This window comes from Cetorhinus maximus, chromosome 15, assembly GCF_964194155.1.
Source record: "Cetorhinus maximus chromosome 15, sCetMax3.hap1.1, whole genome shotgun sequence".
Classification (NCBI taxonomy): domain Eukaryota; kingdom Metazoa; phylum Chordata; class Chondrichthyes; order Lamniformes; family Cetorhinidae; genus Cetorhinus; species Cetorhinus maximus.
In genome coordinates, this window is record NC_135893.1 from 17,857,899 (window position 1) to 17,929,987 (window position 72,089).

Consider the following 72,089-nt stretch of genomic DNA (forward strand, 5'->3'; position numbering starts at 1 on the left):
CCATGTCCTGACTCGGTTTGGATATTTCCCATGTCCGGTTTTGGTTTGGATATTTCCCATGTCCAGACACAGGTTGGATATTTCCCATGTCCAGACTCGGGTCGGATATTTCCCATGTCCAGACTCGGGTTGGATATTTCCCATGTCCAGACACAGGTTGGATATTTCCCATGTCCAGACTCGGGTTGGATATTACCCATGTCCGGACCGTGTTGGATATTTCCCATGTCCGGTCTCGGGTTGGATATTTCACACGTCCTGACTCGGTTTGGATATTTCCCATGTCCAGACACAGGTTGGATATTTCCCATGTCCAGACACAGGTTGGATATTTCCCATGTCCGGACTGGGGTTGGATATTTCCCATGTCCAGACTGGGGTTGGATATTTCCCATGTCCTGACTCGGTTTGGATATTTCCCATGTCCGGTATTGGTTTGGATATTTCTCATGTCCAGACACAGGTTGGATATTTCCCATGTCCAGACTCGGGTTGGATATTTCCCATGTCCAGACTTGGGTTGGATATTTCCCATGTCCAGACACAGGTTGGATGTTTCCCATGTCCAGACTCGTGTTGGATATTTCCCATGTCCAGACTCGTGTTGGATATTTCCAATGTTGTAGAATCGAAATCTCCTCCAATTGGGAATTTTATGGAACAAAATTTCAAACCCATGGACTTGTTTTGAGCTCATCCTTGGGACTATAAATTTCAAAAAGATAAGCTGCAGTCAGCAGTACAGGGCTGTGCAGCACGGGGTTAATTCGGACTTTCAGTGAAAACGCGGTGACTCATCCAAATGGTTTGGACATTGACTAACACGATCAAGAGTTCAGATTATCCAATACAACAGCACAAAGGACATATCATCAACACAATACACTCAAGGAATTATTCAACCACCCCAGGCAATGCTACTGGAATAGGGTCATTCAAACCCTCATTAACTTTGGAGCCAGGTGCTGTTGCTGTGCTGTTACTGTGCTACCTCAAACAGCAGGAGAATTGTTCACAACAAAATAAAAACAGAATTACCTGGAAAAACTCAGCAAGTCTGGCAGCATCGGCGGAGAAGAAATCAGTCAACGTTTCGAGTCCTCATGGCCCTTCAGCAGAACTGAAGCATAGTTTCAACAAGGGAGAAATATAAATTGGTTTAAGGTGGGTGGGGGGGAAGAGACACATTGAGGGTGTGGTGTGAGCAGATAATCAAAAGATGTCAGAGACAAAAGGGTCAAAGAGGTGTTGAAGGTGGTGGTCTTTGTCTGAGAAAAGTGCTAATTAAGAATGCAAGACAGGATATTCAAAGTACAGCTCTAGTGGGGGTGGGGTGGAAAGACTAAAGGTTTTAGTTTTAGATTTAAAAATAATGGAAATAGGTGGGGAAAGAAGAATCTATATAAATTATTGAAAAAAAAGGCGGGTGGGGGGGGGGAAGAAACGGGGTGGGGATGGGGGGAGGGGGAGTTTAAGATCTAAAGTTGTTGAATTCAATATTCAGCCCAGAAGGCTGTAAAGTGCCTAGTCGGAAGATGAGGTGCTGTTCCTCCAGTTTGCGTTGGGCTTCACTGGAACAATGCAGCAAGCCAAGGACAGACATGTGGGCAAGAGAACAGGGTGGAGTGTTAAAATGGCAAGCGACAGGGAGGTTTGGGTCTTTCTTGCGGACAGACCGCAGGTGTTCCGCAAAACGGTCGCCCAGTTTGCGTTTGGTCTCTCCAATGTAGAGGAGACCGCATTGGGAGCAACGAATGCAGTAGACTAAGTTAGGGGAAATGCAAGTGAAATGCTGCTTCACTTGAAAGGAGTGTTTGGGCCCTTGGACGGTGAGGAGAGAGGAAGTGAAGGGGCAGGTGTTGCATCTTCTGCGTGGGCATGGGGAGGTGCCATAAGTGGGGGTTGAGGAGTAGGGGGTGATGGAGGAGTGGACCAGGGTGTCCCGGAGGGAACGATCCCTACGGAATGCTGTCAAGGGGGGTGAAGGGAAGATGTGTTTGGTGGTGGCATCATGCTGGAGTTGGCGGAAATGGCGGAGGATGATCCTTTGAATGCGGAGGCTGGTGGGGTGATAAGTGAGGACAAGGGGGACCCTATCATGTTTCTGGGAAGGAGGAGAAGGCGTGAGGGAGGATGCGCGGGATATGGGCCGGACACGGTTGAGGGCCCTGTCAACGACCGTGGATGGAAAACCTCGGTTAAGGAAGAAGGAGGACATGTCCGAGGAGCTGTTTTTGAAGGTAGCGTCATCAGAACAGATGCGACGGAGGTGAAGGAACTGAGAGAATGGGATGGAGTCTTTACAGGAAGCGGGGTGTGAGGAGCTGTAGTCGAGGTAGCTGTGGGAGTCGGTAGGCTTGTAATGGATATTGGTGGACAATCTATCATCAGAAATTGAGACAGAGAGGTCAAGGAAGGGAAGAGAAGTGTCAGAGATGGACCATGTGAAGATGATGGAGGGGTGGAGATTGGAAGCAAAATTAATAAATTTTTCCAGGTCCCGACGAGAGCATGAAGCAGCACCGAAGTAATCATCGATGTGCCGGAGAAAGAGTTGTGGGAGGGGGCCGGAGTAGGACTGGAACAAGGAATGTTCCACATACCCCATAAAGAGACAGGCATAGCTGGGGCCCATGCGGGTACCCATAGCCACACCTTTTATTTGGAGGAAGTGAGAGGAGTTAAAGGAGAAATTGTTCAGTGTGAGAACAAGTTCAGCCAGACGGAGGAGAGTAGTGGTGGATGGGGATTGTTGGGGCCTCTGTTCAAGGAAGAAGCTAAGGGCCCTCAGACCATCCTGGTGGGGGATGGAGGTGTAGAGGGATTGGACATCCATGGTGAAGAGGAAGCGGTTGGGGCCAGGGAACTGGAAATTGTTGATGTGACGTAAGGTGTCAGAGGAATCACGGATGTAGGTGGGAAGGGACTGGACAAGGGGAGAGAGAAGGGAGTCAAGATAATGAGAAATGAGTTCCGTGGGGCAGGAACAGGCTGACACGATCGGTCTGCCAGGACAGTTCTGTTTGTGGATTTTGGGTAGGAGGTAGAAGCGGGCTGTCCGAGGTTGGGCGACTATCAAGTTGGAAGCTGTGGGAGGAAGATCTCCAGAGGAGATGAGGTCAGTGACAGTCCTGGAAACAATGGCTTGATGTTCTGTGGTGGGGTCATGGTCCAGGGAGAGGTAGGAGGAAACGTCTGCGAGTTGACGCTCAGCCTCCGCGAGGTAGAGGTCAATGCGCCAGACAACAACAGTACCACCCTTGTCAGCGGGTTTGATGACAATGTTGGGGTTGGACCTGAGAGAACGGAGTGCAGTGAGTTCAGAGAGAGACAGATTAGAATGGGTGAGAGGAGCAGAGAAATTGAGACGGCTAATGTCACGCCGACAGTCACACAATCAGAACTGATAACATTCGTCTGGATACATCTTCCATGGAAAACCCTGTATTGTTTCATTGGTAGCGATGACATTTTTCTGGACTTTGCGTGGATTCAATTAAATGGACTTTGGAACAACAGGAAATATGTTTTGACATGTCGGAGTTAAATTATTATGAAAGCAGAGCAGATCTGAGCTTCTGGGTGGCAGTTGGATGGAGGGTCGTGTTTGGTCACCTTGACTCTGGCGTACAGTCAACTCCGGACAGAACAGCCGTGTTGGGGATTGTCAGTGTTTTCAGCCATATCATGGTGATACTGGCCTGAAGGATTTAGGCTGCAGTCAGAAGGAAGGTTAAATATGGTCACGTTGACTCTGGCCTATAGTCAACACCGGACAGACCAGCCGGGTTTTGATTGTACGTTTCAGCCATTTCTTGATGATATTGGTCTGAGGGTTTTTTTACTTCAGGTTTCCAGACAGGATGTGGTGTTTAACCCGAGATTTTGTCATTTTTAACTGAGTCATGGTGACTTTGTGTCAGGTACTGAGAAAAGGTTGTTTTAAATTTTGGGTTTTGTACTGTGGGACTGTGGGTGATTCAATAAAGCGATTGTGAATTATCAGAAGAAACTTGTCTCACTGGTCATTCTGTTCAACAACCAGACTCGGGTGGGATCTTCCCCAGGTCCAGACTTGGGCCGGATATTTCCCATGTCCAGACTCGGGCCGAATGTTTCCAATGTCCAGCCTCGGGTTGGATATTTCCCATGTCCGGTCTCGGGTTGGATATTTCCCATGTCCAGACTCGGGTTGGATATTTCCCATGTCCGGTCTTGGTTTGGATATTTCCCATGTCCAGACACAGGTTGGATATTTCCCATGTCCAGACACAGGTTGGATATTTCCCATGCCCAGACTCGCGTTGGATATTTCCCATGTCCAGACTCGGGTTGGATATTTCCCATGTCCAGACTCGGGTTGGGTATTTTCCATGTCCGGATTCGGGTTGGATATTCCCCATGTCCAGACCCGGGTTGGATATTTCCCTTGTTCAGGCTCGGGTTGGATATTTCCCATGTCCAGACTCGGGTTGGATATTTCCCATGTCCGGTCTCGGGTTGGATATTTCCCATGTCCAGACTCGGGTTGGATATTTCCCATGTCCGGTCTTGGTTTGGATATTTCCCATGTCCAGACACAGGTTGGATATTTCCCATGTCCAGACACAGGTTGGATATTTCCCATGCCCAGACTCGCGTTGGATATTTCCCATGTCCAGACTCGGGTTGGATATTTCACACGTCCGGACTCGGGTTGGATATTTCCCATGTCCGGTCTCGGGTTGGATATTTCACACGTCCAGACTCGGTTTGGATATTTCCCATGTCCAGACACAGGTTGGATATTTCCCATGTCCAGACACAGGTTGGATATTTCCCATGTCTGGTCTCGGGTTGGATATTTCCCATGTCCAGATTCGGGTTGGATATTTCCCATGTCCAGACACAGGTTGGATATTTCCCATGTCCTGACTGGGTTTGGATATTTCCCATGTCCGGTCTTGGTTTGGATATTTCCCATGTCCAGACACAGGTTGGATATTTCCCATGTCCAGACTCGGGTTGGACATTTCCCATGTCCAGACTCGGGTTGGATATTTCCCATGTCCGGACTCGTGTTGGATATTTCCCATGTCCAGACACAAGTTGGATATTTCCCATGTCCAGACTGGGGTTGGATATTTCCCATGTCCAGACTGGGGTTGGATATTTCCCATGTCCAGACTCGGGTTGGATATTTCCCATGTCCAGACTGGGGTTGGATATTTCCCATGTCCAGACACAGGTTGGATATTTCCCATGTCCAGACTCGGGTTGGATATTTCTCATGTGCAAACTCGGGTTGGATATTTCCCATGTCCAGACTCGGGTTGGATATTTCCCATCTCCAGACTCGGGTTGGATATTTCCCATCTCCAGACTCGGGTTGGATATTTCCCATGTCCAGACACAGGTTGGATATTTCCCATGTCCAGACACAGGTTGGATATTTCCCATGTCCAGACTGGTGTTGGATATTTCCCATGTCCAGACTCGGGTTGGATATTTCACACGTCCGGACTCGGGTTGGATATTTCCCATGTTCGGTCTCGGGTTGGATATTTCACACGTCCAGACTCGGTTTGGATATTTCCCATGTCCAGACACAGGTTGGATATTTCCCATGTCCAGACACAGGTTGGATATTTCCCATGTCCTGACTCGGTTTGGATATTTCCCATGTCCGGTTTTGGTTTGGATATTTCCCATGTCCAGACACAGGTTGGATATTTCCCATGTCCAGACTCGGGTCGGATATTTCCCATGTCCAGACTCGGGTTGGATATTTCCCATGTCCAGACACAGGTTGGATATTTCCCATGTCCAGACTCGGGTTGGATATTACCCATGTCCGGACCGTGTTGGATATTTCCCATGTCCGGTCTCGGGTTGGATATTTCACACGTCCTGACTCGGTTTGGATATTTCCCATGTCCAGACACAGGTTGGATATTTCCCATGTCCAGACACAGGTTGGATATTTCCCATGTCCGGACTGGGGTTGGATATTTCCCATGTCCAGACTGGGGTTGGATATTTCCCATGTCCTGACTCGGTTTGGATATTTCCCATGTCCGGTATTAGTTTGGATATTTCTCATGTCCAGACACAGGTTGGATATTTCCCTTGTCCAGACTCGGGTTGGATATTTCCCATGTCCAGACTTGGGTTGGATATTTCCCATGTCCAGACTCGGGTTGGATGTTTCCCATGTCCAGACTCGTGTTGGATATTTCCCATGTCCGGTATTAGTTTGGATATTTCTCATGTCCAGACACAGGTTGGATATTTCCCTTGTCCAGACTCGGGTTGGATACTTCCCTTGTCCAGACTCGGGTTGGATATTTCCCATGTCCAGACTCGGGTTGGATGTTTCCCATGTCCAGACTCGTGTTGGATATTTCCCATGTCCGGTATTAGTTTGGATATTTCTCATGTCCAGACACAGGTTGGATATTTCCCATGTCCAGACACAGGTTGGATATTTCCCATGTCCAGACTCGTGTTGGATATTTCCCATGTCCAGACTCGTGTTGGATATTTCCCATGTCCAGACTCGTGTTGGATATTTCCAATGTTGTAGAATCGAAATCTCCTCCAATTGGGAATTTTATGGAACAAAATTTCAAACCCACGGACTTGTTTTGAGCTCATCCTTGGGACTATAAATTTCAAAAAGATAAGCTGCAGTCAGCAGTACAGGGCTGTGCAGCACGGGGTTAATTCGGACTTTCAGTGAAAACGCGGCGACTCATCCAAATGGTTTGGACATTGACTAACACGATCAAGAGTTCAGATTATCCAATACAACAGCACAAAGGACATATCATCAACACAATACACTCAAGGAATTATTCAACCACCCCAGGCAATGCTACTGGAATAGGGTCATTCAAACCCTCATTAACTTTGGAGCCAGGTGCTGTTGCTGTGCTGTTACTGTGCTACCTCAAACAGCAGGAGAATTGTTCACACAATCAGAACTGATAACATTCGTCTGGATACATCTTCCATGGAAAACCCTGTATTGTTTCATTGGTAGCGATGACATTTTTCTGGACTTTGCGTGGATTCAATTAAATGGACTTTGGAACAACAGGAAATATGTTTTGACATGTCGGAGTTAAATTATTATGAAAGCAGAGCAGATCTGAGCTTCTGGGTGGCAGTTGGATGGAGGGTCGTGTTTGGTCACCTTGACTCTGGCGTACAGTCAACTCCGGACAGAACAGCCGTGTTGGGGATTGTCAGTGTTTTCAGCCATATCATGGTGATACTGGCCTGAAGGATTTAGGCTGCAGTCAGAAGGAAGGTTAAATATGGTCACGTTGACTCTGGCCTATAGTCAACACCGGACAGACCAGCCGGGTTTTGATTGTACGTTTCAGCCATTTCTTGATGATATTGGTCTGAGGGTTTTTTTGCTTCAGGTTTCCAGACAGGATGTGGTGTTTAACCCGAGATTTTGTCATTTTTAACTGAGTCATGGTGACTTTGTGTCAGGTACTGAGAAAAGGTTGTTTTAAATTTTGGGTTTTGTACTGTGGGACTGTGGGTGATTCAATAAAGCGATTGTGAATTATCAGAAGAAACTTGTCTCACTGGTCATTCTGTTCAACAACCAGACTCGGGTGGGATCTTCCCCAGGTCCAGACTTGGGCCGGATATTTCCCATGTCCAGACTCGGGCCGAATGTTTCCAATGTCCAGCCTCGCATTGGATATTTCCCATGTCCAGACTGGGGTTGGATATTTCCCATGTCCAGACTCGGGTTGGATATTTCCCATGTCCAGACTGGGGTTGGATATTTCCCATGTCCAGACTGGGGTTGGATATTTCCCATGTCCAGACTGGGGTTGGATATTTCCCATGTCCAGACTCGGGTTGGATATTTCCCATGTCCAGACTGGGGTTGGATATTTCCCATGTCCAAACTGGGGTTGGATATTTCCCATGTCCAGACTCGGGTTGGATATTTCCCATGTCCAGACTGGGGTTGGATATTTCCCATGTCCAGACTCGGGTTGGATATTTCCCATGTCCAGACTTGGGTTGGATATTTCCCATGTCCAGACTGGGGTTGGATATTTCCCATGTCCAGACTCGGTTTGATTATTTACCATGTCCAGACTCGGGTTGGATATTTCCCATGTCCAGTCTCGGGTTGGATATTTCCTATTTCTGGACTTGGTTTGGATATTTCCCATGTGCAGACTCGGGTTGGGTATTTCCCATGTCCGGTCTTGGTTTGGATATTTCCCATGTCCAGACACAGGTTGGATATTTCCCATGTCCAGACTCGGGTTGGATATTTCACACGTCCAGACTCGGGTTGGATATTTCCCATGTCCAGACTGGGGTTGGATATTTCCCATGTCCAGACTCGGGTTGGATATTTCACACGTCCAGACTCGGGTTGGATATTTCCCATGTCCGGTCTCGGGTTGGATATTTCCCATGTCCGGTCTCGGGTCGGATATTTCCCATGTCCAGACTCGGGTTGGATATTTCCCATGTCCAGACTCGGTTTGATTATTTCCCATGTCCAGACTGCGGTTGGATATTTCCCATGTCCAGACTGCGGTTGGATATTTCCCATGTCCAGACTCGGGTTGGATATTTCCCATGTCCAATCTCGGGTTGGATATTTCCTATTTCTGGACTTGGTTTGGATATTTCCCATGTCCAGACTCGGGTTGGATATTTCCCATGTCCAGACTCGGGTTGGGTATTTTCCATGTCCGGTCTCGGGTTGGATATTTCCCATGTCCAGACTCGGGTTGGATATTTCCCAGGTCCAATCTCGGGTTGGATATTTCCTATTTCTGGACTTGGTTTGGATATTTCCCATGTCGAGACTCGGGTTGGATATTTCCCATGTCCAGACTCGGGTTGGGTATTTTCCATGTCCGGACTCGGGTTGGATATTCCCCATGCCCAGACTCGGGTTGGATATTTCCAATGTCCAGACCCGGGTTGGATATTTCCCTTGTCCAGGCTCGGGTTGGATATTTCCCAAGTCCAGACTCGGGTTGGATATTTCCCATGTCCGGTCTCGGGTTTGATATTTCCCATGTCCAGACTCGGGTTGGATATTTCCCATGTCCGGTCTTGGTTTGGATATTTCCCATGTCTAGAAACAGGTTGGATATTTCCCATGTCCAGACACAGGTTGGATATTTTCCATGTCCAGACTTGGGTTGGATATTTCCCATGTCCAGACTGGGGTTGGATATTTCCCATGTCCAGACTGGGGTTGGATATTTCCCATGTCCAGACTCGGGTTGGATATTTCCCATGTCCAGACTCGGGTTGGATATTTCCCATATCCGGTCTCGGGTTCGATATTTCCCATGTCCAGACCCGTGTTGGATATTTCCCATGTCCAAACTCGGTTTGGTTAATCCCCATATCCAGCCTGGGGTCATCTCAGGATCTGGGTAATGGTTTCGCTCCCTCTGCCATCCTTTGTAAAGGGAACGATTTGAATTAACGCTCCCCCCTAGACCCACCTCTGATCTCTAGGAGGGTCAGTTTGGGGCTCAACTCTGACCTTGCATTTCCACACTCACTTCCACACTCACTCACTCCCACACTCACTCCCACACTCACTCACTCCCACGCTCACTCACTCCCACGCTCACTCCCACACTCACTCACTCCCAAGCTCACTCACTCCCACACTCACTCCCACACTCACTCACTCCCACACACACTCACTCCCACACTCACTCACTCCCACACTCACTCACTCCCACACTCACTCCCTCCCACACTCACTCCCTCCCACACTCACTCCCGCCCACACTTACTCCCTCCCACATTCACTCCCTCCCACACTCACTCCCTCCCCCACTCACTCACTCCCACACTCACTCAATCCCACACTCACTCCCACACTCACTCCCTCCCACACTCACTCCCTCCCACACTCACTCCCTCCTACACTCACTCACTCGCACACTCACTCCCACACTCACTCACTCCCACACTCACTCCCACACTTACGCCCACACTCACTCACTCCCACACTCACTCCCTCCCACACTCACTCCCACACTCACTCACTCCCACACTCACTCCCTCCCACACTCCCTCCTTCCCACACTCACTCCCTCCCTCCCACACTCACTCCCACACTCACTCCCACACTCACTCCCTCCCACACTCCTTCCCACACTCACTCCCACACTCACTCCCTCCCACACTCATTCCCACACTCACTCCCTCCCACACTCACTCCCTCCCACACTCACTCCCACACTCACTCACTCACTCCCACACACTCACTCGCACACTCATTCACTCCCACACTCACTCACTCCCACACACATTCACTCCCACACTCACTCCGACACTCCCTCCCACACTCACTCCCTCCCACACTCACTCACTCCCACACTCACTCCCACACTCACTCACTCCCACACTCACTCACTCCCACACTCACTCACTCCCACACTCACTCCCACTCTCACCCCCACACTCATTCACTCCCACACTCACTCCCTCCCACAGTCATTCGCTCCCACACTCACTCCAGCACTCATTCACTCATACTCACTCACTCCCACACTCACTCACTCCCACACTCACTCACTCCCACACTCACTCCCACACTCACTCACTCCCACACTCACTCACTCCCACACTCACTCACTCCCACACTCAATCCCACACTCGCTTACTCCCACACTCACTTACTCCCACACTCACTCACTCCCGCACTCACTCACTCCTGCACTCACTCACTCCTGCACTCACTCCCTCATTCATTCACTCCCACACTCACTCACTGCCGCACTAACTACCATACTCGCTCACTCCCACACTCACTCACTCCCACTCTAACTCCCACACATTCACTCACTCACTCGCACACTCACTCACTCCCACTTTCATTCACTCGCACACTTACTCACTCCTGCACTCACTCCCACATTCATTCACTCCCACACTCACTCACTCCCACACTCACTCACTCCCACATTCACTCACTGCCGCACTCACACACGCATTCACTCCCACACTCACTTACTCCCACACTCACTTACTCCCACACTCACTCACTCCCACACTCACTCACTCTCACACAGTCACTCACTCCCACACTAACTCCCACACTCACTCACTCCTGCACTCACTCCCACACTCATTCACTCCCACACTCACTCCCACACTCACTCACTCCCACACTCACTCACTCCCACACTCACTCACTCCCACACTAACTCTCCCACACTCATTCACTTCCACACTCACTTACTCCCACACTCACTTACTCCCACACTCACTTACTCCCACACTCAGTAACACCCACACTAACTGCCACACTCACTCACTTCCACACTCACTCCCACATTCATTCACTCCCACACTCACTCACTCCCACACTAACTCCCACACACTCACTCACTCCCACACTCACTCACTCACTCCCACACTCACACCCCCACATTCATTAACATCCACATTCACTCACTGCTGCACTCACTCCCACACTCACTCACTCTCACACAGTCACTCACTCCCACACTAACTCCCACACTCACTCACTCCTGCACTCACTCCCACACTCATTCACTCCCACACTCACTCCCACACTCACTCACTCCCACACTCACTCACTCCCACACTCACTCACTCCCACACTAACTCTCCCACACTCATTCACTTCCACACTCACTTACTCCCACACTCACTTACTCCCACACTCACTTACTCCCACACTCAGTAACACCCACACTAACTGCCACACTCACTCACTTCCACACTCACTCCCACATTCATTCACTCCCACACTCACTCACTCCCACACTAACTCCCACACACTCACTCACTCCCACACTCACTCACTCACTCCCACACTCACACCCCCACATTCATTAACATCCACATTCACTCACTGCTGCACTCACTCCCACACTCATTCACTCCCACACACTCCCACACTCACTCACTCCCACACTCACTCACTCCCTCCCAGTCACTAACTCGCAAATCACTCACTCCCACACTAACTCCCACACTAACTCCCACACTCACTCCCACACTCACTCACTCCCAAGCTCACTCACTCCCACACTCACTCCCACACTCACTCACTCCCACACTCACTCACTCCCACACTCACTCCCGCACTCACTCCCGCACTCACTCCGACACTCACTCCCACACTCACTTCCACATTCGGTCACTCCCACACTCACTTACCCCCACACTCAGTAACAGCCACACTAACTGCCACACTCACTCACTCCCACACTCACTCCTACATTCATTCACTCCCACACTCACTCACTCCCACACGAACTCCCACACATTCACTCACTCCCACATTCACTCACTCACACACTCACTCACTCCCACACTCATTCACTCCCACACTCACTCACTCCCTCCCAGTCACTAACTCTCAACGCACTCACTCCCACACTAACTCCCACACTCACTCCCACACTCACTCACTCCCACACTAACTCCCACACTCACTCACTCCCACACTCACTAACTCCCACGCTCACTCACTCCCACACTCACTCCCTCACTCACTCCCTCACTCACTCCCTCACTCACTCCCACACTCACTCCCACACTCATTCCCACACTCACTCACTCCCACACTCACTAACTCCCACACTCACTCACTCCCACACTCACTAACTCCCACACTCACTCACTCACTAACTTCCAGACTCACTCACTCCCACACTCACTCCCGCACTCACTAACTCCCACACTCACTCACTCACTAACTCCCAGACTCACTCACTCCCGCACTCACTCCCTCACTCACTCCCACACTCACTCCTACACTCATTCCCACACTCACTCACTCGCACACTCACTCACTCACTAACTCCCAGACTCACTCACTCCCACACTCACTCACTCCCGCACTCACTCCCTCACTCACTCTCACACTCACTCCCACACTAACTCCTACACTCATTCCCACACTCACTCACTCCCACACTCACTAACTCCCAGACTCACTCACTCCCACACTCACTAACTCCCACATTTACTCACTCAATCCCATACTCACTCCCACACTCCCACACTCACTCCCTCACTCACTCCCACACTCACTCCCACACTCACTCCCACACTCACTCACTCCCACACTCACGCTCCCATGCTCACCAACTACCACACACTCACACTCCCACACTCACTCACTCCCACACTCACTCACTCCCACATTCACTAACTCCCACACACACTCACTCCCACATTCACTAACTCCCACACTCACTCACTCCCACACTCACTCACTCCCACATTCACTAACTCCCACACTCACTCACTCCCACATTCACTAACTCCCACACTCACTCACTCCCACACTCACTCACTCCCACACTCACTCACTCCCACATTCACTAACTCCCACACTCACTCACTCCCACACTCACTCCCACACTCACTCACTCCCACACTCACTCACTCCCACACTCACTCACTCCCACTCTCACCCCCACACTCATTCACTCCCACACTCACTCCCTCCCACAGTCATTCGCTCCCACACTCACTCCAGCACTCATTCACTCATACTCACTCACTCCCACACTCACTCACTCCCATACTCATTCACTCCCACACTCACTCACTCCCACACTCACTCCCTCCCACACTCACTCACTCCCACACTCACTCCCACACTCACTCACTCCCACACTCACTCACTCCCACACTCATTCACTCCCACACACTCCCACACTCACTCACTCCCACACTCACTCACTCCCTCCCAGTCACTAACTCGCAATTCACTCACTCCCACACTAACTCCCACACTAACTCCCACACTCACTCCCACACTCACTCACTCCCACACTCACTCCCACACTCACTCACTCCCACACTCACTCACTCCCACACTCACTCACTCCCACACTCACTCCCGCACTCACTCCCACACTCACTCCCACACTCACTCCCACACTCACTTCCACATTCGGTCACTCCCACACTCACTTACCCCCACACTCAGTAACAGCCACACTAACTGCCACACTCACTCACTCCCACACTCACTCCCACATTCATTCACTCCCACACTCACTCACTCCCACACGAACTCCCACACATTCACTCACTCCCACATTCACTCACTCACACACTCACTCACTCCCACACTCATTCACTCCCACACTCACTCACTCCCTCCCAGTCACTAACTCTCAACTCACTCACTCCCACACTAACTCCCACACTCACTCCCACACTCACTCACTCCCACACTAACTCCCACACTCACTCACTCCCACACTCACTAACTCCCACGCTCACTCACTCCCACACTCACTCCCTCACTCACTCCCTCACTCACTCCCACACTCACTCCCACACTAACTCCTACACTCATTCCCACACTCACTCACTCCCACACTCACTAACTCCCACACTCACTCACTCCCACACTCACTAACTCCCACACTCACTCACTCACTAACTCCCAGACTCACTCACTCCCTCACTCACTCCCTCACTCACTCCCACACTCACTCCCACACTAACTCCTACACTCATTCCCACACTCACTCACTCCCACACTCACTAACTCCCACACTCACTCACTCCCACACTCACTAACTCCCACACTCACTCACTAACTCCCAGACTCACTCACTCCCACACTCACTCCCTCACTCACTCCCACACTCACTCCCACACTAACTCCTACACTCATTCCCACACTCACTCACTCCCACACTCACTAACTCCCAGACTCACTCACTCCCACACTCACTAACTCCCACATTCACTCACTCACTCCCATACTCACTCCCACACTCACTCCTACACTCATTCCCACACTCACTCACTCGCACACTCACTCACTCACTAACTCCCAGACTCACTCACTCCCACACTCACTCACTCCCGCACTCACTCCCTCACTCACTCTCACACTCACTCCCATACTAACTCCTACACTCATTCCCACACTCACTCACTCCCACACTCACTAACTCCCAGACTCACTCACTCCCACACTCACTAACTCCCACATTCACTCACTCAATCCCATACTCACTCCCACACTCACTCCCACACTCACTCCCACACTCACTCACTCCCACACTCACGCTCCCATGCTCACCAACTACCACACACTCACACTCCCACACTCACTCACTCCCACACTCACTCACTCCCACATTCACTAACTCCCACACTCACTCACTCCCACATTCACTAACTCCCACACTCACTCACTCCCACACTCACTCACTCCCACATTCACTAACTCCCACACTCACTCACTCCCACACTCACTCACTCCCACATTCACTAACTCCCACACTCACTCACTCCCACACTCACTCACTCCCTCACTCACTCCCACACTCACTCCCTCACTCACTCACTCCCACACTAACTCCCACATTCATTAACTCCCACACTCACTCACTCCACACTCACTCCCACACTCACTCACTCCCACACTCACTCCCACACTCACTCCCACACTCACTAACTCCCACACTCACTCACTCCCACACTAACTCCCACATTCACTCACTCCCACATTCACTCACTCCCACACTCACTAACTCCCACACTCACTCACTCCCACACTAACTCCCACATTCACTCACTCCCATACTCACTCACTCCCACACTCACTCACTCCCACACTAACTCCCAAATTCACTCACTCCCACACTCACTCACTCCCACACTAACTCCCACATTCACTCACTCCCACACTCACTCACTCCCACACTCACTCACTCCCACATTAACTCCCACATTCACTCATTCCCACACTCAATCACTCCCACACTCACTCCCTCCCACACTAACTCCCACAGTCACTCACTCCCACACTCACTCCCACACTCACTCACTCCCACACTCACTCACTCCCACACTAACTCCCACATTCACTCACTCCCACACTCACTCACTCCCACACTCACTCACTCCCACACTAACTCCCACATTCACTCACTCCCACACTCACTAACTCCCACACTCACTCACTCCCACACTAACTCCCACACTCACTCACTCCCATACTCTGTCCATCCACTTCACCTCTTATTAATGAAAAGAATAGGGAGCTTTCTGTCCAAGATGCCCCAGTCAGGCTGACTCAGGATGGGCCTCAGGAGCCTGGAGACCTCAGGTGGAGTTGGGACTCAGACTCCCAAACATTATGGGAGTGTGTAAGTTATTTTATTTAATATTATAGATTAATGTGCAGGATTTTTTTGTGTTTGATTGAAATATTGAAGTTAAAATAAGAACCAATGAGAATCCTCACTGAGTAAGACTAACACAAGGATTGGATGAGATCACAGTCATGTGCCCTGGTAACAGGCTATTGGTTGGCTGTAAGAAAACACTGAGTCATCTGTAAGTGAGAAGGTTGCCCTTTAGTAAAATGACACAAGATAAAGTCGGCAGCAAACTGCACCAGTGTGAGACCCGGAATTGATCCATTCCTGAAGACGAGGAAAAGCAAGTCTGGGAAGGAAGGGAATACTGTCTGCACAGAGATTTCTGGAGGACTGGTGCATCTGGTAAGGTTCCCTGAGGGGGATGTGCCTCTGTGTGTGTATCTATGTCTCAGCCTAAGAGTCAGCTATGGCTCAGTGGGTAGCACTCTCCCCTCTGGGTCACAAGGCTGTGGGTTTGAATCCCCTCTCCAGAGACTTCAGAAAATAATCCAGGTCAGCACACCGAGGGAGTGCTGCACTGTCAGGGGGTCAGTACTGAGGGAGTGCTGCACTGTCAGGGGGTCAGCACACCGAGGGAGTGCTGCATTGTCAGGGGGTCAGTACTGAGGGAGTGCTGCACTGTCAGGGGGTCAGTACTGAGGGAGTGCTGCACTGTCAGGGGGCAGTACTGAGGGAGTGCTGCACTGTCAGGGGGCAGTACTGAGGGAGTGCTGCACTGTCGGGGGGGGCAGTGCCGAGGGAGTGCTGCACTGTCAGGGGGCAGTACTGAGGGAGTGCTGCACTGTCAGGGGGCAGTACTGAGGGAGTGCTGCTCTGTCAGGGGGTCAGCACACCGAGGGAGTGCTGCACTGTCAGGGGGTCAGTACTGAGGGAGTGCTGCTCTGTCAGGGGGTCAGCACACCGAGGGAGTGCTGCACTGTCAGGGGGCAGTACTGAGGGAGTGCTGCTCTGTCAGGGGGTCAGCACACCGAGGGAGTGCTGCACTGTCAGGGGGCAGTACTGAGGGAGTGCTGCACTGTCAGGGGGTCAGTACTGAGGGAGTGCTGCACTGTCAGGGGGCAGTACTGAGGGAGTGCTGCACTGTCAGGGGGTCAGTACTGAGGGAGTGCTGCACTGTCAGGGGGTCAGTACTGAGGGAGTGCTGCACTGTCAGGGGGTCAGTACTGAGGGAGTGCTGCACTGTCAGGGGGCGGTACTGAGGGAGTGCTGCACTGTCAGGGGGCAGTACTGAGGGAGTGCTGCTCTGTCAGGGGGCAGTACTGAGGGAGTGCTGCACTGTCAGGGGGCAGTACTGAGGGAGTGCTGCTCTGTCAGGGGGCAGTACTGAGGGAGTGCTGCACTGTCAGGGGGCAGTACTGAGGGAGTGCTGCACTGTCGGGCGGCAGTACTGAGGGAGTGCTGCACTGTCAGGGGGCAGTACTGAGGGAGTGCTGCACTGTCAGGGGGCAGTACTGAGGGAGTGCTGCACTGTCGGGCGGCAGTCCCAAAGGAGTGCTTTACTGTCAGGGATTGCTGTACTGTTGAGGGTCAGTACTGAGGGAGTGCTGCACTGTTGAGGGTCAGTATCGAGGGAGTGCTGCACTGTTGAGGGTCAGTACTGAGGGAGTGCTGCACTGTCAGGGGGTCAGTACTGAGGGAGTGCTGCACTGTCAGGGGGGCAGTACTGAGGGACTCCTGTACTGTTGGAGGTGCAATACTGAAGGAGTGCAGTATTGTCAGAGGGTCAGTAGTGAGGGAGCACTATACTGTTGGAGGATCAATACTGAGGGAGTGCTGCACTGTTGGAGGATCAATGTTGAGGGGGTGCTGCACTGTTGGAGGATCAATGTTGAGGGGGTGCTGCTTTTCATAGGAGCTGTTATTGATGGGATGTGAATCAGTTTGTTCTGTGCAGGGTCTACAGGCTTCAGTGGGTTCCTGCCTGATGGGGAGTTGGAGTTTTGCTCTGTTTCCTGTGGTGTGACTGGAGTCCCTGGGTGAAGAGGGTGCTTTTAGAATAGAACAGTGGACCCCTAGTGCCATCAGCAGCTGTCCCACCCCTTGAAATAAAAGGTCATGTTTTATCCTGATAGTTGATACAGAGTCTGACATCTATTTATCACACTGGGAGTCACAGGATCCATATCAGGAGCAGGAAACCTGGCTGAATTCCTCCACCCCTAATGGTTGGAGTCTCAGGTCAGTTCTAGACGTTTGGGAGAGTTTGGGCTGGTGGGGAAGATACTGAGGGCTGAGATGCTGTAAACAGGATTCTTGTAACAGTTAGGGCCCAATCTCTGATTGGACGTATTTCTTGGAGCTTCCTTGCTTGATCTGTGACCCCTCTCCCTCCAAAAGCCCCACACAGTCAAATAGACTTATCTCCATTCTCTACCTCTGATATGTTTAAAATTAAACAAATTAAAAGCTCCCAGGAAAATGAGGAAAACACACTTTGTTTTAATGCCCAATGTTTCTCCTGATTTGTTTAATCATCAATCTTTCGTTCCTAGAGAGAGACTCCAGCTGTATGTAATGTTGACCTCAAGAACCTAGGAACAGGAGGAGGCCATTTAGCCCCTTGAATCTGTTACCTAAGAACAGGAGGAGGCCATTCAGCCCCTTGAATCTGTTAGCTAGGAACAGGAGGAGGCCATTCAGCCCCTTGAATCTGTTAGCTAGGAACAGGAGGAGGCCATTCAGCCCCTTGAATCTGTTAGCTAGGAACAGGAGGAGGCCATTCAGCCCCTTGAATCTGTTAGCTAGGAACAGGAGGAGGCCATTCAGCCCCTCAAATCTGTTAGCTAGGAACAGGAGGAGGCCATTCAGCCCCTCAAATCTGTTAGCTAGGAACAGGAGGAGGCCATTCAGCCCCTTGAATTTGTTAGCTAGGAACAGGAGGAGGCCATTCAGCCCCTTGAATCTGTTAGCTAGGAACAGGAGGAGGCCATTCAGCCCCTTGAATCTGTTAGCTAGGAACAGGAGGAGGCCATTCAGCCCCTTGAATCTGTTAGCTAGGAACAGGAGGTGGCCATTCAGCCCCTTGAATCTGTTAGCTAGGAACAGGAGGTGGCCATTCAGCCCCTTGAATCTGTTAGCTAGGAACAGGAGGTGGCCATTCAGCCCCTCAAAGCCTTTTCTGCCATTCGATTAGATCATAGTTGCTCTGCTACTTTCATTTACTCAGCTAGGTCCTCTAATACCCTTCCTAACAGAAGTCCTCAGCCTCAACAGCTTGTTGGGGGAGTGAGTTCCAGATTTGCACTATCCTGTGTGTGAAGAAGTACTTCCTGACATCACCCCTGAACAGACTAACTCTAATTTTAAGATTAAGCCTCTCTGTTCTGTCCCTCCTCACCAGAGGAAACAGTTTCTCTCCATTTACCCTATTAATTTCTTTCAACATCTCCATCCTACATCAGTCTGCAGCCTCCTATACTCAAGGGAATACAAGCCTAGTCTATAAAACCTGTCCTCACAATTTAACCCTTTTAGTCCCAGTACAATTCTGGTCAGCCTGTGCTGCACAGGTCTGGTCACTGTTGGGGAAGTTTAAAAGAGTGAACTAGGCCAGGTAGGAGCTGGGATTACACAGGCCCCATGTGTATCAAGTGATGAACTTAAAGTTTGTCTGAGGTTCTGACGAACAAGAGCTCAGCCTGGGCTGGGTGACCTGACGTGAACTGAGGTTTCTGATGGTGCACAGGGCTTTGTGGAGGGATGTACTGTCGATTGGAGGAGGGAGGGAAGGAGTTAGCAGGACAAGTGGGGATGAACTTGAAGGAAGAAAGCCTTGCATTTACAATTTATAATTTATACACCATTTTTCACAATGGCAGGGTACCCCAGAGTGTTTGACAGCTGTTTGAGGTGTACCTCCTGCTGTATTGTAGGAAACACTGCGGACTCTGCAGTAACTAAAATCATCAGGTGATCGGTTAGAGGGTTTGGCTCTGTGAAAATTATTGTCCAGGGAAAACTCACCTGTTCTTCTTCAAACAACACCGTGAGTTTCTGTCCCACCACCGAGAGAGCAGGCAGGACCTCAGCTGACATCTCATCCGAGAGACGGCACCTGTGACAGTGCAGCACTCCCTGGGTGATTCTTTAAAATTCATTCGCGTGATGTGGGCATCGCTGGCTGGGCCAGCATTTTTATTGCCCATCCCTAGTTGCCCTTGAGAAGGTGGTGGTGAGCTGCCTTCTTGAACCGCTGCAGTCCCTGTGGTGTAGGTACACCCACAGTGCTGTTAGGAAGGGAGTTCCAGGATTTTGACCCAGTGACAGTGAAGGAACGGCCGATATATTTCCAAGCGAGGACGGTGAGTGGCTTGGAGGGGAACTTCCCCTCCAGGCTAGATTTATGCTCAGTTCCCTGGAGTGGGGCCTGAACCCACAGATTTCTGTCTCAGAGGTGTGACTGTCACCACCGAGACGCATTAGACGCCTGTTATTCCATTTACTGCCACCAGGAGTTGGGCAGAAATTCCAATGGAAGGCCAGACATTGTGCCCCATGGAATTCTGTTCCTTGGAGGGTGGAGGAATGAATGGACCATTTCAAACTGCCTGAGGGATGTTAGTGGGGGCTCTGGAGGGTGGTGGCTGGGAGATGAGCAGGGGCCCGATTATATTGAGCAACTGATCTCTGATGGCTTCTAAAATACAGCAGCATCAGCCTCAGAGACTCCGCAGGAATCAGGAGCAGGTGAGTTGACTAAAACCAGGAACGTGTTATTACATTCCACGGAATTCCTTTTCCATCTCGGAGCCTTCCATGGTGCATTCAGTGACATCACAGCCTGTCATCAGCTCCAGGAGCTGGGGGATCAGAATGCTCTGTATAGGTGTGGATACTGGTTCACAACAGGGCTGCTGTTAATGGAATATTAATACTGGGGTTCAGCTCCCCCTCCTTTCCTGAAGGTGCTGACTCTCACTGCGGTTCAGCTCCCCCTCCTTTCCTGAAGGTGCTGACTCTCACTGGGGTTCAGCTCCCCTCCTCTCCTGAAGGTGCTGACCCTCACTGGGGTTCAGCTCCCCCTCCTCTCCTGAAGGTGCTGACTCTCACTGGAGTTCGGCTCCCCCTCCTCTCCTCAAGGTGCTGACTCTCACTGGGGTTCAGCTCCCCCTCCTCTCCTGAAGGTGCTGACTCTCACTGGAGTTCAGCTCCCCCTCCTCTCCTCAAGGTGCTGACTCTCACTGGGGTTCAGCTCCCTGGGTGTGACTCACTCTCGGGCACTTGACTCCAATTGGCCGGACAGTAAGTTTCAGCTATTTTACTGCAGAAGACCTCATCATTAAGCCTGATCATGACCTCAGCTGAAAGATGTACAAGTTGCACTTTGGCTGATTGTATTCCCTGTCCCGATCTGGGGCAGCAAGGCGTGTTTGCCCTTTGCCTGTGACACTGTTTTACATGGGCTGATGGTCTAGCATTACCATGGCTTTCAAATTCTCATTCATGTGTTCAAATCTCTGTGCAACCTCACTTCCTCTTATCTTTTCGGCCCTACAGTCCTCTGAGATCTCTGTGCTCCTCCAATTCTGGCCCCTTGCTCATCCCCCTGATTTAATCACTCCAACATTTCTGGATAAGCCTTCAGCTGCCAAGGGCCTAAGCTCTGGGATGTGCTCCCTAAACCCCTTTGCCTCTCCATCTTTCACTGTTGTCATGACTAGCAACAGGATGTCATATTCTGAAATTCAAACTATTTTAAAAACTGGACTCAAAAAGGCTGGAAAAGATCTCCGTCCAAGGTCACCTGACTTCTTTTGTGGATTAGAACCAGTCCCCTGTCTCGAGAGGGAACAAAAGAACATTCCAGACTGTTGTGAGTGGATGCCCTTCCCTGAAACCAATTAAAAGGGTATTATCTGATTTGAATGGGTCATTCGAAACAAAGACACTGACTGTCCCAAAGCCCAGGGTGAATGTCTATACAAAACCACACGCTGTGAAATCAACGTCAGCCCAACACCTTATTTGGAAAATAACTCAAACTTGTGGAGAGTGACATGGTGAAGAAGCCATGTTCGTGCCGACTTTTAAAAATTAGCTAAGAGCTGTTTGCAATTAGTCACCAGATACCAGTTAATCAGAAAGCCAGACCACGAACTCGCTGCAAGTCAGCAAGAAGCCAAGGTAATTAAAGCAATGCCTTGAATGTGGGAGATCCCAACAGAGAGAAGGGCTCCCTCCAACATGCTCCAGTTTCAATGTTCACCTGAGAACCAACATCTGAGATATTCAACTACAAGAAACCTCACAACCTGCTGCAAGCCCTTTGCTTTACAAGACCCTCACTTCAACATTAAATCATCAAATCCATAAGACCATAAGACCATAAGACATAGGAGCAGAAATTAGGCCATTCGGCCCATCGAGTCTGCTCCGCCATTCAATCATGGCTGATAAGTTTCTCAACCCCATTCTCCCGCCTTCTCCCCGTAACCTTTGATCCCCTTACCAATCAAGAACCTATCTATCTCCGTCTTAAATACACTCAATGACCTGGCCTCCACAGCCTTCTGTGGCAATGAATTCCATAGATTCACCAATCTCTGGCTAAAGAAGTTTCTCCTCATCTGTGTTCTAAAAGGTCTTCCCTTTACTCTGAGGCTGTGCCCTCGGGTCCTAGTCTCTCCTACTAATGGAAACATCTTCCCCACGTCCAGTCCATCCAGGCCTTTCGGTATTCTGTAAGTTTCAATCAAATCCCCCCTCATCCTTCTAAACTCCATCGAGTATAGACCCAGAGTCCTCAAATGTTCCTCATATATTAAGTCTTTCATACCTGGGATCGTTCTCGTGAACCTCCTCTGGACCCTCTCCAGGGCCAGAACATCCTTCCTGAGGTACGGGGCCCAAAATTACTCACAATATTCTAAATGTGGTCTGACCAGAGCCTTATAAAGCCTCAGCAGCACATCCCTGCTTTTATATTCTAGTCCTCTCAAAATAAATGCCAACATTGCATTTGCCTTCCTAACTACCGACTCAACCTGCAAGTTAACCTTAAGAGAATCCTGGACTAGGACTCCCGAGTCCCTTTGCACTCCAGATTTCTGAATTCTCTCCCCATTTAGAAAATAGTCTATGCCTCTTCTTCCTACCAAAATGCATGACCTCACATTTCCCCACGTTGTATTCCATTTGCCATTTCTTTGCCCATTCTCCTAACCTGTCCAAATCCTTCTGCAGCCTCCCCGCCTCCTCAATACTACCTGTCCCTCCACCTATCTTTGTATCATCTGCAAACTTAGCCAGGATGCCCTCAGTTCCTTCATCTAGATCATTAATGTATAAAGTGAAAAGTTGTGGTCCCAACACTGACCCCTGCGGAACTCCACTAGTCACCGGCCGCCATCCTGAGAAGGACCCCCTTATCCCCACTCTCTGCCTCCTGCCAGACAGCCAATCTTCTATCCATGCTAGTACCTTGCCTCTAACACCATGGGCTCTTATCTTACTGAGCAGCCTCCTGTGCGGCACCTTGTCAAAGGCCTTCTGGAAGTCCAAGTAGATAACATCCATTGGCTCTCCTTTGTCTAACCTACTCGTTACCTCCTCAAAGAATTCTAACAGATTTGTCAGGCATGACCTCCCCTTGATGAAACCATGCTGACTTTGCCCGATTTTACCATGCACTTCCAAGTATTCTGAAATCTCATCCTTAATAATGGACTCTAAAATCTTACCAACGACCGAGGTCAGACTAATCGGCCTGTAATTTCCCGTCTTTTGCCTCACTCACTTCTTAAACAGGGATTCAATCCATTCAAGAAACCACTGGCCTGCCACATGGGAGATGAGAAATCATAAATCAGAACTGAATTAACTGTAAACTGTAAAAGTGCACTGTCTTTATTTGTATCCTATCTTTGCGTGTGTGTGTGTGTGTGTGTGTGTGCATGAAACTGAGTGTGTGATGTTGCATTAACTTGGGGTATTTGTGTCAGAATAAATAACCTTCTTTATTTTTAAACTCACTAAAGCTTGCTGCTGAATTATTTAATGGGAATACACATCCAAGGGTAAGCAAAGGCTTGCCTTTTTCCATACAAAACATACTGATTACAGGCAGTAAGTGAGCAGATACACTCAGGATGGAATTTTCCGTGCCCACTGGCGGTGGGTGTGACAGGTGGCGGGAGCGGACAATATGGCGGGGTCAGTTTCACAATGGCGGGAAGGCCAGCAGTGATTGTCCGCTCAGCCTGCTGACTGCAGACCGCGTTTCCCACCATCAGTCATCGGGAGCCTCATTGTAATACACCAGCATATCATTACCAGGCCATCCCGCCAGGCTCTTGCACCCCCTGCTGGATCGTCCGTCCATGTCGGTGGGAAAGCGCGTTGACGTGTTTCACAACAACACACAGGCAACGTGCACTTGGCGGCCTGCAGAGTGAACTGGAGGTTAGTCCGCAGCAACGTTCCACAGAGCTCACCAGGGTCGCCTGTTGCTTTGCAGGCGTCAGAGGCACTGGGGGGGGTGGTGGGGCGGTTAAGTGCAGCCCTGCCTCAGAGGTGACTTTTGAGGGTGAGAGGGAGTGGGGGGCAGGTGCAGCCTTGCTTCTGAGGTGACTGGTGGGCGGGGGGTGAGGGACAGGGGCAGCCCTACTGTTGAATCCAGTGCACAAGCATTCGGGGTGGGGGTGGGGGGTAGGGTGGGTGAGGGAAGTGGCCACACATTCGGGAAACCTGCAGAAAGTGACCATCCCTCTGCAACTGAGACAGTTCAGGCACAGCCACAGTGATAGGACTGGGGTCGGGCTCCTAGACTGCCCGCCCACCACAAGCAATGTGGAGGCACCAAAGTGCCACCAAATTCCCCAGAGCTCAATCCCCCAGAGCTCAATCCCCCTGCACGCACCCCCCCACCCCCCACCCCCCACCACACACACACAACCCCCCAGCACAGACGGCAAATTCATCAGCACTTTACTGGACTGTGGAGCAGTTGGACTGCACGTGTTGTACAATCTCCTCGCCAATGCTGGCCATGTAGCAGTCACTGCTGGAGACGCCCACTGCCCCTTGCAATCTCCGCATCCCGGTTTGGACCAGTGTCCCCCGTGGTTCAAGCTAACAGGGCATCCATGCAGCGCACTCATCTCTGGCCATCCAAAGGGTGACCAGCACTCTCAGGGAAGCATTAAGGGGCTGTCACACAGGGCCAGGAAAGGTGTTAAGTACACCCATGCTAACCACGTCTCTTTCATGCTGCAGGAGGACCACATCAGGAATGTGGAGCCTGGTGACCTAGCTGTATGCCTGATGGCCTACAGAGAATGGAGAAGATGGAGGAGAGAGTGACTGAGGCTCCTGGCTGTACAAAGGCAGGAGCAGCAACCTCAGGAACAAGGGACTGCTGGAGCTCCTGCACACGCTGCCAGGAGCAACAGTGAGCCGTGGCTAGTCAGCACCTAGCGACACCCAGGGTCTATAGACACCGCCTGTCATTCCTGCAGATGATCAAGAACCAGTGTCACCCGACTATGCATGTCCAGGGACCTGGTCACTCACACCTGCCACCTACTGCAGGACTTGGCGCCAAGGGGACATGGAGGGCATCCACTGCCAGTACTGTGAAAGTGACCATGGCGCTCAATTTCTATGCTAGTGGCTCCTTTCATGGCTCCACAGGTGACCTCTGTGAGATATCACAACCCTCCACCCACAAATGCATCCATGAGGTCAGGGATGCCATCTTTTCGAGGACACACAACTTTGTGCATTTTGCCCAGGACCATGACAGCCAGGATGCAAGGGCCATTAGATTCTCCCGGATCTTGGGATCCCTGCAGGTGCAGGGTGCGATTGACTATACCCATGTGGCACTCAGGTCTCCGTTGCTACACACTGTGGTTTACATCAATCGCAAGAGATTCTACTCACTGAACGTGCAGCTGGTAAGTGACCATCAGAAACACATCCTGCAGGTGTGCGCAAGGTTTCCAGGATGACACCTACATGACACCTACATCCTCAGTTGGTCACAGATCCCTGGAGTCTTCCAGGGTCCACAGAAGCTGCAGGGATGGCTCCTCAGGGACAAGGGCTACCCACAGAGGCCGTGGCCGATGACACCCATGCAGCGGCCTCAGACTGCAGCAGAGCAACAGTATAATGAGGCTCGTTCTGCAGCTCGCACATTGGTGGAGTAGACCAGTGGGATGCGGAAGATGAAGTCCCGGTGCCTGGACCGGTCTGGTGGTGCCCTGCAATACAGTCCACAGAGGGTGTCATGCATCGTCGTCATCTGCTGCGCCCTTTACAACCTGGTGCTGCAATGGGGAGACGGGCTGGCTGAGGAGGAGGTGGAGGAGCTGCATGTCCCTTCTGATGAGGAGGATGCCGATGAGGGTGAGGAGGTCCTCGACGATGGCGATGAGGCCCTCACACTGGCCAGACGAGGCAGGCGCACTTGATAGGCCCTCATAGCTGCTAGATTTGTGGAGGATGATGTCAACATGCAGTGAGGTGACCCCATAGATCCTCACATCGCATTTGTGAACGTTTTGACTGCAGTCTGGCTTATGGCAGTGTGGATACCCTCTGTGAGAATGCTCTTGTCATGGAGATGCAGGTGGAAGCCCTAATAGTCGCTCGATTGCAGGACGATGTTGATGACATGCAGTGAGGACACTCCATAAATCTTCACACAGCCTTTGAGAATGTCTGACTCCTGTCTGACCAAGGGCAGCTCGCTTGTGCTCCATGATCTGGGTCATATCAAAGAGACGCAGCCAGAAGTTCTGATGCTTTGTCTGTCTTCAGCACCTGAGCCCTTCAGGAGCTGGAGCACAGCATCACTGGTCACAGATGCTGAAGAGGCCAGCCCCTCCTTAAAGGTGCTGAGAGCACATCGAGAGAATGAGGGAGCTCTGTGGCGCCTGCCCACTACATTCTGGCAGTGATGACAAATGCTGCCAAGGTGCAGGCATCAATAATGTTTTCAGGGAGTGTGAGGCTGGACCATCACTGTGGTCTGAAGGCTGCACAAAGCACAGGGAAGAGGCCCTGGACTGAGGCACCTGCCTTTTATCTTGTGCAGAAAGGTTTCACATCCGAGTGACAAGAACACTGCTCATTATAACAAGGAGCCACAGAAGGGAGACATTCTTAGGAGTTTATTGACAATAGTGAACAGTATGTACAAGTGACCAACACCCGTGCCCAGGCTGTGCAACTACTTTTCCTTAACAGACCTAACCCTGCCGCTATGTCTTGGTGCTCCCTGGACATCTACAGCAGAGGTGGAGGCAGCCTGCTGACTGTGACGCCCTGTCTATGATGACTTTGGCGGGCATCCTCTGGAGGGCCCCAGCCTGCTTTCGGGGTCCTGCTGTGTGGCAGTGGCACCCTCCTTGGCCTGTGAAGCTGGAGCTGCAAAGGTCACAGGAAGAGAGGTTTCGGATGGGCTGGACACACCCGGAGTCACCTGGGTGGATGACCTTGGGGTGTGCACATGCTGATTCTCCTCTCTATGGGTGTCAGAGGGCCCCTGGCTGACTCCATGAGGGGAAGGGGTAGCTGGAGTAAGATCAAGCTGCCCTGCACCCCTCTCGCGTACACACTGTTGGAGGCCAATTATGGCGTCAGTGATGGAGTTCAGCCCGTGCAGCAGTGCAGGAGCGACATCCTGGACCAAGGTCTCCATTCTGGCCACCATATACCAGTATTGACCTCGGTACGTTGGCATGCCAGCGCTATCACCTCAGCCTGAAGGTGGACGCACTCCTCCAACGTGCCTTGCAATCCGAGGAGTGCAAGCGGACATCCCTTCCTGATGTTCCCGAGCTTTCCTTTTCAGCTCCAGCAACTGTGACATGACCAAGTCCAGAGGCTCATCATCTGACTCGGACTCAGCGACATACCGCCCTCCAGCAGTCCTCTGAGTGTTGGACACCTGGGAAGTCCCTGTCGCTGCCTAATGTGGATCAGACAATGTGATGCACTCACCAGATTGTGATCCCGAGGCTACTCTAAAGCTAGGTCTCACTGAGGTGAGTGTCTCTACACTGGTGGAGGGTGTGGGTGAGCACTGTGACGGGACTTCAAGGAAGTTGCCTCCAGATTCCTCTCCAGAGATTTCTCCGGGGCTTGATTGGAGGCCCTAGGTCATGGACTCTGTTGGCTGTTTGGCAGGTGTGCCTGTGTAAGCAAGGAGAGATAATTAGTGCAGGACAGTGGCCTGTGAAACAGGACACATCACTCACAGCATGATTGTCTGATGGATGTTGCACTGCTGGATCCTCACTTGGTAGAACAGCATCAACCTCACTGTCAGCACAGGAACAGTCCAGATCCTCGCCGGCCAGCTGGATGGCTCTGTTTTCAAAGTCCATGAGGACCTTGATTTCGGGCATTCCTCCACCGGTCTGCGACCTCTCACTCTTGTTGTGTGCCAGCTTGTCCTGCATGAATAGAGATGGAGAGGGTATAAGCAGGGTGCCTGCCAGGCCAGATGATAAGTGTGCCTGGCCTATGTGGGTGGTGAGTGGTCCCATGGACGGGATGAGGACAATGAAGGTGTGTGTGAGAGAGTGAATGGTGATGTCCCTTGAACTAGCAGTGAGTGAGGGCCCTGTGGATGTGTGATGGGTTTGTGAGTGTGTGAGCTGAGAGTGATGAGAAGAGTGACTTACCCTGGTGGAGATCATTCATCCTCTTGTGGCACCGGGTGGTTGTCCTCTTTTCCAGGGCGTTGGGACTGACCACCACTGCCACCCCCTCCCAAGCTGGATTGGTCACATTGCTGCCCATCCTGCGGCCAGAGTGGGGGTACAGGACATCCCGGTGGGCATCCACAGCATCCAGCAGTTGCTTGAGGGACCCGTCATTAACTCAGGGAGGGGCTGCAATCTTCCTGCCTTTGAGAGCCATGTTTCCCGGGCAGTGGTGGTGAGCTGGAAGAGATGAGCGCTGTGCCTGTGGCTGGATTTTAAACATGGTGCCCGGTGTGATGCAGTGAGAGGGTGATGGCGGGCAGGTAAATGAGGAGCCTGCCCACCATGGAGATGGCGTGTTTCCCGCCAGCGCATAAATAACGAGGGGGGAAACAGGTCGTCGCTGTCGGTGGGCAGCTCGCGGTTTTACCCGCCCTCTACTGCACCTGGTGCAAATTTGGGGAAATTCCACCCCCAGCCTGTGAGAAGCAGTTTCATAAAAAACTCTCCTGAAAATGTACCTCTTTGACCAAGCTTTTGGTCCCCTGTTCAAGGATTTCCTTGTGTGGTTTGGTGTCACGTTTTGATTGACTGTGCCCCTGTGAAGCACCCTGGGATGTTTTATGATGTTGAAGGCACCATCCTTCCCCATTCCCACACCGCTCCCTCTGGTGCCCCCCCCCACCCCCCCCAAGGATCTCTCTTTAACCTCCTCCTATTCCCCACATGCATGTTGGTGACTTTATCCTAAAGCACAGCATTTGTTTCCACATGATGCTGATGACACCCAGCGCTCCCTCACCGATCATTGATCCCTCCAGCAGGCTCTCTAATTCACCCCCATAACATCGCCTGACATAAGAACTAGGAGCAGGAGTAGGCAATTCAACCCCTCGAGCCTGCCCACCATTCATTACGATCATGGCTGATCTCATTTCGGCCTCAACTCCAATTTCCCGCCCTCTCCCCATAACCTTTCCACCCGTTACTAATTAAAAATCTGTCTCTCTCCCCCTTAAATTTATTCAGCGTCCCGGCATCCACTGCACTCTGAGGTCGTGAATTCCACAGATTCATGACCCTTTGAGAAAAGTAATTCCTCCTCATCTCTGATTTAAATCTACCACCCCTTAGCCTAAAGCTATGACCTCTCGTTCTAGAATGCCCCACAAGGGAAAACATCCATTCCACATCTACTTTGTCCATCCCCTTTAGCATCTTATATATGTGACTCCACCCCTGCCTCAGCTTATCCACCCCTGAGACTCTCCTCTGCGGTTTTACACTTGGCTATTGCAATGCATTCCTGGCTGCTCTCTCACACTCTCATCTCCCGGAGCTGAAGTTTATCCAAAGCACCGCTGACCCTATCCTAATTCACACCGTGTCCTGTTCCGTACTCAATGACCTACATTGGCTCCTGGTCAAGCAATGCCTCAGTTTTGAAATTCAAATCCTTCCGTCGCCTCACTCCTCCCTATCTCTGTAATCTCCTCCCTCCCCATCAGCCCCTCCGAAATCTCTGCGCCCCACTAACTCCGGCCTCTTGAGCATCCCTGGTTTTAAATCACTCCACCATTGCCTTCAGCTGCCCAGGCCCCAAGCTTTGCAATTCCCTCCCTAAACCTCTCCGTGCCTCTACCCCTCTATCCTCCTTTCAGATGTTCCTTAGAACCCACTTCTTTAGCCAAGTTTTTGGCCACCTTTCGAATACCTCCCTATATACCTCAATGTCACATTTTGTTCGATAACATTCCTGTGAAGCACCTTGGGACGTTTTATGGTGTTGAAGGTGCTATAAAAATATAAACTGTTGTTGTTGTAGGGTGCCTCCTGCTTTGCTTTTTTGGTTTGGCTGTCGGGGACCCTGTGGAACAAACTTGAACAGTGGTTTTTGTGGGGTTGGGAGCCCCTGAGCCGATCCATGCTCTGACTCAGTGGCTGCTGGAGCTGTAACATGACACAGACACAAGGGGGCAGCATTTACTTCCTTTTCAGCCACAGGACAGAAACCCATTCATCCCAATGGAGTCAGGAGCTGACCCACCCCCCGCCACCCTGCCCTGAGCTCAGAGCCCCCACACCCTCCCACATCCCTGCCCCTGACCCCAGCACCCTGGTGCTGACCCCTCTGGTGTTGTGAAGCATGAACACAGACCGTGAAGCATGGGGCGGGCACAGCATCACATTAAAAACAACATGCAGAGTGATATGTGCTGGAACACACACACACACACACACACATAGCCTCACAGGTTTGAGCGAGACAGGGAAACACAGGAGGTGAGGAGGTGTGGGGTGCTTATGGGCAATACTGGGCGAGTGAGGGGATTACTGGGCGGGTGTGGGAGCACTGGGCGGGTGTGGGCTGTGGGACAGGGGCTGGTTAATGTGTCACGTCTGGAGCTCTATTCTCAGGTCCTGCAGGTTGAGTGAGCGACGTGATTATGGGATGGCTACTAAAGTGAGACTGCCTGATTAAAGTGGAACATCTGCATTTTAAATGCTCTGTTGACTTCTTGCCATGCAGACTGATTTGCATGCAGCCACTTAGACAGGGTACAAGCTGAACACTTGCTTATGGATTATGAACAACACTATGTACTTTCTCAAAAGATGTTGGTCTTTTTTAATTACCGTACTTAACAATCTATCAGCCGCTCTCAGCAACACCTTCTCAACCCTGCCTTGCATCTCTCCTCTATGGTTGCAGCTGCTCCAGACTTTTCTCTCTCTCTCCTTCTCATTCTACAATTTCCTCTCCTCTCTCTGACAATCAGCCTGGACCATCAGTCTGGATGGAGGGAAACTATCTCCAGAAATACATGGTTCATGAGATTGGTGTTCAATACCTGACATGACACATCGCATCGTAAAGAATATTGTCAGGCACCGGGGGGCAGTGCAAAACTTATAAATAATAAAATACATTTAGAAGCACAGAGCTATACATATTTATAGCAGAGAAGGAGACCATTCAGTCCATCACAGGATAGTTTTTAAGCAGGCATGGATGCAAGGTAAATGCAATGGGTGGTCATGAGGACAGAACAAAAAGGAAGAGCTGTGATTGGGTGGAAGAACAAAGAGGAAGGGCTGTGATTGGGTGGAAGAACAAAGGGGAACGGCTGTGATTGGGTGGAAGAACAAAGGAAGGGCTGTGATTGGGTGGAAGAACAAAGAGGAAGGGCTGTGATTGGGTGGAAGAACAAAGAGGAAGGGCTGTGATTGGGTGGAAGGTAAAGGTGATTATAAGGTTTTGAAATGTAAGATCGTGGGGCTGAAATGTTAAATGTGTTTCTCTCTCCACAGAAGCTGCTCAACCTCTTCAGATAATGACTGTGTCCTTTTTGAAAGCCCTGATGGTATCTGCCACCACCACAATCTCAGGCAATGCATTCCGAATCCTAACCTCTTCTTGGGTGAAAATGTTTTTCCTCATGCTGCCTTTGATTTTATTGCCATTCACCTGAAATCAGTGCCTTCTGGATCTCAACCCTTCTGCCAATGGGGTCAGTTTCTCCCTAACTGCTTTGTCCAGATCTTTCATGATTTTGAACACTTCCATCAAATCTCCCCAACTTTCTCTTCTCTCAGGAGAACAGTTCCAACTTCTCTAATCTATCCTCGTAAATGAAATCCCTCATCCCTGGATCCAGATCTGCTGAGTATTCCCAGTGTTTTCTGTTGTTATTTTAGATTTTCAGTATTTTGCATTTATTACAGTGTGAGGGAGTTTTATTCTGTATCTAACCCCGTGCTGTACCTGTCCTGGGAGTGTTTGATGGGGACAGTGTAGAGGGAGATTTACTCTGTATCTAACTCCGTGCTGTACCTGTCCTGGGAGTGTTTGATGGGGACAGTGTAGAGGGAGCTTTACTCTGTATCTAACCCTGTGCTGTACCTGTCCTGGGAGTGTTTGATAGAGACAGTGTAGAGGGAGATTTACTCTGTATCTAACTCCGTGCTGTACCTGTCCTGGGAGTGTTTGATGGGGACAGTGTAGAGGGAGCTTTATTCTGTATCTAACCCTGTGCTGTACCTGTCCTGGGAGTGTTTGATAGAGACAGTGTAGAGGGAGATTTACTCTATCTAACCCTGTGCTGTACCTGTCCTGGGAGTGTTTGTTGGGAACAGTGTAGAGAGGGAGCTTTACTCTGTATCTAACCCCGTGCTGTACCTGTCCTGGGAGTGTTTGATGGGGACAGTGTAGAGGGAGATTTACTCTGTATCTAACCCCGTGCTGTACCTGTCCTGGGAGTGTTTGATGGGGACAGTGTAGAGGGAGCTTTACTCTGTATCTAACCCTGTGCTGTACCTGTCCTGGGAGTGTTTGATAGGGAAAGTGTAGAGGGAGCTTTACTCTGTATCTAACCCCATGCTGCATCTGCCCTTGGAGTGTTTGATGGGGACAGTGTAAGAGGGAGTTTTACTCTGTACCTAACCCTGTGCTGTACCTGCCCTGGGAATGTTTGATGGGACGGTGTAGAGGGAGCTTTACTCTGTATCTAACCCCGTGCTGTACCTGTCCTGGGAGTGTTTGTTGGGGACAGTGTAGAGGGAGCTTTACTCTGTATCTAACCCCGTGCTGTACCTGTCCTGGGAGTGTTTGATGGGGACAGTGTAGAGGAAGCTTTACTCTGTATCTAACCCCATGCTGTACCTGTCCTGGGAGTGTTTGATGGGGACAGTGTAGAGGGAGCTTTACTCTGTATCTAACCCCGTGCTGTACCTGTCCTGGGAGTGTTTGATGGGGACAGTGTAGAGGGAGCTTTACTCTGTATCTAACCCCATGCTGTACCTGTCCTGGGAGTGTTTGATGGGGACAGTGTAGAGGGAGATTTACTCTGTATCTAACCCCGTCCTGTACCTGTCCTGGGAGTGTTTGATGCTGATGTCACACACATTTGTGATTGCACAAAGTAGAATTTTCTTTATTTTCTCCCAGGATCACCATCCGGACCACTTTGAGCTGAAATAAACATTCAGTTGGTTGCAGTGGAGGAACTGAAGGCAGCTCCCAGCCGAGGGTGACTGTTATCCTGGTATCCTGGTATCCTGTTATCCTGTATTCCGGCTGTGTCACCTGCAGAGGGCAATGTCTACAACAGCAGCATGATTCAGGTGTGGGAACTAGAGAAAGAGACAGAGGGACAGATAAACGGAGAGACAGAGAGAGAGATAGAGAGACAGATACTGAGAGAGAGAGGGGCAGACAGAGAGACAGATAAACAGAGAGACAGAGAGAGAGATAGAGAGATAGATACTGAGAGAGAGAGAGGCAGACAGAGAGACAGATACTGAGAGAGAGAGATAGAGAGACAGATACTGAGAGAGAGGGGCAGACAGAGAGACAGATAAACAGAGAGAGAGAGATAGAGAGACAGATACTGAGAGAGAGAGAGGGGCAGACAGAGAGACAGATAAACGGAGAGACAGAGAGAGAGATACTGAGAGAGAGGGGCAGACAGAGGGACAGATAAACAGAGAGAGAGAGATAGAGAGACAGATACTGAGAGAGAGAGGGGCAGACAGAGAGACAGATAAACAGAGAGAGAGAGATAGAGAGACAGATACTGAGAGAGAGAGGGGCAGACAGAGAGACAGATACTGAGAGAGAGAGGGGCAGACAGAGAGACAGATAAACGGAGAGATAGAGAGACAGATACTGAGAGAGAGAGAGGCAGACAGAGGGACAGATAAACGGAGAGAGAGAGGGGCAGACAGAGAGACAGATACTGAGAGAGAGAGGGGCAGACAGAGAGACAGATAAACGGAGAGACAGAGAGATAGAGAGACAGATACTGAGAGAGAGAGGGGCAGGCAGAGGGACAGATAAACGGAGAGAGAGGGATAGAGAGACAGATACTGAGAGAGAGAGAGGGGCAGACAGAGAGACAGATACTGAGAGAGAGAGGGGCAGGCAGAGAGACAGATAAACGGAGAGACAGAGAGAGAGATAGAGAGACAGATACTGAGAGAGAGAGAGAGAGGCAGACAGAGGGACAGATAAACAGAGAGAAATAGAGAGACAGATACTGAGAGAGAGAGAGAGAGGCAGACAGTGGAACAGATAAATAGAGGACAGAGAGATAGATCGATACTAAGAGAGAGGGGCAGAGAGAGACGGATAAACAGAGAGAAAGAGTTAGATAGAGAAACAGATACTGAGAGAGAGGAGTAGACAGAGAGCTGGATAAACAGATACAGAGAGATAGATAGATACTGAGAGAGAGAGGGGCAGACATAGGGGCAGATAAACGGAGAGACAGATACTGAGAGAGAGAGAGGGGCAGACAGACGGACAGATAAATGGAGAGAGAGAGATAGAGGGACAGATACTGAGAGTGAGAGAGGGGGCAGACAGAGGGGCAGATAAACAGAGACACAGAGAGAGATAAAAAGACAGATACTGAAAGAGAGGGGCAGTGAGAGGGACAGATAAATAGAGACGGAGAGAGAGATAGAGAGACAGATACTGAGAGAGAGAGAGAGAGAGAGAGGGAGACAGAGAGACAGATAAACAGAGAGGCAGAGACAGACAGAGGAACAGATACACAGAATGAGACATTAAAGAAATAGAAAGAGAGACAGATGTATAGAGAGAGAGAGTCAGAGGCAGCGAGAGAGAGAGAGACAGACACACACACAGAGATAGACAGAGACAGGGATGGAGATATCTAGACTGAGACAGAAAGAAGATGAGGTAAAGAACAGGTAGGTTTGGATCTATGTGTGAATTGTATCTGACTCTGTGTTTGTATCAGTGAGTGTATTGGGGGAGTTGTGAATACTGCAATGGGCAAACATTTCTTCACCAGGCTTCATGAACTCACTACCCCACCCCCACCACTGGGTCCTGAGCCCCACACTGCCCCACCCCCACCACTGAGTCCTGAGCCCCACACTGCCCCACCCCCACCACTGGGTCCTGAGCCCCACACTGCCCCACCCCCACCACTGAGTCCTGAGCCCCACACTGCCCCACCCCCACCACTGGGTCCTGAGCCCCACACTGCCCCACCCCCACCACTGGGTCCTGAGTCCCACACTGCCCCACCCTCACCACTGGGTCCTGAGTCCCACACTGCCCCACCCCCACCACTGAGTCCTGAGCCCCACACTGCCCCACCCCCACCACTGGGTCCTGAGCCCCACACTGCCCCACCCTCACCACTGGGTCCTGAGCCCCACACTGCCCCACCCTCACCACTGGGTCCTGAGTCCCACACTGCCCCACCCCCACCACTGAGTCCTGAGCCCCACACTGCCCCACCCCCACCACTGGGTCCTGAGCCCCACACTGCCCCACCCTCACCACTGGGTCCTGAGCCCCACACTGCCCCACCCTCACCACTGGGTCCTGAGCCCCACACTGCCCCACCCTCACCACTGGACCCTGTGTCCCACACTGCCCCACCCTCACCACTGGACCCTGTGTCCCACACTGCCTCACCCTCACCACTGGACCCTGTGTCCCACACTGCCTCACCCTCACCACTGGATCCTATGTCCCACACTGCCCCACCCTCACCACTGGACCCTGTGTCCCACACTGCCCCACCCTCACCACTGGACCCTGTGTCCCACACTGCCCCACCCTCACCACTGGACCCTGTGTCCCACACTGCCTCACCCTCACCACTGGACCCTGTGTCCCACACTGCCCCACCCTCACCACTGGACCCTGTGTCCCACACTGCCCCACCCCCACCACTGGACCCTGTGTCCCACACTGCCCCACCCCCACCCCTGGACCCTGAGCCCCACACTGCCCCACCCTCACCACTGGACCCTGTGTCCCACACTGCCCCACCCCCACCACTGGACCCTGTGTCCCACACTGCCCCACCCCCACCCCTGGACCCTGAGCCCCACACTGCCCCACCCTCACCACTGGACCCTGTGTCCCACACTGCCCCACCCCCACCACTGGACCCTGTGTCCCATACCCTCCCCCTTCCCCTGGGTTCCAACTCACCCACATCTGCAGCTGGGTCCCAAGCCCCGAATTTCCTCACCCCCATCTTTGGGCTTCAAACTGCACACCCTCCCCTCCCCCAGACCCTCCATGCCCCAGGCGCCAGGAATCCCCAGCTCCCACTGATCGGTGAGCGGCACCTTCCAATCCTGTCCTGTCTTGTTAGGCAATCTCAGCATGAGGGAACAGCTGTATTTGACCTCAGGACCCTGGAGGGAGGCTGCAGTGGGCCAGTGCAATGCGTGAGGTTGTTGGTGGGGCAGGTGGGCAGAATCAACCTGAGCTTGGCTGTGATGCCCTCATTGTTGAATAGTCAGAAGACAGGCACTCTCTCAGTGAGGGGTCACGGGCTGGAGCACGGGGAAGCAGAGCTTGTGAAACTTGTACCCCAATAATCCTCAGCATTACCAGGAGAGACTAGTATGGGGATGAGCTTCAGCCCGTGATTGTTTCCTGTTTGAGATCAGTTGGCATGATCCAGAATAAGGGTCAGTCCCAGGGCAGGTACAGCACGGGGTTAGATACAGAGTAAAACTCCCTCTACACTGTCCCCATCAAACACTCCCAGGACAGGTACAGCACGGGGTTAGATACAGAGTAAATCTCCCTCTACACTGTCCCCATCAAACACTCCCAGGACAGGTACAGCACGGGGTTAGATACAGAGTAAAGCTCCCTCTACACTGTCCCCATCAAACACTCCCATGACCCAGTGATGCAGGGGGGGCAGTGTTGGGTTCAGGACCCAGGATTTTCCTGCTCCATGTGACTTGTAAGGACACCGGGGCAGAGTAACTACTCACTGAGCCCGCGGGGTGACAGCTCCCCGGAGGGATGAACAGTTTCCTCACTCTCCTATCACCCTCTCTAATGTGACCCTTCAGGTAGAGGCAGACGGTTTCTGCAGACAGTTTCTCGCTGTGATCACAGGGCGATCTCACAGCCGCCAACCTCCTTTCGTAGAACCGTTTACCCACAGGATCCCTGCTGGCTGGTCAGGCTGTGGAACACTCCCTCCCTGGTGTCCATTCGCACTGTCGCTGGGACCCGGTTCTGTTTCCAGTCTGTGTCGGACAAGCCACATCGACAGGTGCATCCTGTCCAATCCCGGCACCCAGAGCGGTTCTAATACCCAGCCCTCATCCAATCCCCTCACTCACACTCCCTTCCTCAGCCTCTGGCAATGCAGGGTTTGGGCTGCCTCTTCTCTTGTTGGTACTGGTTGGAATTTTCTCAGCACAGACGTGGTCCTGTCACTGGGGTCGTGAGTCCAGGCGAGCGGGCAGCAGGGTCCGGGGGGGTGGCATTTGACCAGTGCCAGCCCATTACAAGCCCGCTGTTCGATTGAGGATGGTCGGTCCGCCTCCCAGAGCTGCTGACCCGGTCAGAGGGCAGGCAGACCAGCAGTGCCATGGGTAGAAGAGGCTGCCCTGCAGGAGGAAGGAGATGGACGCCACCATGTTGAGCCACGGAGTGACCACAAGGGAAGCCCCAGCATGGAACCCGCTAAGGTTTACCTGACAGTGTCCCCATGTGGTGGCAGCACCCCTCCCAGCGCCAGTAAAACCCTAACTAAAAACAGAACCCGTGGGGAAACCTCGGCAGGGCTGGCAGCATCTGTGGAGGGAGAAACAGAGTTAACGTTTCGAGTCGGTATGAGCCCTCTTCAGGACTGGGAAGGTTAACTCTGGATCTCTCCCCACAGACGCTGCCAGGACCTGCTGAGATTTCCCAGCGCTTTCTGTTCTGATTTCAGATTTCGAGCATCTGCGGTATTTTCTTTTGTGCCGGTAAAATACTGACAGGGCCGGGAAATGACCCTTAATTGGGCGCTTAACTAGACCAATCATCCCCCTGGTGGGCAGCCTCATCGCTGAGGTGCCTAACACTGGCAATATCCCTCCTGTCCTCAGTCCCTCCTCCACTCGTTTGCCATCCCTCGGCCCTGCCAGCTCATCCCCAGCGAGCTCACTAACTATTATCCTTGTCCCACTTATTGGAAACCAATTTCCAGAGGGTTCTTTGACTGGGTGTTCGAGCCCCTGAATTCCATATCCAAGGGGCTTAACGCCATTTTTAGGTGACTATCTGGAGCACCCAGAAATCACAGAGTTACTACCGGCCCGATCGCTCCCAATGATAGATCAGTCATCATTGTGTCTGAAAAATGATACCATGCAAACTTCTACCCTTGGCTCTCTGCACATTTTGTCTCTGTTTGTTGCCTTTCTGTTTTGCTGTTTCTCTGTCAGACTGTGTTGGTCTTTCTCTCCCTCTGTATCTGTCTCTTCTCTCTGTGTCTCTTCTCTCTGCCTCTCTTTTCTCTCAGTCTGTCTCTTCTCCCTCTGTATCGGTCTCTTCTCTCTGTCTGTCTCTTCTCCCTGTCTCTTTCTCTCTGTCTGTCTGTCTCTTCTCCCTCTGTATCGGTCTCTTCTCTCTGTCTGTCTCTTCTCCCTGTCTCTTTCTCTCTGTCTGTCTGTCTCTTCTCCCTTTATATCTGTCTCTTCTCTCTGCCTGACTCTTCTCCCTGCCTCTCTTTTCTCTCTGTCTGTCTGTCTCTCTCTCTGTCTGCCTGTCTCTTCTCCCTTTATATCTGTCTCTTCTCTCTGCTTCTCTTTTCTCTCTGTCTGTCTGTCTTTCTCCCTCTCTTCTCCCTCTGTATCTGTCTCTTCTCTCTGTCTGACTCTTTGTCTCTCTCTCTCTCTTTGTGTGTGTCTCTCTCTCTCTCGTTGTTTATGTCTATCTGTCTGTCTCTCTGTTTCTCTCTAGCTATTTTCCCATCTGTTTATCTCTCTCCCTCTGTTATTTTCTCTCTCTTTATCCACACCTTAAAAACTCATTAAATCTTTTATTTTCGGAGAGATTTGATCCTTAGATCAGGACCAGGAGATTCTATTAGTCTGCAATCTGAAATCTATTTCAGTAGTGGGACCGTCAGCCTCAGTTCTTGAATGTACATAGTCAGACTCAATGATTCTCTACCATTTACACTCACAGCAGGAGAGCAGCCACATCTAAATCTGCTCATTTATTTTCTGTTGCACATCTGCAAATACGAGCAGCCATCGTCAGCTGGTGATGCTTCCAGAACCTGTGCTGTGGCCAATCAGTTGATGCTAGGTAATGCCTGAATGGATACAACAACAACTTGCATTTATACAGCACCTGTCACAGTAAAATGTCCCAGCGGGCAGTCAAAATTACAACATAGGAGATAATCGGACAGATGATCAAAATCTTGGTCAATGATGTGGGTTTAAGGAAGGTTTTAAAGGAAGGGAGAGAGGTAGTGAGGATTAGAGAGGGAAATTCAGAGTTTAGGGCCCAGGTAGCTGAAGGCATGGCCTTCAATGGTGGGGTGAAGGAGATTGGGGATGAGCAAGAGGGCAGAATCAGAGGAGAGCAGAGATCTCGGAGGGTTGTAGGGCTGGAGGAGGTTACAGATATAGGGAGGGATGAAGTCCTGGAGGGATTTACAAATCAAGGATAAGAATTTTGAATTCAAGGGGTTGTCAGACCTGGAACCAATTTAGATTAGTGATTGTAGGGACAGTGGTTTAATAAGACAATGTGTCCGATGTAAGCGTCTATTATACATCCCTACAATGCGCTTGAGAAGGTGGTGGTGAGCCGCCTTCTTGAACCGCTGCCGTTTATGTGGGAGGGTACACCCACAGTGCTGTTAGGAGGGAGTTCCAGGATTTTGACCCAGCGACAGTGAAGGAACAGTGATATATTTCCAAGTCAGGATGGTGAGTGACTTGGAGGGGAACTTCCAGGTGATGGTGTTCCCATGTGTCTGCTGCCCTTGTCCTTCTGGATACCAGTGGTCATGGGTTTGGAAGGTGCTGTCTAAGGAGCCTTGGTGAGTTCCTGCAGTGTATCTTGTAGTTGGTACAAGTGAATGTCTAAGGTGGTGGATGGGGTACAGGTTAAATGGGCTGCTTTGTTCTGGACGGTGTCAAGTTTCTTCAGTGTTGTTGGAGCTGCACTCATCCAGGCAGGTGGAGAGTATTCCATCACACTCCTGACTTGTGCCTTGTAGATGGTGGACAGGCTTTGGGGAGTCAGGAGGTGAGCTACTCACCACAGGATTCCAATGCTCTGCTTACTCTTGTACCCACAGTATGTGTGTGCCTGCTTCAATTAAATTTCTGGCCAGTGGTGACCTCCAGGATGTTGATGGTGGGGATTCAGCGATGGTAATGTCATAGAATGTCAAGGGAAGGTTGTTGGACTCTCTGCTGTTGGCGATGGTGATTGCCTGGCATTTATGTGGCATGATTGTTACTTGCCTGAGTCTAAATGTTGTCCAGGCTTTCCTGCATGCAGGCACAGACTGCTTCAGTACCTGAGGACTCGCGAATGGTGCTGAACATTGCGTAATCATCAGCAAACATCCCCACTTCTGACCTTATGATGGAAGGAAGGTCATTGATGAAGCAGCTGTAGATGGTTGGGCTGAGGACACTACCCTGAGGAACTCCTGCAGTGATGTCCTTGAGCTGAGATGATTGGCCTCCAACAACCACAACCACCTTCCTTTGAGGTAGGTATGACTCCAACTAATGCAGAGATTTCCCTGATTCCCATTGACTTCAACTTTACCAGAGCTCCTTGATGTCACACTTGGTCAAATGCTGCCTTGACATCAAGAGAAGTCATTCTCACCTCAGGGATTCAGCTCTTTTGCCCGTTTTAACATCTTATCTAAAAGGAGGCACATCTGACAGTGCAGCATTCCCTCAGTACTGCACTGGGAGTGTTAGCAAGGATTCTATGCTCAAACCTCCGGAGTGGGACTTGAACCCACAACCTTCTGATTTAAAGGTGGGAGTGTTATCCAGAGAGCCACGGTTGACATTGGTACAAAGGGAGGAAGGGGTCAGTGATGGAGGCAGTGAGGGAGGGGCAGATTCCTGTGAACGACAAATGTGAGTTCCAAAGTTAGTGAAGCCCCTAACAAAAACACAAAATGCTGGAAAAACTCAGCAGGTCTGGCAGCATCTGTGGAGAGAGAAACAGAGCTAACATTTCAGAGCTAAGGGAAGTAAAAATGTGGTGAAATTTATACTGTTTAAGGGGTGTGGAGCAGGTGAAGCTGGATAGAAGGCCAGTGATAGATAGGTGGAGGCAAAGGAGAGATTGACAAAGGTGTCATAAACAAAAGGCCAAAGGGGTGTTAATGGTAGTGGTACTGGCTAAAGGAGATGCTGATGGTGGCATTAAGATTAGAAAGCAGAATGTGGTAATAGCAGGACAAGGGTAAGCACTCTGGAAAGAACAACATGAACAAGTGACAGATGCTCCTTTTGGGGGTGGGGTCAGGGGAGGGAACGATGATGGGAAAAAAGATCCAAATAGATTAAAAGATGGGGATAAAACAATGAATAAAAATGAAAATAAATTAAAAATAATAATAATAAAAGTAAGTAGACCCTGTCAACCACCGTGGGTTAAGGAAGAAGGAGGACATGTCAGAGGAACTGTTTTTGAAAGTGGCATCATCAGAACAGATGCGATGGAGGCGAAGGAACTGAGAGAATGGGATGGAGTCCTTACAGGAAGCGGGGTGTGAGGAGCTGTAGTCGAGGTAGCTGTGGGAGTCGGTAGGCTTTTAATGGATATTGGTGGACAGTCTATCACCAGAAATTGAGACAGAGAGGTCAAGGGAGGGAAGGGAAGTGTCAGAGATGGACCACGTGAAAATTATGGAGGGGTGGAAATTGGAAGCAAAATTAATAAATTTTTCCAGGTCCAGACGAGAGCATGAAGTGTGCCTGAAGCAGTCATTGATGTACCGGAGAAAGAGTTGTGGGAGGAGGGCCTGAGTAGGACTGGAACAAGGAATGTTCCACATACCCCATAAAGAGACAGGCATTACTGGGGCCCATGCGGGTACCCATAGCCACACCTTTTATTTGGAGGACGTGAGATGAGTTTAAGGGGAAATTGTTCAGTGAGAGAACAAGTTCAGCCAGACGGAGGAGAATAGTGGTGGATGGGGATTGTTCGGGCCTCTGTTCGAGGAAGAAGCGGAGAGCCCTCAGACCATCTCATTGGGGGATGGAGGTGTAGAGGGATTGGACGTCCATGGTGAAGAGGAGGCGGTTGGGGCCAGGGAACTGGAAATTGTTGATATGATGTAGGGCATCAGAGGAATCACGGACGTAGGTGGGAACAGACTGGTCAAGGGGAGAGAGAACGGAGTCAAGATAGGAAGAAATGAGTTCCGTGGGGCAGGAACAGGCTGACACGATCGGTCAACAGGACAGTCCTGTTTGTGGATTTTGGGGAGGAGGTAGAAACAGGCTGTCCGAGGTTGAAAGCTGTGGAGGGAAGATCTCCAGAGGAGATGAGGTCAGTGACAGTCCTGGAAACAATGGCTTGATGTTCGATGGTGGGGTCATGGTCCAGGGGGAGGTAGGAGGAAGTGTCTGCGAGTTGACGCTCAGCCTCTGCGAGGTCAGTGCGCCAGACAACAACAGCACCACCCTTGTCAGCGGGTTTGATGACAATGTCAGGGTTGGACCTGAGAGAACAGAGAGTGGCAAGTTCAGAAGGAGACAGGTTAGAGTGGGTGAGCGGGGCAGAGAAGAGTCATATGGACTCGAAATGTTAACTCTGTCTTCCTCTCCACAGATGCTGTCAGACCTGCTGAGTTTTTCCAGCATTTTTTGTTTTGGTTTCAGATTTCCAGCATCCGCAGTATTTAACCTTTATCTCAGTGAAGGCCGTTCTCGGTTGATCAGCCTGTCTGTTAATCCAGTTTGTGAAGCAGGAGCGATGAAGGGAGGAAGGGCTTGTGAGGTTCCTGCAGGTGCTCCCTGATAGGCAGTACCTCCTGCGTTTCACACACTGCTGAGAATTGAAGATGAATTACTGGGAAATGTGTGTGCAGAATGTAGCTAATCCTATTGAATGAAGAGTTTAATTTGCTTTGCAATGGAAGCTGCAACATGACAGAGCTGGTCCTGGGTGGTTCAGTGTCGATGGAGTATGGCGATCAGTGTCTGACAGCTTTAATCAGTGCTGATTAGTTGAAAGCCGCCTATTAATTTACACTAATCATAACACGGATAGGAAACGCTTTTACCAGCTGTGAAATGCCAGGCATCGGAAATTAAACCAAACTGAGCTTCAGGCCAACAGGCCCCTCTGTTTGAAACTTTCTGTCTTTGTCTACCTGATTGTGTCTAAAAGGCATCCATTTCCCTTCAGCTGTCTCTCTCTCTCTCTCTCTTTCCTTGCATACTCTATGTCTCTCACCTTCACTCTATCTGTTGCACTCTCTCTGTCCAACATTCTCTCTCTCTGAAACAATCACTCTGTCTGCTTGTTTCTCTCTCTCTTGCTGTTTTTTCTCTCTGTCCATTCCTCTCTCTGTCACTCTATCTGTCCCTGTCACTCTGTCTCTCTCTGTCCATGTCCTTTTCTCTATTCCATCTCTCTCCATTCCTGTCTCTCTTCATCTTTGTCTCCATTCCTCTCTCTGCCTCTGTCTCTCTGTGTGTCCTTATCTCTCTATCTCTGCGTCTCTTTCTCTCTTTTCTGTGTGCGCGTGTGTCTGTGTTTGCGCATGTGTGTGCGCGCGTCTGTGTGTGTGTATGTGTGAATGTGTGAATGTGTGTGTGTGTGTGTGTATGTGTGTGCGCGTGTGTATGTGTGTGCGTGTGTGCGCGTGTGTGTGCGCGTGTGTGTGCGCGTGTGTGTGTGCGTGTGTCCGTGTGTGTGTGTGTGTCTGTGTGTGCGCGTGTGTATGTGTGTGTGCGCATGTGTGTCTGTGTGTGTGCATGTGTGTCTGTGTGTGCGCGTGTGTATGTGTGTGTGCGCGTGTGTATGTGTGTGCGCGTGTGTGTCAGTGTGTGCGCGTGCGTGTGTGTGTCTGTGTGTGTGTGCGTGTGTGTCTCTCTCTCTCTGTCTGTTACTGTCTCCTGCTCTCTCTGCATCTCTGTTTAATCCTTGCGTTGCCTGTTGCAGTTTGTGTTGAATAGTGAGTGGTAATAGGTCCCCCACTCGACCTGTGCAAGGTGCAGGGTTAGCAGCTAGGTGCTAAGGTCTGGATGATGATTGGAGGATTGTGGGTTCTATGGCTGGATTAGTTATTCACGGTCACCGAGGGGAACAAATGTTCCAATTACATTTGGCACCTGGAGGGAGAGAGAGAGGGAGAGAGGGAGAGAGGGAGAGAGGAGAGAGGGAGAGAGGGAGAGAGGGAGAGAGGGAGAGAGGGAGAGAGGGAGAGAGGGAGAGAGAGGGAGAGGGAGAGGGAGAAGGAGGGAGAGGGAGACAGGTGGGCACAGACAGAGTGGCAGAGACAGTTATAAAGAGAAACCCAGAGAAACACACACCCTGTGAGAGAGAGAGGCTGAATTTGCTTTGTTTCCAGTGTTTTTGTGATGCACAATTCAGGGCAGGAAATTTTCAAGCGAGGATATTAGGCTGGAAGTTGTTTTGATGTTTGTTTAGCTTTAAAACTCTGAATTTTCTTGATCTTTTTGAGTCAGCCTGCAATTTCCCCATCGCGTCTCCTGTGGCCTGTGCGGGTGCACGTCAACGGCTGTGAGTTTCCTGGGTTTGCTCCGATACTGCAGTCAGTGTTAGACAGACACGTGTGAAGGGGCAGAGTGAGGGAACAGAGTGGGGGAGGGGGTTTGGAGGAACAGCGGGAGGGGTGAATGGAGGGGAGGGAGAGGGGATGGAGGGGAGGCAAAGAGTGGGAGGGAGAATGGAGAGGAAGGGGTGGAGAGATAGGGGAAGAGAGAGGAAGAGGATGAGGGAAAGCGAGGGGGGAAGGAGGAGGGGGGGATAGTGGGGAGAGGAGCAGGGGCAGGGAAGGAGGAGGGGGGGGGATGAGAAGAAACGTGGGGCGCGGAGGGGCAAAGGAGGAGAGGGGGATGGGGAGGAGAAAAGGAGAGGGCTCGCTGGAGGAGTGATCACAGCAGGGAGCTGGCGCTGTGTCCGTGACGCAGGGACAGGTTAGTCAGTCTGACTGGGGAGGCAGTAGGAGCAGCTTGATGAGCAGGGTAGAACATTGTGTCTGTCGTTGTATGAATTAATCAGTCAGAGCGGCAAAGCTTGTCCTTAAACAGGCGTCAGATTCATTTGTACAGTTTGATTGGAGCTTTGATTAAATTAGAAGTCGACACAAATAAAATAAACAGATGGAGGTAAATGGTGAGGGGGATAAAAAGAGCCTGACAGCCAGCCTGGTGAAGCAGCAAGTGTACACAATCACTCACACTGTAGCATCAATCCATTCTCTCCAGCATTCCAGCCTTCTGCCCTCAAACCATCGCATCTCACCAAGGCTCAGGGCACAGGCCCATCCACTGTGACACTAAGACAGACAGCCAAACTGTGCTGACCAACTAACCTCCTGCATCATTCAAAACATTACCTATAGCATCAGTTAGACCCTCTACGCAGGAGCATTAAACAATCCCAGGGCAGGTGCAGCACAGGTTCAATAGAGAGTAAATACAGAGTAAAGCTCCCTCCAGTGAGAGTCAGCACCTTCAGGAGAGGAGGGGAGCTGAACCCCAGTGAGAGTCAGCACCTTCAGGAGAGGAGGGGAACTGAACCCCAGTGGGAGTCAGCACCTTCAGGAGAGGAGGGGGAGCTGAACCCCAGTGAGAGTCAGCACCTTCAGGAGAGGAGGGGAGCTGAACCCCAGTGAGAGTCAGCACCTTCAGGAGAGGAGGGGAGTGGAACCCCAGTGGGAGTCAGCACCTTCAGGAGAGGAGGTGGAGCTGAACCCCAGTGAGAGTCAGCACCTTCAGGAGAGGGAGGGGAACTGAACCCCAGTGGGAGTCAGCACCTTCAGGAGAGGAGGGGGAGCTGAACCCCAGTGAGAGTCAGCACCTTCAGGAGAGGAGGGGAGCTGAACCCCAGTGGGAGTCAGCACCTTCAGGAGAGGAGGTGGAGCTGAACCCCAGTGAGAGTCAGCACCTTCAGGAGAGGGAGGGGAGCTGAACCCCAGTGAGAGTCAGCACCTTCAGGAGAGGGAGGGGAGCTGAACCCCAGTGAGAGTCAGCACCTTCAGGAGAGGAGGGGAGCTGAACCCCAGTGAGAGTCTGTCAATTGACCTGAACACTCACATTGCTTTATGAATGCCACTGGTTGGTTGAGGGGCAGTCGATGGTTTTCAACTTGTAGAGTTAATCCATTTTGCCTCAAAGAGTGAATAGTTTAACAGGAAAGTGATTCCACTCACATTCTCCAATTCCTGTTAGGCTGCTGAAGCTCAATTTTCAGCTAATATTAAGGTCGTGACAGCAGGCTATGAGGGCCTGGTAGGACATAATAGCGAAAGAATTGTAAATATTGGGTTTAGTGAATGCCGAATGAGGAGCTGATGGGAAGGTTCCATTGGCTGCTTCTGGCCTCACTAGCCTGTGCTGAGCAATCGGTTTTTATATTCCACTGTGTCACATTAGATTTTCGGAGGTGCAGTGTGTCAGGTACACACCATTAGTAACACTTTAAACTGTAATGAACCCATTCATTTATCCTCCACACTCCTTATGAATACATAAACAGCTCCTCAACTGTGACAGACGAGCTCTGAGAGGGAAGAAAGCGTCCACAGGGTTTTGAGCACGAGATTATTCCTCCTGGTGAACTGTAGAGGGACTTAGCCGTAGAGGAGCAATCATCATTAGCTGAATCATTTAACCCTTTCAGTGCTTGCTTTGCTCTTTGACTCCAGCCTTGGAAATAAGCACAGAGGTAGGATTTGAGACGCATCTGACTGGAGATGGGAAAGACGGAGAGGACATTCTGGAGTTTAGGGCCCAGGCTGCCAGTGGTGAAGTGGTGAAAACTGGGAAGCACATAAGGCGGAATGTGAGGAGTGTAGAGACCCCGGAGGGTTTTGGGCCAGAGGAGGTTACAGAGATAGGGAAGGAGCGAGGCCAGGGAGGGATTTGAAAACAAAGATGAGGATTTTGAAGTCTGAGGTGTTGCCAGACTGGGAACCAATGTCGATCAGTGAGCAATAGTCGAACGCAACTTGATGCAAGTTGTACTGTGGGCAGCGAAGGTTTGGGATGAGCTGTAGTTTATGGAGGGCAGAAGATGGCCAGCTGCTCAGGAGTTGGGATAGTCGAGCCTAGAGGTCCCAAAGATGAGGGTTTCAGCAGCAGATGAGCTGAGACTGAGGGGAAGATGGGCAACGTAACAGAGGTAGAACTGGCTGATCTTGATGGTGATATGGTTATGGAGTCGGAAGCTCAGTTTGGGGTCCGGTGGGCACCAAAGTTACGAAAGGTCTGGTTCAGCCTCAGCCAGTGGCTGGGGAGAGACTTACAGCAGGTGGTTGGGGAGAGGGATAGAGCAGGTGACTGGGGAGAGAGGGACACAGCAGGTGACTGGGGAGAGGGATAGAGCAGGTGACTGGGGAGAGAGGGACACAGCAGGTGACCGGGGAGAGAGGGACACAGCAGGTGACTGGGGAGAGAGGGACACAGCAGGTGAGTGGAGAGAGGGATAGAGCAGGTGACTGGGGAGAGAGGGATAGAGCAGGTGACTGGGGAGAGGGATACAGCAGGTGAGTGGGGAGAGAGGGACACAGCAGGTGACCGGGGAGAGAGGGACACAGCAGGTGACTGGGGAGAGAGGGACACAGCAGGTGACTGGGGAGAGAGGGACACAGCAGGTGAGTGGAGAGAGGGATAGAGCCGGTGACTGGGGAGAGGGATAGAGCAGGTGACCGGGGAGAGAGGGATAGAGCCGGTGAGTGGGGAGAGGGATAGAGCAGGTGAGTGGGGACAGGGATAGAGCAGGTGAGTGGGGAGAGGGATAGAGCAGGTGAGTGAGGAGAGGGATAGAGCAGGTGACTGGGGAGAGAGGGACACAGCAGGTGACTGGGGAGAGAGGGACACAGCAGGTGAGTGGGGAGAGGGATAGAGCGGGTGAGTGGAGAGAGGGATACAGCAGGTGACTGGGGAGAGAGGGATAGAGCAGGTGACTGGGGAGAGGGATACAGCAGGTGACTGGGGAGAGAGGGACACAGCAGGTGACTGGGGAGAGAGGGACACAGCAGGTGAGTGGGGAGAGGGATACAGCAGGTGACTGGGGAGAGAGGGACACAGCAGGTGAGTGGGGAGAGAGGGGACACAGCAGGTGAGTGGGGAGAGAGGGACACAGCAGGTGACTGGGGAGAGAGGGACACAGTAGGTGAGTGGGGAGAGGGATAGAGCGGGTGAGTGGAGAGAGGGATAGAGCAGGTGACTGGGGAGAGAGGGATACAGCAGGTGACTGGGGAGAGAGGGACACAGCAGGTGACTGGGGAGAGAGGGACACAGCAGGTGACCGGGGAGAGAGGGATAGAGCAGGTGACTGGAGAGAGGGATACAGCAGGTGACTGGGGAGAGAGGGACACAGCAGGTGACTGGAGAGAGGGATAGAGCAGGTGACTGGGGAGAGAGGGATAGAGCAGGTGACTGGGGAGAGAGGGACACAGCAGGTGACTGGGGAGAGAGGGATAGAGCAGGTGACTGGGGAGAGAGGGACACAGCAGGTGAGTGGGGAGAGGGATACAGCAGGTGACTGGGGAGAGAGGGACACAGCAGGTGAGTGGGGAGAGAGGGACACAGCAGGTGACTGGGGAGAGAGGGATACAGCAGGTGACCGGGGAGAGAGGGACACAGCAGGTGACCGGGGAGAGAGGGACACAGCAGGTGACTGGGGAGAGGGATACAGCAGGTGACTGGGGAGAGAGGGACACAGCAGGTGACTGGGGAGAGAGGGACACAGCAGGTGACTGGGGAGAGAGGGATACAGCAGGTGACTGGGGAGAGAGGGACACAGCAGGTGACCGGGGAGAGAGGGACACAGCAGGTGACTGGGGAGAGGGATACAGCAGGTGACTGGGGAGAGAGGGATACAGCAGGTGACTGGGGAGAGAGGGATACAGCAGGTGACTGGGGAGAGAGGGATACAGCAGGTGACTGGGGAGAGAGGGATAGAGCAGGTGACCGGGGAGAGAGGGACACAGCAGGTGACTGGGGAGAGAGGGACACAGCAGGTGACTGGGGAGAGAGGGACACAGCAGGTGAGTGGGGAGAGGGATAGAGCGGGTGAGTGGAGAGAGGGATAGAGCAGGTGACTGGGGAGAGAGGGATACAGCAGGTGACTGGGGAGAGAGGGACACAGCAGGTGACTGGGGAGAGAGGGACACAGCAGGTGACCGGGGAGAGAGGGATAGAGCAGGTGACTGGAGAGAGGGATAGAGCAGGTGACTGGATAGAGGGATACAGCAGGTGACTGGGGAGAGAGGGACACAGCAGGTGACTGGAGAGAGGGATACAGCAGGTGACTGGGGAGAGAGGGATACAGCAGGTGACTGGAGAGAGGGATAGAGCGGGTGACTGGGGAGAGAGGGATACAGCAGGTGACTGGGGAGAGAGGGATAGAGCCGGTGACCGGGGAGAGGGATACAGCAGGTGACTGGGGAGAGAGGGATACAGCAGGTGACTGGGGAGAGAGGGACACAGCAGGTGACTGGGGAGAGAGGGACACAGCAGGTGACTGGGGAGAGAGGGACACAGCAGGTGACTGGGGAGAGAGGGACACAGCAGGTGACTGGGGAGAGAGGGACACAGCAGGTGACTGGGGAGAGAGGGATACAGCAGGTGACTGGGGAGAGAGGGACACAGCAGGTGACTGGGGAGAGAGGGATAGAGCAGGTGACTGGGGAGAGGGATACAGCAGGTGACTGGGGAGAGAGGGACACAGCAGGTGACTGGAGAGAGGGATAGATCAGGTGACTGGGAGAGAGGGACACAGCAGGTGACTGGGGAGAGAGGGATAGAGCAGGTGACTGGGGAGAGGGATACAGCAGGTGACTGGGGAGAGAGGGACACAGCAGGTGACTGGAGAGAGGGATAGATCAGGTGACTGGGAGAGAGGGACACAGCAGGTGACTGGGGAGAGAGGGACACAGCAGGTGACGGGGAGAGGGATACAGCAGGTGACGGGGAGAGGGACACAGCAGGTGACTGGGGAGAGAGGGATACAGCAGGTGACGGGGAGAGGGATACAGCAGGTGACTGGAGAGAGGGATAGATCAGGTGACTGGGAGAGAGGGACACAGCAGGTGACTGGGGAGAGAGGGATACAGCAGGTGACGGGGAGAGGGATACAGCAGGTGACGGGGAGAGGGACACAGCAGGTGACTGGGGAGAGAGGGATACAGCAGGTGACGGGGAGAGGGATACAGCAGGTGACGGGGAGAGGGACACAGCAGGTGACGGGGAGAGGGATAGAGGCGGTGACTGGGGAGAGGGGTACAGCAGGTGACGGGGAGAGGGATACAGCAGGTGACGGGGAGAGGGACACAGCAGGTGACGGGGAGAGGGATACAGCAGGTGACGGGGAGAGGGACACAGCAGGTGACGGGGAGACGGATAGAGGCGGTGACTGGGGAGAGGGATACAGCAGGTGGCTGGGGAACGGAGTTTGTGACATGGGCAAGGCACAATGGCTTCACTTATCTCAATATTTAAATTGTGCAAATTTCCGCTTGTCCAGGACCGGAGGCGTGACAAATCAGAGGCAGTGGAGGAGTCAAGAGAATTGGTGGTAGTAAAGCTGGGCACAGTCCGAATACTGTAGAATTTAGAGTTACATGAGAATATCCCCCAAGGTACAAGATAGGCTGCGAGGGTGTACGGAGTCGATCGAGTGTGTGAGGGTGTACGGGATCTAATGAGTGTGTGAGTGTGTACGGGGTCTAATGAGTGTGTGAGGGTGTACGGGGTCTAATGAGTGTGTGAGGGTGTACGGGGTCTAATGAGTGTGTGAGTGTGTACGGGGTCTAATGAGTGTGTGAGGGTGTACGGGGTCTAATGAGTGTGTGAGGGTGTACGGGGTCTAATGAGTGTGTGAGGGTGTACGGGGTCTAATGAGTGTGTGAGGGTGTACGGGGTCTAATGAGTGTGTGAGGGTGTACGGGGTCTAATGAGTGTGTGAGGGTGTACGGGGTCTAATGAGTGTGTGAGTGTGTACGGGGTCTAATGAGTGTGTGAGTGTGTACGGGGTCTAATGAGTGTGTGAGTGTGTACGGGGTCTAATGAGTGTGTGAGTGTGTACGGGGTCTAATGAGTGTGTGAGTGTGCACGGGGTCTAATGAGTGTGTGAGGGTGCACGGGGTCTAATGAGTGTGTGAGGGTGTACGGGGTCTAATGAGTGTGTGAGTGTGTACGGGGTCTAATGAGTGTGTGAGTGTGTACGGGGTTTAATGAGTGTGTGAGGGTGCACTGGGTCTAATGAGTGTGTGAGGGTGCACTGGGTCTAATGAGTGTGTGAGGGTGCACTGGGTCTAATGAGTGTGTGAGGGTGCACTGGGTCTAATGAGTGTGTGAGGGTGCACTCGGTCTAATGAGTGTGTGAGGGTGCACTCGGTCTAATGAGTGTGTGAGGGTGCACTCGGTCTAATGAGTGTGTGAGGGTGTACGGGGTCTAATGAGTGTGTGTGTGCACGGGGTCTAATGAGTGTGTGAGGGTGTACGGGGTCTAATGAGTGTGTGAGTGTGTATGGGGTCTAATGAGTGTGTGAGGGTGTACGGGGTCTAATGAGTGTGTGAGGGTGCACTGGGTCTAATGAGTGTGTGAGGGTGCACTGGGTCTAATGAGTGTGTGAGTGTGCACGGGGTCTAATGAGTGTGTGAGTGTGCACGGGGTCTAATGAGTGTGTGAGTGTGCACGGGGTCTAATGAGTGTGTGAGTGTGTATGGGGTCTAATGAGTGTGTGAGTGTGTACGGGGTCTAATGAGTGTGTGAGGGTGCACTCGGTCTAATGAGTGTGTGAGGGTGCACTCGGTCTAATGAGTGTGTGAGGGTGCACTCGGTCTAATGAGTGTGTGAGGGTGCATTCGGTCTAATGAGTGTGTGAGTGTGTACGGGGTCTAATGAGTGTGTGAGTGTGTACGGGGTCTAATGAGTGTGTGAGGGTGCACTCGGTCTAATGAGTGTGTGAGGGTGTACGGGGTCTAATGAGTGTGTGAGTGTGTACGGGGTCTAATGAGTGTGTGAGGGTGCACTCGGTCTAATGAGTGTGTGAGGGTGTACGGGGTCTAATGAGTGTGAGAGTGTGTACGGGGTTTAATGAGTGTGTGAGGGTGCACGGGGTCTAATGAGTGTGTGAGTGTGTACGGGGTCTAATGAGTGTGTGAGTGTGTACGGGGTTTAATGAGTGTGTGAGGGTGTACGGGGTCTAATGAGTGTGTGAGGGTGTATGGGGTCTAATGAGTGTGTGAGTGTGTACGGGGTTTAATGAGTGTGTGAGTGTGTACGGGGTCTAATGAGTGTGTGAGGGTGTACGGGGTCTAATGAGTGTGAGAGTGTGTACGGGGTTTAATGAGCGTGTGAGGGTGCACGGGGTCTAATGAGTGTGTGAGTGTGTACGGGGTCTAATGAGTCTGTGAGTGTGTACGGGGTTTAATGAGTGTGTGAGGGTGTACGGGGTCTAATGAGTGTGTGAGGGTGTACGGGGTCTAATGAGTGTGTGAGGGTGTACGGGGTCTAATGAGTGTGTGAGTGTGTACGGGGTTTAATGAGTGTGTGAGTGTGTACGGGGTCTAATGAGTGTGTGAGGGTGTACGGGGTCTAATGAGTGTGTGTGTGTGTACGGGGTTTAATGAGTGTGTGAGTGTGTACGGGGTTTAATGAGTGTGTGAGGGTGTACGGGGTCTAATGAGTGTGTGAGTGTGTATGGGGTCTAATGAGTGTGTGTGTGTGTACGGGGTTTAATGAGTGTGTGAGTGTGTACGGGGTTTAATGAGTGTGTGAGGGTGCACGGGGTCTAATGAGTGTGTGAGTGTGTACGGGGTCTAATGAGTGTGTGAGGGTGTATGGGGTCTAATGAGTGTGTGAGTGTGTATGGGGTCTAATGAGTGTGTGAGGGTGTACGGGGTCTAATGAGTGTGTGAGGGTGTATGGGGTCTAATGAGTGTGTGAGTGTGTATGGGGTCTAATGAGTGTGTGAGTGTGTACGGGGTTTAATGAGTGTGTGAGGGTGTACGGGGTCTAATGAGTGTGTGAGGGTGTATGGGGTCTAATGAGTGTGTGAGGGTGCACTGGGTCTAATGAGTGTGTGAGGGTGCACTGGGTCTAATGAGTGTGTGAGGGTGCACTGGGTCTAATGAGTGTGTGAGGGTGCACTGGGTCTAATGAGTGTGTGAGGGTGCACTCGGTCTAATGAGTGTGTGAGGGTGCACTTGGTCTAATGAGTGTGTGAGGGTGCACTCGGTCTAATGAGTGTGTGAGGGTGCACGGGGTCTAATGAGTGTGTGAGTGTGTACAGGGTCTAATGAGTGTGTGAGGGTGCACGGGGTCTAATGAGTGTGTGAGTGTGTACGGGGTCTGATGAGTCACCAATTTGTGCATAGCAAGCTCCCACAAGCGGCAATTGATAATGACCAGACCACCCATTGTAGTGATGGTTGAGAGATAAACATTGGCCATGACACTCCTGGTTCTTTGAAATAGTGCTGTCAGTTCAGAGAGAGCAGACGCTTCCTTGGTTCAACGTATCACCAGAGAGACACCAGCTCTGACAGTGCAAACAACAACAACAACAACAACTACAACAATAGCAACAACAACAACAACTTATTTAGCACCATTAATGCAATGAAACAGCCCAGCTCACTTCACAGGAGCATTATAAAACAGAGTATGACACTGAGCCAATAGAGATATTAGGTCAGATGACCCAAAGCTTGGTCAATGATAAGTTTTAAGGAGTGTCTTAAAGGAAGAAAGTGAGGTAGACAGAGAGGTCTAGTGGGGGAATTCCGGAGCTTGGGGCCTAGGCAACTGAGGTCATGGCCACCGATGTTGAAGCCATTAGAATTATAATTGGGGGATGCACAAGAGGCCAGAATCAGAGGAGTGCAGATACCCTGGAGGGTTGTGGGGCTGGAGGAGATTACAGAGATAGGTGGTGGGGGGGGGGTGAGGCCATGGAGGGATTTGAAAATAAAGATGAGAAATTTTAAAATCAAGATGTTGCTCGACCTGGAGCTAATGTAGGTCAGCGAGCACACAGGTGACAGGGGTACAGGACTTGCTGTGAGTTAAGACACGGGCAGCAGAGTTTTGGTTGGCCTCAAGTTTATGTGGGATAAGACACAGAGGGATCTGGGTGTCTTAGTGCATGAATTGCAAAAAGCTAGTATGCAGGTACAGCAAGTAATTAGGAAAGCTATTGGAATGTTATCCTTTACTACAAGGGCAACTGAATACAAAAGTAGGGAGTTTATGCTTCAGTTGTACAGAGCATGAGTGAGACCACATTTGGAGTACTGTGTACAGTATTGGTCATTTCATTTAAGGGAAAAAAGTGGAGTCAATGGGAATCAGGAGGAAAACTCTCCGCTGGTTGGAGGCATACCTAACGCAAAAGGAAGATGGTTGTTCTTGTTGGAGGTCAGTCATCTCAGCTCCAGGACATCACTGCAGGAGTTCCTCAGGGTAGTGTCCTCGGCCCAACCATCTTCAGCTGCTTCATTAATAACCTTCCTTCCATCATAAGCTCAGATGTTGGTCAATGATTACACAATGTGCAGTACCATTCGCGACTCCTCAGATACTGAAGCAGTCCATGTCTAAATGCAGCAAGACCTGGACAATATCCAGGCTTGGGCTGATAAGTTGACAAGTAACATTCATCCAGTGCCAGTCAATGATCATCTCCAACAAGAGAGAATCCAACCATCACCCTTTGATGTTCAATGGCATTACCATCACTGAATCCCCCACTATCAACATCCTGGGGGTTACCATTGACCAGAAACTGAACTGGACTAGCCATATAAATACAGTGGCTACAAGAGCAGGTCAGAGGCTGGGAATCATGCGACAAGTAACTCACCTCCTGACTCCCCAAAGCCTGTCCACCATCTACAAGGCACAAGTCAGGAGCGTGATGGAATACTCCTCACTTGCCTGGATGAGTGCAGCTCCCACAACATTCAAGAAGCTTGACACCATCCAGGACAAAGCAGTCTGCTTGATTGGCACCTCATCCACAAACATTCACTCACTCCACCACCGACGCACAGTAACAGCAGTTGTACCATATATAAGGTGCACTGCAGGAATTCACCAAGGCCCCTTAGACAGCACCTTCCAAACCCACAACCAATACCACCTAGAAGGACAAGGGCAGCAGATAGATGGGAACACCACCACCTGGAAATTCCCCTCCAAGTCACTCACCATCCTGACTTGGAAATATATCACCGTTCCTTCACTGTCGCTGGGTCAAAATCCTGGAACTCCCTTCCTAACAGCAACTGTGGGTTTACCTATATCACATGGACTGCAGCAGTTCAAGAAGGCAGCTCACCACAACCTTCTCAAGGGCAACTAGGGATGGGCAATAAATGTTGGCCTAGCCAGCGAAGCCCACATCCCATTAATAAATAAAAAAAGGATGTAAATGCATTGGAAGCAGTTCAGGGAAGGTTTACCAGGCAAATACCAGGAATGGTATTAGGAATGGTATTCCTGGTTTTATTTAATTTCCTGTTATGAAGAAAGGTTGGACAGGTTAGGCTTATATCCGCTGGAGTTTAGAAGAGTAAGAGGCGATTTGATTGAAACATAAAAGATCCTGAGGGGTCTTGACAGGGTGGATGTGGAGAGGATGTTTCCTCTTGTGGGAGAATCTAGAACCAGGGGTCACTGTTTAAAAATAAGGGGTCACCTATTTAAAACAGAGATGAGGAGAAATATTTTCTCTCAGAGGGTTGTGAGTCTTTGGAATTCTTTTCCTGAAAAGGTGGTGGAAGCAGAGTCTTTGAATATTTTTGAGGTAGAGGTGGATAGATTCTTGGTAAGCCATGGGGTGATAGGTTATCGGGGGTAGGCGGGATGCAGATTTCAGGTTACAATCAGATCAGCCATGGTGTTATTAAATGGCGGAGCAGGCTCGAGGGGCTGAATGGCCTGCTCCTGCTCCTTGTCCGTATGTTCGTATGTTGGAATAGTTGAAACTAGTGGTAACAAAGGCGTGAATGTGGGTCTCCCTCAGTACTGCAATGGAGTATCAGTTTAGATTATGTGCTTAAGTCTCTGGCAGGGAACTTGAACCCACAGTCTTGTGCCCACTGAGTTGTGACTAGCAAAGCATCATCCCCGAGCTGCCTTTGGCTTTCATTTTAAGGTTATGCTCCCTTGTTCTGGACTACCCCCCGACCGGGAAATCGTTTCTCTCTATCTATCCCATCAACTCCTTTAATCATTTTGAGCACTCGGAGGGAGAGAGGTAAGAAAAGGAAGCTTAGGTGTAAAAATCAAGGGGAGAATGGAAAAGAGTCAACAGTTGATGGGGGTATGATCTCAAGCTGCAGATAAGGGAGCTGGTTTGTTCCCGTAAGCTATAAGCGGCAGCTTTTTAGTTGAGGAGTGGTAATTTAGTTTAAAATTTTCTTCTGATTTACTTTAATCTCTCCAGACTTTCATTGCTCTCCCGCCTCTTGACTATCAATCCCCCCCCTCAGAAGGTAAGTGATACTCAGCTGATTGTATTTAAAAGCAATCGCCAAAATCAAAAATATTTGAAAATGTATTTCATGGTAATAATGTCATATTTTATGGTGTGATAAAGGTACTGAGACACAAGCTGGATGCCTTAATTTGTATAGAAATTGTAATCATTTGTTCAACCCTAGGTGAAAATTGCATTTTTTAATTTAAATTGTATCATCCATGATAGGCTATTATCTAGTAAAATTGTCTCCTTGTTCTGGGCCCATACAGTGAATTCACGGCTGTTAAGGTGTCGCTTATATTCATAAAAGGTTGCATTGCGTGCGTGTGTTTTTTAAAAGCTGCCCTTTTTTCGTAGAAAATTGTACAAAGAAGAGAAAAAGTCATTTAAATGTTTTCTTCTTGTTAATTAGTCAGGGTTTAGGAAGACTGAACGCACAATATTCAGGCAGCAGCAGAATTTCTTTTATCTTCCCTCACTCTGAGTTTCTCTCTCAGCTTGTGGAAACCAGGCTGGATTTTAACCCTTGGCTACCAAATCCTTCACTAATATTTTTTTTGTGTCTGGTTTCTGAAATGTACCAGTAACAACCCCACAGGACACCTCTACCCCGCTCCTCACACCCCTGTGACTGCGGCCTAGAAGCAGGCTTCAGTGTTTAATGCGGTAATTATAATGGAGTTGGTTACCATTTTCATTTGATTAGGATGTTGCCATGACAACGCAAGGTAAAACATGATGTTACCATGGGAAATTGCTCTCGGTGACAACGAGAAAGAATTACCACGGCAAGAAATGACGCCTTGACTCAGTATCGTGTAAAGCACATGCGAACACACAAACAGATGAAATAGGAGCAGAAGTAGGCCATTCGGCCCTTCGAGCCTGCTCCGCCATTCAATAAGATCATGGCTGATCTGTTTGTGTTTCGATTTCCACGTTCCCATCTAACCCCTGATAACCTTTGGTTCCCTTGCCTAACAAGCATCTATCTACCTCTGCCTTAAAAATATTCAATGACCCCGTATCCACCAACTTTGGAGGCAGAGAATTCCAAAGTGGCACAACCCTCAGAGAGAAAAAAATCTCTCCTCACCTCTGTCCTAAAAGGGTGGCCCCTAATTTTAAGACAGTGCCCCATGGTTCTGACTCACCTACCAGAAGAAACATCCTTTCCATGCCCACCATGCCAAGGCCGTTCAGGTTCTTATATACTTCAATCAAGTCACCCCTCACTCTTCTAAACTCCAGCAAAAACAAGACAATCTGTCCAACCTTTCTCATAAGACAACCCGCTCATTCCAGGTATCAATCTAGTAAATCTTCTCTGAACCGCCTTGTGGTAATCTGAGGTGCAATACACCTTTAAGAGAATGTGAGCAGACTGACCATGTGACTGTATTACCCAATTGCTGGGTTGCATGGGCTACAATGTTAATCAGTAGTTTAGAATAGGGTCTGGTTGGAGAAGCACATGTGTTAGTGCTCTGTTACTTGTGTTAATAAACAACATATGCTTCACCTTATATTGGTCTCTGCATCTGCAGTATCTTGTTTACCAACTCACTCACCAGTAGATAGGTGTGCAACTGTGTTTGATCCGCAGAAGGAACGTAACAACTGGCAACGAGGCAAAACACAGCCAGTCGACAACACCAAGGAAAGTCGCGAAAATTAGACAGAAGTAAATCAGCCATACCTTGCAAAGCGATTGTAAATACAGCCTTCATCATAGTCACCAAAATGATCTCTCTCCAGTATGCCACAGTTTGGCCGTATCAAACCATTTGATCAGACCATTGCTGACTGGTCATATTATATTGAACGCCTCATGTTTTTCTTTTTGGTCAACGATATATCAGGGGAGGAGAAGAGGCGAGCGATCCTCTTATTGACATGTGGCAGTAAAACATACAGCCTAATTTGTAGCCTAACGGCACCCAATGCCCCAGATTTCAAGAGCTTCGATGAGTTGGTAAATCTTGTGAAAAGCCACTATCAACAGAAACCCTCAGTAACAACGTAGCGTTTTAAATTCAATTCGAGGTGTCACGCTCCTGGAGAGACAGTCGCTTGCTATGTAGGAGCCTTAAAACAACTGACAGAGCACCATGAGTTCAGGATATTGATTAATGACATGTTAAAAGACCGATTAGTATGTGGGATTAATGAAGATGCCATTCAAAAAAGGTTGTTATCAGAAACAAATTTAGACTTCAGCAAGGTCCTGGAGTTGGTGCTCGCATTGGAGACTCAGTCAGGGACTCAGAATCAATCAAGGGAACACAAAATGGCGCCGTCCTTTGCGTTGGGAGGGAAGCACTGGTTAGAAATGGCGCGGAAGCACTGGGCTCCACAGAAAGGCAGGAAACAGCCACCATTATCAGAGCAGCAAAAAGCAAAGGTTTAACAGAGAAAACCTACAATAATAACGGCAGAAATGGAACCAAACAGCTTGCAAGCAAATAACAATTTAAAAGAATTGAGTGTTTCTACTGCTATCATAATGGGCACATTATGCACTATTGTAAAGACAGATTAAGCCAAAACTTTAAGCAAAAAGGTAGAAATGGTGGAATCCACATAATAGAGGAACCAGAAGAAACTGAGTCAGATATTTACTCACTGCACAACTTAAAAATGGGTAAAACAGCCAATTCTACATGACAGTGGGAGTCAACGGGAAAGCCATCCAAATGGAGGTGGATACAGGGGCATCCACAACATTTCTAGGGGAATATACGTTCAAATATCTGAATGGAAGAGACCATTCATTAAATCTGGAAAATTCAGAAGCTAAATTAAAGATGTATACTGGTGAAAACATACGAGTAAAAGGTATAGGCAAGGTTCTAGTTTAGTATGGAAACCAGTCTGTTAATTTACCCCTGATAGTGGTAGCAGGGAAGGGACCAAGTCTACTTGATCAGGACTGGCTTAAGGAAATAAATTTGGATTGGACCGAGATTTTTCAACTTAGAATGAAAGATCTGCAAGAATTATGACAGAAATATGCCTCTGTGTTCAGGGAAGAGCTTGGGGAGATTCAGGGGCTGCAAGCTAAACTCCACATGGATCCTGGGGCAACCCCCCAGATATTTGAAGGTGAGGCCAGTCCCCTGTGCATTATGAGAAAAAGTTAATGTCGAATTAGACAGGCTGGAAAGGTTGGGAGTCTTATAACCTGTACAATTTTCCCAATGGACAGCACCCATAGTTCCAGCACTAAAGCCTGACCAGAATGTGCAAATATGCGGGGACTGCAAGTTGACTGTTAACAAAATGGCCAGACTTGACAGGCATCCTATACCGAAATGGATGAATTGTACTCAAAGTTGGCAGGGGGAACCACACATACGAAACTCGACATGAGCCACACTTACCAGCAAGTCGAGCTAGAAAAGGCCTCAGGATTGTGTGACTATCAACACACAAAGGGGGTTATAGCAATATACCAGGTTACCCTTCTGAGCCTCGTCGACTTGCGCCATTTTCCAACGGACTATAGAAAACTTACTTCAAGGTCCGCCCCATGTGGTGGTTTATCTCGATGATGTCCTAGTAACAGGACTAACTGATGAGGAACGCCTGGCTAACCTGGAAGAGGTATTGAAGCGTTTCTCACAAGTCGGAGTACGTTTGAAAAGAGAAAAATGTATCTTCCAAGCAAAAGAAGTGGTTTACCTGGGTCATAGGGTCAATTTTCAGGGCCGTCACCCAGTAGAAGACAAGGTGAGAGCTATTCGTGAGGCACCAGCACCGAAAAATGCCATAGAACTCAAGTCCTTCTTGGGAATGATTAACTACTATGGCCGTTTTCTCCCAAATTTGTCAACAGTACTGGCTCCGTTATACGGTTTACTCAAGAAAAACCACAGGTGGACTTGGCAAGCTCCAAAACAACAGGTTTTTACGACAGTAAAGCAGTTGTTACATTCATTGACCCTGTCGGTACATTTCAACCCAAAGAAAGAATGAATTTTGACCTGCGATGCATCCCATTAAGCAGTAGGGGGCAGTACTCTCCCACCAGATGGCGGATGGCTCTAAACGGCTCATTGGTTACATCTCAAGAACATTCAGTGTTGCAGAACGAAGATACTCACAAATAGAGAAAGAAGGCTTCTCCATTGTATTTGGCATCAGGAAGTTTCACTAATACATCCATGGTCGCCACTTCACCATTGTATCCGACCACAAGCCACTAGTAGGCTTGTTCGGGGAAGACATTGGGGTATTCCCAATTGCCTCTGCACGCATCTTAAGGTGGGCACTGATTCTAGCTGCTTACGAATATATTTTTATCGACTGGCCAGGAAACCAGATTGCAAATACCGACTCACTGAACCGATTACCTCTAAAAGACAGCAATGTGAACATCCCAATTCCTCAAGAACTCGTCTTGTTATTAAAATTTCTGGATTCGTCACCAGTACATGCCAAACAAATAAGAGAGTGGACAAACCGTGATCCTGTTTTGTCTCACGTCAGGGAACAAATCTTGCGGGGATGGTCTAACGAGCCAAAGTCTGACGAAATGAAGCCCTATTTTAATAGGAGATATGAGCTCACCTGCCAGGACAGCATCTTGTGTGGGGAGCGGGAGTCATTGTGCCCCGAGAGGAAGACAGCCATAATTGACTGAATTGCATAATACTTATCCCAGCATCTCTAGAATGAAAATGTTGACGCGCAACTACTTATGATGGCCAGGGATGGACACAGAAATCGAAAACTTAGTCAAGTGCTACACACAGTGCCAACAGGTACAGAAATTGCCCCCTTCTGCTCTACTGCATCCCTGGGAATGGCCAGGAAGGCCATGGATCCACCTCCATGTTGACTACGTGAGGCCTTTTTTGGGCACAATGTTACCCTTGATTATTGACCCTCACTCGAAGTGGATGGATGTATGTGAGCTGTGATCACTCACGTCTGCTGCCACCATAGACAGATTGCATTCAGAGTTTTGTGATAAACGGGTTACCAGAGATAATCATGTCTGATAATTGAATGGCATGCACCAGTGGGAAATTACAAAGATTCACAAGTCTCAATGGCATAACATATGTTAAGATCTCACCATACCATCCTGCATCCAATGGTTTGGCCGAGAGGGCAGTCCAGACTTTGAAGTCCAGAATGAAAAATCTGGATGGGGACTCTATTGCAACTAGATTATCACGTTTCCTACTCAGCTATAGGACTATGCCACAGACGACCACCGATATTGCCCTTGCAGAGTTATTGATGAAGAGACATCTCAGGACACGTTTGAGTCTCATAAGGCCGAATTTAGGGAAGAGGGTAGAGAGAAGTCAGGAGGCCCAGAAAAATAGACATGATTACCACAGTCATGAAAGAAACTTCACTGTTGGAGACACGGTTTTTGCAAAGAACTTTGGAGATTGGCCCAAATGACAATCAGGTGAAGTTAGTGCAGTGACAGGATCTCTCTCCTATCACATATCGGTTGAAGGTTGGATAATTAGGAGACACGTAGATCACCTCAGGAAAAGGGAAACAGATCTACAGGAAAGGATCTGCCACGCATTCCAATTGGAGTCTACACATGTAGAAGGAACTTCCCTTGGTTTGGGAGCACCTGTAGGATCCGTTGAGCCTGAGAGGGTCAAAGAAACAAACTTACAGGTCCCTACTGGAGAGCCTAGTGGACAGATGACTCCTGAGAGGGGGGCCTTTGATAAACCATCCTAAGTCGTAGAACTACAACGTTCGACACGTTTGAAGAAGCCTCAGAGAGATTGAATTTATAAATAGTTTATTTGTGTAAATAGTTGATATATTGTAAAGATTGTAAATCATACTCTCAAGTAAAGGGCGAGGGATGTGATAATCTGAGATGCAATATACCTTTAAGAGAATGTGAGCAGATTGACCAACGTGATTGCATTACCCAATTGCTGTGTAGCGCAGACTACAATGTTAATCAGTAGTTTAGAATAGGGTCTGGTTTGAGAAGCACACATGTTAGTGCCCTGTTCCTTGTGTTAATAAACAGCTTGTGCTTCACCTTATTTGGGTCTTTGCGTCTGCAGTATATTGTTTACCAACTCACTCATCCAACCGTGTTCACTGAGCAAAGTGACCCGACAGAAGGAACATAACACACCTCGAATGCATTTACATCCTTCCTTAAATAAGGAGGCCAAAACTGCACAAATATTCGAGATGTGGTCTCACTAATGCCCTGTATAACTGAAGCATAACATCCTTACTTTTATGTTCAATTCCTTTCATAATAAAGGATAAACTTCCATTAGCCTCTTGAATATGTGCTGTATCTGCATACTAACTTTTTGTGACTCATGCACTAGAACACCCAGATCCCTCTGCATCTCGGAATTCTGCTGTCATTCTCCATTTAAATAATATTCTACTTTTTTATTCTTCCTGCCAAAGTGAACAACTTCACATTTTCCGACATTATACTCCATCTGTCAGGTTTTTGCCCACTCACTCAATCTATCTATATCAGACTGCAAACTCCTTATACCTTCTTCACAACATTCTTCCTTACCTATCTTTGTGTTGGGTGCAAGTTTAGCTACAATGCCTTCACTCCCCTCAATCTCAGCCATTGATATAAATTGTATAAAGTTGAGGCCCCAGCACAGACCCCTGCGGGACTCCCCTTGTCACATTCTGCCAATCAGAAAAAGTAAGTAATAAGGAAATGGTGGATGGAGTCTTTCGTGCAGTGAGGGACTCCACTGTATGAAGGCTCCACACTGCCTTGGACCCAGGTCCCTCGAGACAAATTGCTGCAGCAAAGTATAGGGGCAAGTCATGCACAGTTGTACAGTACACCACATGACGAAAGTAGGAGAGAATTGGAGTAAAAAGAAGGACTTACATTTACATAGCACCTTTTATAACCTCAGGATGTCCCAAAGCACTCCTCAGCCAGTGAAGAATTTTGACGTATGGTCACTGTTGTAGGGAATGCAGCAACAGCCAATTTTCACATAGCAAACCTCCCCCCCCCGCCCCCCAGGCAGCAGAAAGTGAGCAGATCATCAGTTTTAATTAGGTGTTGGTTGAGGGACAAATATTGGCCAAGGACACCCCAGGGAGATGAAATCCTCTGCTCTCCTGCAAATAGTGTCTGAGATATTTTACATCCAGCTGAGAGGACAGACCTGTCACTGGTTTAACGTTTTATCTGAGAGACTGCTTGTCCAAACTCGCAGCACTTCCTCAATACTGCACTAAGAGTGTCCACCTGGATTCTGTGCTCAGAGGTTGGGAATTCTGCGGTGACTAACTCACCTCCTGACTCCCCAAAGCCTGTCCACCATCTACAAGGCACAAGTCAGGAGTGTGATGGAATACTGCCCACTTGCCTGGATGAGTGCAGCTCAACAACACTCAAGCAGCTCAATACCATCCAGGACAAAGTAGCCCACTTGATTGGCAGCACATCCACCACCTTAAACATTGACTCCCTTCACCACTGGCAGCAGTTTGCACATTATACAAGATGCACTGCAGCAACTCACCAAGACTTCTTCAATAGTACCTTCCAAACGCACCATGAAGGACAAAGGTAACAGACACACAGGAACACACATCACCTGGAAGTTCCCCTCCAAGCCACTCACCGTCCTGACTTGGAAATATATCACCGTTCCTTTATGGTCGCTGGGTCAAAATCCTGGAACTCCCTAACAGCACGGTGGGTGTACTTACACCACATGGACTATAGCGGTTCAAGAAGGTAGCTCAACACCACCTTCTCAAGGGCAACTAGGGATGAGCAATAAATTCTGGCCTAGCCAGCAATGCCCACATCCCGTGAAAGAATAAAAAAGCCATTGGAGTAGAATTTAGAAGCAGCAATCCTGCAGGAATCTCTGGGAATTATAGGTTCATTTCCAGGTCACTGCTGCGAACAATTCTCTGGAAGAGATTCCAGTGGGAGATTGAAAAGGAAATGGTGTTTTTCTGATTTACTTTGTGCACTTTCCTTTGTTATAAAAATATTGGAAATGGTGAGAAAAATGGAAGTTCAAATGGGTGGGGCGGTTGGCGGTCACATGACGAACCCTGAAGGAGGGCATCCAATCAGAATTTACAATGCTTGGGTTTGAACACAGCTTTCATTCAGACTCAGAATGGCACCACTGGGCTAAGGTGACACCCGACACACTATACAGTGACTAAACATGTTCAGATATTAAAAGCCTGTAGCTCGTGGGAGGAGGGAAAGGAACATTAGGAACAAGAGGCCATTCAGAGCCTCGAGCCCTCCGCCCCCAACTGCAATGAATGATCTGTATCTCAGCTCCATTTACCCACCTTGGCTCCATGTCCCTTGATCACCTCACCAACAAAAATCTATTGACCTCGGTCTTAGAAACTCCAATTGATCGTCTCCTCGGGGGAGGGAGTTCCAGATTTCTACTGCTTCGAAGACTGAGAGAGATGAGGAGGTTGAGGCTTATTGTCGACTGGGGTTGGTTAGGGTAGGAGAGAAGGCGCTAATGAGTCTTGGATCAGGAACAGTGAGATAGTGGGGTTCACCTCTTCGACTCCTGGGCCAAGGGTTACAGTGGGTTCCTCAGAGGGCAAGAAGGAGCCTGCGGTTGCCACTGAGAAGCAGCAGGTAGCGCTGTAGCTCCAGATGAGAGGATGAGGGCCCTTTGAAGGGGTAAACAAAGTCCCCAGGAAAAGATTTGTTTGAGGCCTCAGACCGAGGGAAGCTTCCTGTTTGTGATGCTGTCAACACATCATGACCAGAGTGAACCTTAGCCCCAGGTGACAAGAACCACTCACCAAGACCCAGTTCACCAGCGAATCACAGAGGATTAAACGAACCTGTTTCCGTTTGTAATCCAATGCTCTCCAGCTGTATTCCAGGATTTGATTAAATCCTGATTAATACGAGCATGACATCGCTGGGATAGGTTTAGTGAACGGCTGATAATCACAGTCAAATCTTTTTCCCCTGCTGAAGGATGCATATCCCGCGTGCCCCACATGTTTCGCATTTCCTTCACCAATGTTCTGTAGCTCACTTCCATCCTCCTTCAAATCCATCCCTCCCCGATCCTTGTGAAACCTATTAACTCCATAATCATCGCCTGCCCTCACTGTTTGGGGCCGTCGCTGAGCTTGCTAATATCGCTAGAAATCGCAGCATTATTGATGTAATAAAAACTAACAGGTTATCCGGCTATTTAGCTCATTGCTCTTTGTGGAATCTTGCTGTGGAAAATTGGCTGTCGCATTTTCCTACGTGGCAACGCTGACCACGCGGTTCAAAGCACTCCATGCATTGTGAAGTGCTTTGGGATGCCCTGAGGTTGTGAAAAGCGCTGTACAGATGTAATTCTGTTGCATGTTATTGTGAACAGTGTGTGGAACAGGGAGCCCAGAACAGGCCTCACTGATCACTGCCTACTCAGGACCGTTTTGTCTACTTCTCCTCCCTGGCTGCTCCTCACTCATGTTGCTTCTCTCATATTTTCTTTAAGTCCTTAGATGTAGAACCAGCTCAATTACACCCAGAGGACAGGGTTCATCATCAACCAGGCCAAGTAATACCTCTGAAGAATTCCAGTCATGAGTTTGTAAGTAAATTTCAGCGATCAGTAAACTTGCCCCTTTGCACCCTAACTCTCAAACACTTGCCCTCTGACCTCTGCACAAGATAGAACTTCTGCCTAGGGACAGACTGATTACATGTCGGATTCACCGTTTGTCTTAACTCTTGAAGACCAATCCACAAATTTAATTGAACACGCTTGTCATTTGCTGGTTTCCCTTGTTCCCACCTCAGAGAGTCGCTCCAGCTTCCTTGCAAACTTGCTGCTCTAGTATGGGTTGTTTGCCTATGAGTTCTGCTCCTTCCCTCCCCCCGGTACATATTAGATTTCAGTTTGCTTCATTCTCTCCTGCCCCTCTCCGGTTTCAGTCTCAGAAAAAAACCTCCGAGATGTCCCCCAAAGACTGTAAGAATTTATGTCCGCCTATACTGCTTTTAACTGTCTGCTTCCTTCTAGTTTCACTGACATGTGTTAGTGTGGTCCCTACGCTTATCCAAACCTACGCATAGAACCGGTGCAGACTCAATGGGCTGGATGGCCTCCTTCTGTGCTGATCTATTTTAATGTTCTATTATTCTAACTATTAGCAGTGGGTGAGATGATTTAATCAATCTGATGTGAATAATACCAGCTCCACTATTTAGAATTGAATTGACTGATTCATGAAATAACCCTGCTCTACCTCCACAGTTTTACTTAGTATTTGTATGGAGAGGCTTGCTGTGGCATTCAGCTTCTCTGTAATGATATTGTAAGGGGGTGTAAGGGAGAGGTAGGATGTCTCACAGGGTAGGCTCACTGCACCCTTTGGAGTGGCTAATCCTGTATTGACCCTCACTTTCGCCCAGCTTTCATCTGCTGGTATGTGATAATGGCCACACTCTGGTAACCAGCAGGCCAAACCAGGTAAGGGTAGGTATCGGCTCTCCTAACCTCAGCAACACAGGGATTTCTTTCTACGTTACTGACTCTGGCAGCCTGGGTGGTTGAGGCCAATCCAAGGTCTAATGGTCTTGGAGACAGGTCAGCAATGTGTTGTGGAACACGTAGAACTTGCCATGACACAGAAGGTTACCCACTGCATCCAGATCTATCTCCAGCCATCTAGGCTCATCTTGCCGCTGGACTAAGATAGGTCAGGATAAGAGAGTGAGGCTGACAATGTGCAAACCTCCCTCACTATAATCCAATTCACGTGAAAGTCATGTTCATCATACCTGTAAATAACCTGCACACGGAAATTAGCCTGGATGTAAAGGTCTAACAATGCAGGTTCTACCACTTTTCAGAAGGGGAGGAGAATATGTTCGACACCTAACTTGATTTCCACTACAATCGACCATCATTAGAGGGTGATTGATTAGTATCTAGCCACATTTGTGTGTGTAAGTTTTAAAACTGTAGGAGACACAGGTTTTTTTTTAATGAAAATTGTCCTTTGAAGAAAAGACTTGCATTCATACATTTTCACAACCAAGAGATGTCCCAAAGTGATTTACAGCCAATGAAGCATGTCTGACATGTCGCCTCTGTGGTAGCATTATAAACAGTGTTGGAACAGCAACGTGCATAAGGGATAAATATTGAGCAGGATACCAGGAATAAATGACCCACTGTGTGTTGAAATAGTGTCACGAGACCTTTGCCTTCCACCTGAGAGGGCTGAGGAGCCTCGCTTTAATACCTCATCCAAAAGACGGCACCTCCAGAAGTGCAGCATTCCCTCAATGCTGCACTTAAATGTCAGCCTGGAATTTGTACTCAAGACTCTAAGTTGATTTTTGAACCTAAGATCTTCTGACTTAGAAGCCAGAGTGTTACCAGTTAAACCACGGCTAACATTGCTATGGCAGCTTGACTTTGTGCTTTGAGGTTTCCAGCTACAAGTCAGAAAACGATTGGCTTCCTTTCTCCATTTTAACATTTTAATGTGTGAAATTTGATGTTAAAAGAGCATCTCCCATCGCCACATCAACCACACAAGGAATCAGTTTGCATTCATCGCTGTGCCAGGGAAAAGGTTTTCATATTGACTGCCCTACTGAAAATAAATAGACCACATCACATAACAAAAACGGGGGAAGTTGGAAACTAATTGAGGTGGTTCATGTGGCTTATCTATAGAATAACAGGTACCCGTGACTGAGTTTCCAGGTCGAATTATGTCAAAGGTCATGGAGTGAACCTTTCCTTGTCTTCTTGTTGACAATGTGAACTCTGACCTGCGATGTCCATACCCTTTCAGCCATTTTGCAGGCTGAGCTTGTATTTGGTGATGAGCTATCTCATTGTATTCAGTGACTGACATTGCTGTGTGTCACACACCCGCTGCCTCACCTTCCTTAGCCGCTGCTGAAGGGTCACATGGGTTGTGCCTGGTTTAACCTCAAGCTGAGCCTCAAACCCCACATCCACCTCATGACAGCTTTCTCACTTGAGAAAGTCAAAACTTGCTGTTTCAAAATCCCCACTCAGCTTCTTGGCAAATCCTTCAGATCCTCTCCAGCTCCACTCCACACAATGCCCAGTCCACCCAGAGACCACCACCACCCAGAAAGAACCCCCCACAATAACCATTATCCACCCCCCCCACAATATCCACACACCACAATATCCACCCCCCACAATATCCATTCCCACCACAATATCCATTCTCCACACAATATCCACCTAACAGTATCCACCCCCCACAATATCCACCCCCACACACTATCCGTCCCCCACAACATCCACCCCCACAACATCCACCCCCACAATATCCACCCCCCACAATATCCACCCCACACAATATCTGCCCCCCCACAATATCCACCCCACAATATACATCCCCTGCTATATCCACCCCCACAATATCCACCCCCAGAAATTCCCTCCTACACAATACCCACACCCCACAATATCCACCTCCACAGCATCCCCCAACAACATCCAAACCCGACAATAACTACCTCCGACAATATCCGCCCCCCCCACAATATCCATTCCCCCACAACATCCACCCCACTACAATATATACCCCCCACAATACCCATCCCACAATATCCACCCCTGCACAATATTCAGACCCTACAATATCCATCCTCCACAATATGCACTCCACAACATCAACCCTTGCACAATATCCACCTCCACAATATCCACTCCCACAACACTCACCCCCACAATATCCACTCCCACAATATCCACTCCCACAACACTCACCCCCACAATATCCACCCCCACAATATCCACTCCCACAACACTCACCCCCACAATATCCACCCCCACAATATCCACTCCCACAACACTCACCCCCACAATATCCACCCCCACAATATCCACTCCCACAACACTCACCCCCACAATATCCACCCCCACATTATCCACTCCCACAACACTCACCCCCACAATATCCACCCCCACAATATCACAGAATCACACAGTGCAGAAGAGGCTCTTCAGCCCATCGAGTCTGCACCGACATGTGAGAAACACCTGACCTACCTACCTAATCCCATTTACCAGCACTTGGCCCATGGCCTTGAATGTTATGACGTGCCAAGTGCTCATCCAGGTACTTTTTAAAGGATGTGAGGCAACCCGTCTCCACCACCCTCCCAGGCAGCGCATTCCAGACCGTCACCACCCTCTGGGTAAAAAAGTTTTTCCTCACATCCCCCCTAAATCTCCTGCCCCTCACCTTGAACTTATGTCCCCTCGTGACTGACCCTTCAACTAAGGGGAACAGCTGCTCCCTATCCACCCTGTCCATGCCCCTCATAATCTTGTACACCTCGACCAGGTCGCCCCTCAGTCTTCTCTGCTCCAACGAAAACAACCCAAGTCTATCCAACCTCTCTTCATAACTTAAATGTTTCATCCCAGGCAACATCCTGGTGAATCTCCTCTGCACCCCCTCCAGTGCAATCACATCCTTCCTATAATGTGGTGACCAGAACTGCACACAGTACTCCAGCTATGGCCTCACCAAGGTTCTATACAACTCCAACATGACCTCCCTACTTTTGTAATCTATGCCTCGATTGATAAAGGCAAGTGTCCCATATGCCTTTTTCACCACCCCACTAACATGCCCCTCTACCTTCAGAGATCTTTGGACACACACACCAAGGTCCCTTTGTTCCTCAGAACTTCCAAGTGTCATGCCATTCATTGAATACTTCCTTGTCAAATTACTCCTTCCAAAGTGTATCACCTCACACTTTTCAGGGTTAAATTCCATCTGCCACTTATCTGTCCATTTGACCATCCCATCTACATCTTCCTGTAGCCCGAGACACTCAACCACACTATTAACCACCCGGCCAATCTTTGTGTCAGCCGCAAACTTACTAATCCTGCCCCCCACATAGTCATCAATGTCGTTTGTATAAATGACAAATAATAGGGGACCGAGCACAGATCCCTGTGGTACGCCAATGGACTCTGGCTTCCAGTCACTAAAGCATCCTTCTGTCATCACCCTCTGTCTCCTACAACTCAGCCAGTTTTGAATTGACCTTATCAAATTACCCTGTATCCCATGTGCATTTGCCTTTTTCATAAATCTCCCATGTGAGACCTTGTTAAAGGCTTTGCTGAAATTTCAGCAAAGCCTTCAGCAATATTCGCCCCACAATATCCACCCCCACAATATCCACCCCAGAATATTCACCTCACAATATCCATCCCAGAATATCCGCTCCACAATATCCACCCCCACAATATCCACCCCAGAATATCCACCTCACAATATCCTCCCCCAACAATATTCACACCCCCACAATATCCATCCTGCACAATATCCACACTCCCACAATATCCATCCCTTACAATATCCACCCCCCCCCACAATATCCACCTCACAATATTCACCCCCCACAATATCCACCTCACACCACATTCACCACCCCACAATATCCACCCCCACAATATCCACCCTCCACAATATCCACCCCACAACATAAACCCCTGCACAATATCCACCCCCACAATATCAACCCCACAATATCCATCCCCAAATATCCACCCCACAATGTCCACCTCACAATATCCACCCCCACAATATCCACCGCTCACAATATCCACCCCTGCAAAATCCCCTGACATAATATCCACACCCCCACAATATCCATCTCTTACAATATCCACGCCCACAATATCCGCCTCACAATATCTACCCCCCACAATATCCACCCCCACAAAATCCCCTGACGC

General features: G+C 50.0%; 1 protein-coding gene across 1 annotated transcript; it reads right to left on the bottom strand.

Annotated features, from left to right (window-relative positions):
* Nucleotides 1-33,454: 33,454 nt before the first annotated feature.
* Nucleotides 33,455-35,496, bottom strand: LOC144691174 (uncharacterized). Its single transcript, XM_078559240.1, has 2 exons — nucleotides 34,743-35,496; nucleotides 33,455-34,641 (listed from the first exon to the last, which is right to left on the bottom strand). The coding sequence occupies exons 1-2, from the start codon at nucleotides 35,083-35,085 to the stop codon at nucleotides 33,971-33,973; spliced, it is 1,014 nt and encodes a 337-aa protein (XP_078415366.1). The 5' UTR covers nucleotides 35,086-35,496; the 3' UTR covers nucleotides 33,455-33,970.
* Between the last annotated feature and the right edge of the window lie 36,593 nt (nucleotides 35,497-72,089).

Coding starts and splice junctions, on each gene's coding strand:
- LOC144691174 (XM_078559240.1), bottom strand. CDS start 35,085: ATGTCTGCCCCTCTCTCTCTCAGTATCTATCTATCTCTCTGTATCTGT. Junction 34,642..34,742: donor GCCTGCCCCTCTCTCTCTCA/GTATCTGTCTCT, acceptor TCTCTCTCTCAG/TATCTGTCTCTCTATCTCTC.